Source organism: Salvelinus namaycush, unplaced genomic scaffold (assembly GCF_016432855.1).
Source record: "Salvelinus namaycush isolate Seneca unplaced genomic scaffold, SaNama_1.0 Scaffold291, whole genome shotgun sequence".
Lineage (NCBI taxonomy): Eukaryota > Metazoa > Chordata > Actinopteri > Salmoniformes > Salmonidae > Salvelinus > Salvelinus namaycush.
In genome coordinates, this window is record NW_024059797.1 from 66246 (window position 1) to 138334 (window position 72089).

The 72089-nt window shown below is 43.5% G+C and overlaps 3 protein-coding genes and 1 long non-coding RNA gene across 9 annotated transcripts; all 4 read left to right on the top strand.

The window, feature by feature from the left end:
- Positions 1 to 1480: 1480 nt before the first annotated feature.
- LOC120039676 lies at positions 1481 to 1959 on the top strand. Its single transcript, XR_005475475.1, has 3 exons — positions 1481 to 1564; positions 1658 to 1756; positions 1879 to 1959. It is a non-coding gene; the product is annotated as an uncharacterized LOC120039676 (long non-coding RNA).
- A 9417-nt stretch (positions 1960 to 11376) lies between these two features.
- LOC120039677 (transport and Golgi organization protein 1 homolog) lies at positions 11377 to 20387 on the top strand. Its single transcript, XM_038985093.1, has 5 exons — positions 11377 to 11431; positions 16126 to 16322; positions 18339 to 18395; positions 18982 to 20224; positions 20371 to 20387. Exons 1-5 carry the CDS (start codon positions 11377 to 11379, stop codon positions 20385 to 20387), a joined length of 1569 nt encoding a protein of 522 aa, XP_038841021.1.
- Positions 20363 to 46593, top strand: LOC120039669 (transport and Golgi organization protein 1 homolog). 6 transcript variants are annotated; one of them, XM_038985080.1, is made up of 10 exons: positions 20363 to 21154; positions 21436 to 21501; positions 21592 to 21725; positions 30080 to 30205; positions 30336 to 30357; positions 30494 to 30570; positions 30676 to 30753; positions 30882 to 30992; positions 46162 to 46260; positions 46419 to 46593. In XM_038985080.1, exons 1-10 carry the CDS (start codon positions 20395 to 20397, stop codon positions 46539 to 46541), a joined length of 1596 nt encoding a protein of 531 aa, XP_038841008.1. In that variant the 5' UTR covers positions 20363 to 20394; the 3' UTR covers positions 46542 to 46593. The 6 variants fall into 6 exon arrangements, with proteins under 6 accessions (XP_038841008.1, XP_038841010.1, XP_038841012.1 ...); XM_038985082.1 differs by lacking the exon at positions 46419 to 46593 and having other exon boundaries at positions 30665 to 30753; XM_038985084.1 differs by lacking the exons at positions 46162 to 46260; positions 46419 to 46593 and adding an exon at positions 36629 to 36766 and having other exon boundaries at positions 30665 to 30753.
- A 173-nt stretch (positions 46594 to 46766) lies between these two features.
- On the top strand, positions 46767 to 49253 carry LOC120039670 (ankyrin repeat domain-containing protein 6-like). The gene is made up of 5 exons (XM_038985087.1): positions 46767 to 46891; positions 47127 to 47303; positions 47397 to 47552; positions 47851 to 48003; positions 48413 to 49253. Exons 1-5 carry the CDS (start codon positions 46877 to 46879, stop codon positions 48602 to 48604), a joined length of 693 nt encoding a protein of 230 aa, XP_038841015.1. The 5' UTR covers positions 46767 to 46876; the 3' UTR covers positions 48605 to 49253.
- The last annotated feature ends 22836 nt before the right edge of the window (positions 49254 to 72089 follow it).

Below are 72089 nucleotides of genomic sequence, written 5' to 3' on the forward strand. Positions count from 1 at the left end.
AGTGACTTTATAAAACACAATATTTGGTATTTGTATGTTATATTATACCAACGATATAGGAAAGCATCTGGTAGCAAAATAGCCAAAAACATAAAATTAGTAATTCATTCAAGGTTATCAATAGAACATTATGTCAGAAAACAATAGTCTAAACCCAATGTCTCTACCATATATGGTTGAAAAGTTACCGACGATTTACTCTGAGATTTAACCTCACAACACCAAATATGGAACACATACAACCAAGTGCGGTGCAGTCTAAACTAGTAATGGTCACAGCAAATGATCATTATTATTTCATCAACACTGTCAAGTACAAGTATATTAATGTTATAATATTGTTGAGAACAAGCTAATGATTAATTCTATGTAATTTCTAATGACATCAGGCAAAGAAAACGATGTTTGGACATAAATTTCGTAGCTCCCTCTTGAATTGACCCTTTTTCTCTCTACATTGTATAGCAAGTAAGTGACTATATAAAAAATAATATATGTCATTCATCAGACACTTTTATCCAAAGCGACTTACAATAAAACCTGCTGTCGTTTATGTATGGGTGGTGACGGGAATCGAACCCACTACCCTGGCTTTGCAAGCGTCATGCTCTATCATGGTCATGGGTGCACCTCAGCCACGCTCAAGGTCCTAAACGATATCTTAACCGCCATCGATAAGAAACAATACTGTGCAGCTGTATTCATTGACCTGGCCAAGGCTTTTGACTCTGTCAATCACCACATCCTTACCGACAGACTCAACAGCCTTGGTTTCTCAAATGATTGCCTCGCCTGGTTCATTAACTACTTCTCCGATAGAGTTCAGTGTGTAAAATCGGCCTCCTGTAGCCCGGGCCTCTGGCAGTCTCTATGGGGGTGCCATAGGGTTCAATTCTTGGGCCGACTCTTCTCTGTATACATCAATGATGTCGCTCTTGCTGCTTGTGAGTCTCTGATCCACCTCTACGCAGATGACACCATTCTGTATACTTCTGGTCCTTCTTTGGACACTGTGTTAACTACCCTCCAGACGAGCTTCAATGCCATACAACTCTCCTTCCGTGGCCTTCGATTGCTCTTAAATACAAGTAAAACTAAATGTATGCTCATTGGTCACTGATTTTGAATGCTTGTTTTGTTGTCGTAGGGTTGGGAGGAGGACATGCTGCCGAGGAGAGGGAGGTTCCTCTGGTAAAGTGAGTTCCTATAAATGTCTGTGTAGTCTGGGCTTGTCAGATGCTGAAGGATAGTGGTCATAATGCTGCTATCCCCCATTGACTCTAATGGTTGACATGCTCCAATCCCTCCCTTTCACAGCCTCTACCTTACCACCAAGAGAGTGGAGGACATCGCCCTGAGGCTCGTCTCCCTGCGCCAGGCCTTCACTGTGAGTGGACACACTTTTCTTTTTCTCTCTGTGACTTCTTGTTCTCTCCTAGAGGAAGATGCCTCACCCTAACTCTTCCCTCTCCCCTAGATCCTGCTTGGTTCCACCCTGAGCAGGAACCATCTGTTTGTGGCGGGAAAGGTCCTCCTGGGCGCACTGGTTCAGGCCAACCACATGGTAACTCACTAACGCATTCTCTTTCAAGGGAAAGAGAGCGTCCCTGAGGTGAAATGTGTTCTGTTCACTAAGATGCTCTTTTCTTTGTCATAGGACGAGGCCAAGTTCATCCGTACTTATAACGACTTTGTGGACTACCTGAGTGACCCCTCCAAGCGGAATGACATTGAGAGGGAGCTGGCTGAGGCAAAGGTGAGTTCATTAACTCTTTCAAGTCTCACTGAGTTCTTCCACATGCATGTCTTTTATACATCACAGTAGCTGATCTATATGAAATCATTCCTATTTTCTCCAAATGTGTTTTCTTGTCCTAGATCCATCATGTGAACATGATAGATGTCCTCTTTGAGCTGGTGCTGTTTGGGATGATGACAGCTCAGAAGTCCCTGATGGTGGTAAGTAGCATCTCACTGGTACATGTTTTGATATCTCTCTATTAGCAGTTTCACTTAAATTCCTCTTCTCTTCTCTCCTCTTTTCTCCTCCTTTGTTTCCTTTAGCACGCCGGTGGGTTTGTGGAGCGTCTGTACGCTCTCCTGTACTCCTTCCTGCCCACTGCTGCCAACATGGAGCCAGAGGCTGACAGATACCTGCTGCTGCTCAATGTAAGAGTCAAGAGGTTACTTCCTGTTTACTTCCATATTCTTAGTGTACTTCCTTTTTACTTCCTTATTCATGGTTAACCAGGTTCCAATGTCATTTTAGGGGGAGTATTTCTAATTGTCTCTCTCCTCTTGATAAGCTAGTAACTCAGAGCCATTTTCTATGTGTTGTGTGGTGTTCTCTTCAGGGCGGGCTGATGGCTCTGCTAGATGACATGTTTGGCCAGCAGCTGGCCTGGTACTTTAACCCAGAGTCTCTGGTCACGGAGCTCTCCAGCCTCCTGGAGTACCACTTGGAGAACCTCATGGCCAGCATGTAGTCCTACTGCAGGGACCATACTCCTTTCTCCTTCTCTCTCTCTTTTGAAGGATTTGAGGACTTGAAGTGCTTTGTTGAACCCTGATTAGTTAACACCCATTAATTGAATGTATTCTCTTGTTTTCTCTCCCCACAGGATTCTTGTGACACTTTGCCACCCAACAGGGATCTAGACACCAATGCACTACATTACGTTGCACTGAATTTGAAATGTTTAAATAAAATAAGTTGTAGTTCAAAAACATTTTTGTTTCCGTCTTTTCATCTATTTGATTGGACGTCCTTTGCGTGGTGGACCATTCTTGATACACATGGGAAACTGTTGAGCATGAAAAAAACAGCAGTGTTGCAGTTCTTGACACACTTAACCCGGTGCGCCTGGCACCTACTACCATACCCCGTTCAAAGGCAGTTAAATCTTTTGTCTTGCTGAATCACCCTCTGAATGACACACACGATCCATGTCTCAATTCTCTCAAGGTTTTAAAATCTTTCTTTAACCCCCCTTCATCTACACTGATTGAAGTGGATTCAACAAGTGACATCAATAAGGGGTCATAGCTTTCACTTGGTCAGTCTGTCATGGAAAGAGCAGGTGTCCTCAATGTTTTGTATTATCAGTGTGTGTAGTAACCTGGTACAGTATAACGTTTACCACTAGAGGGGGTAATTGCTTCAGTCTTGAATGTTACTTCTCACTATCCCTACTCTACATTAACAGTCGGCAATTGTAGACTCCGGTAACTTGGGTATCTTAGTTTTTTATATTTGCCATTAATGTCTGAACCATTTACCATCTTTCCCACTGAAACCAGTAATGTTAGCGTTCATGTGAGAGAGGGTGTAGTAGTGCATACTGACCACCAGTTGGATCCACTAATTGTGGATGACATCCTTGTCTATAGTCGAAGCAAAGAGGAGCACGACCGAAACCTCCGCGCGATGCTGCAAAGGTCCCGTGAGAGAGGAGTCCGGCTCAACCCGAGAAGAGCACAGTCGACGCTACAGAGGTCAGCTACTTCGGACATCTTCTCACAGCGACTGGAATCAAGCCAGATCCACAGAAGATCTCAACCATAAAATAAATTTAGCCACCAAAGAACCGTGCAGAGCTGGAAACAGTGCTTGGCATGGTCAACTACTTAGCCAAGTTCGCACCCAGCCTCTCCAATGCTAATGCACCCCTGCATCAACTGCTAAAGCAGTCCAGTGAGTTTCTCTGGGACAAGCAACACGACATTGCTTTCCAGAAATGTGAAAGACTTGATCACGAGAGAACCAGGACCAATCCTTGCCTACTACGACCCCGACAAAGAGCTCAGACTCCAAGTGGACGCGTCGAAGTATGGACTAGGTGCAGTGCAACTGCAAGAAGGAAAGCCCATCGGCTACGCTTCCAAATCTCTCACAGACTGTGAAATCAACTACGCTCAAATTGAAAAGGAGCTCTATGCCATTCTGTTCGGATGTAAACGTTTCCATCAGTACGTATATGGACGACAAGTCATTGTGGAATCCGACCACAAGCCCCTTGAGTCAATCATGAGGAAACCACTAGCCGCAGCCCCGCCAAGGCTACAGAGAATGATTCTTCAACTACAAAAATACAACTTCACAATCACTCACCGTCCAGGCAAAGACATCCCTGTCGCAGACACACTCTCCAGGAAGTTTCTTACCTATAAGGACAGCAGCCTCAGTGAAGGCATGGACATGCAAGTGCACACTGTGTACAGCAACTTACCAGTTAGTGACACAAAACTGAAGGAGATCCAAGCAGAAACAGAAAAGGACTCACAACTCGCACAGCTGAGGAAAGTCATACAGGATGGACGGCCTGAGGAGAGGAGAAAATGCCCTCAGAGCGTCTCAGAATTCTGGAACCATTCTGATGAACTATCACAGATCAACGGAATAGTTTTCAAAGGAGAGAAAATCATCATTCCTACCAGTCTCAGGAAGAGATTTTGACAAAGATCCATGCTGGACACACACATGGGCATGGAAAAGTGCAAACAGAGCACGGGACATTTTGTTTTGGCCCGGAATGTGCAAACAAATAGAGGACATTGTTGGTAAATGCGCCATATGTCTTGAACGACGCCCCTCAAACACCAAAGAGCCAATGTTACCTCACTGTATCCCAGACCGACCCTGGCAGGTCGTGGCAACCGATCTGTTCACCTGGAACAACGAGAACTACATCGTAACAGTTGACTACTACAGCAGATACTTCGAACTCGACAAGCTTCACAGCACCACATCTGCAGCTGTGATACACAAGCTGAAAGCAGCCTTTGCCAGGCATGGCATTGTAGAGACTTTAATATCTGACAATGGGCCCTGTTACAAATCAAATGAGTTTGAATCCTTCACAAAAGCATGGGAGTTTACACGTCACCACAAGCCCACATTACCCTCAAAGTAATGGCCTTGCTGAAAAATCAGTGCAGATTGCTAAATCACTCATGGATAAAGCAAAAGCAGACAAGAGAGACCCCTACCTCAGTCTCCTTGAATACCGCAACACTCCAGTTGACAACTTCAAATCACCAGCTCAGCTGTTGATGAGCCGCAGACTTCGCTCAATCCTTCCCAGCACCAACCAGCAGCTACAACCTGAGGTCGTCAGCTACAAGGAAATGCATTAAAAACGTGTGTAGCATGGTTCGTTCTGCGTTGTGTGTTTTCAATTAAGACGCTGCCACAACTGACGGTCTGCTCGTTGAACTCTTTTTATTTGCCCTGCACACGAAGAGACAACACACACGTTACCCTTGGTGCAGTCACAGCTCTCCGGCACCTTGCTAGCCGAGGGTCAGACAAAAGAGCGCGCCAAAAGGAATTAACAGGTGCTGCGTGCACACACTCGCTGCACAACAGCATATACAAGTAAAACTATACAGAACATAATTCTGACAAAATAAAAGACATACCTGCACACGAAGAGACAACACACATGTTACCCTTGGCGCAGTCACAGCTCTCCGGCACCTGCGCGAGCACATGGACACTCACTCAACCACTGTCACAAGTACTCAGTTACAACAGATACCCCAGTCAGTGAGCTCTGTGAAACTTGTTAACATAAATTCCTACACTGTCCACACTATAACAAACGTATGGTTGCAAAACAGTACATTGTATAACCTTATGACGGTTTTATATTAAACAGTTTCGGAGCCAAGGACAACATACCTTGCTAGCCGAGGGTCAGACAAAAGAGAACGATGAAGGTGTATGGGAATACAGATAACCCGCGATGGGCCAAACCAAAATATACAAAACTTTTACAATCACTTGTATGTACAATATTGGTATGAAAAAGTGTTTGTACACCAAATAAAAACAATAGCTATGCAGCTGTAATTAAATAAAAAAATACACTGAATTATTATTATTATTATCAGATTATTAACATCCCCTTTTGACCTGGCCTATTTGAATTGGTCCTTGTGTGCAATTTGGTGCGTAATCTAGGGGAACAACATCACACTGCTACATTCACCCCCACTGTTTTACACTAGATTATAGGCCCAAAACAAAACACATTACCTCAAAGGTAACAAAGCAAAGAAAGAAAAAAAATTCACACCCACAAGGCGACAGAGTAACCCAGTGTAGTCCCTTAATTCTAGACCCACAAATGGTCGATCAGCTGAAAAGCTATCCCGCGAAGGATTAGGAAAAATAAGGGGTAGCTAATCCCTTATTCAACCGTATACGAAAAATGCCATATACATTTTATGCCGATGGACTACACACAAAGTTACATGAATTGTCAAATATATTAGACAAACCCACAAATCATTCTAAGACATGCTTAGATTCCTACATTCCTACAAAAGAAAAGGTAGGCAATATCCTACCGTCACTGAGAAACCAAGAACTGTTTCATTTCCTGTGTAGACATAGTTTGGATTAGCCTATCCACTGGCTTAATAAGTCTACCTAGTCTAGTCCGAACACCCTCACCCACAAACCTAGCAGGAATGTCACAGACAGCACTAACCCTGCTCAGAGGTCTAACCTCAGGATGGGGAGTACTACAGATCCGCATCTCCGGAGCCAGCACACTTTCAGTTACCGACTCAACACTAGTAGTGTCAGACGACTGATCAGAATCCTGGTAGATTGTCACAGACCACACTGACGAAGCATCTTCAACCAAGGTAACATCATCCACACTGAATGGAGTTTCGCAATCAGAACTCTTGTAGGCTTCGGGGATATCTCTCTGGTCCACTTCTGCTGAGCACACCTCACTTAAGGGGACTTCATACGGTTGTTCCACCTCACTTCCATCAGCCGGGACTTCACCATCCTCTTGGAGTATCCTCCCAGAAGACTCAGGAAGGCCTGCTCAGGAAGGCAACCCATAAACCAACATAGAAACAGAAAACATAGAATGCCCACCCAAACTCACGTCCTGACCAACTAACACATATAACAAACTAACAGAAATAGGTCAGGAACGTGACATAACCCCCCCCATAAGGTGCGAACTCCGGGCGCACCAGCACAAAGTCTAGGGGAGGGTCTGGGTGGGCATCTGACCACGGTGGTGGCTCAGGCTCCGGGCGAGGTCCCCACCCCACCATAGTCAATCCCAGCTTCCATCTCCCCCTATGAATGTCCACCCTCATCTTACCCCCACAAAATCCTCTTGGTAACATCAACAACAGGGGCAGCACCGGGACAGAGGGATAGATCAAGACAGAGGGATAGCTCAAGACAGAGGGATAGATCAGGATATAGAGGTAGCTCAGGATAGAGAGGGAGATCAGGATAGAGGGGCAACTCCGGACTGAAAGGCAGCTCCGGACAGAGAGACAGCTCTGGACTGAGGGGCAGTTCTGGGTAAATAGCCGCTCCGGGCTAAGGGACAGCTCATGACTGGCTAACGGCTCTGGACGCTCATGGCTGGCTGGCGGCTCTCGACGCTCATGGCTGGCTGACGGCTCTCGACGCTCATGGCTGGCTGACGGCTCTCGACGCTCATGGCTCGCTGACGGCTCTCGACGCTCATGGCTCGCTGACGGCTCTGGACGCTCATGGCTGGCTGAAGGCTCTGGACGCTCATGGCTCACTGACGGCTCTGGCAGATCCTGTCTGGTTGGCGGCTCTGGCAGATCCTGTCTGGTTGGCGGCTCTGGCAGATCCTGTCTGGTTGGCGGCTCTGGCAGATCCTGTCTGGTTGGCGGCTCTGGCAGATCCTGTCTGGTTGGCGGCTCTGGCAGATCCTGTCTGGTTGGCGGCTCTGGCAGATCCTGTCTGGTTGGCGGCTCTGGCAGATCCTGACTGATAACTGGCTCTAGCGGCTCCTGACTGACTATCGGCTCTGACGGCTCGGGACAGACGGGCGGCTCTAATGGCTCAGGACAGACGGATGGCTCAGACGGCGCTGGGGAGACGGATGGCTCAGACGGCGCTGGGGAGACGGATGGCTCAGACGGCGCTGGGGAGACGGATGGCTCAGATGGCACCTGTCTGGCGGAAGGCTCTGGCTGCTCCTGTCTGGCGGAAGGCTCTGTAGGCTCATGGCAGACGGGCAGCTTTGCAGGCTCATGGCAGACAGGCAGTTCATGCGCCGTTGGGCAGACGGCAGACTCTGGCCGGCTGAGACGCACTGTAGGCTTGGTGCGTGGTGCCGTAACTGGAGGCACCTGACTGAGGACACGCACTTCAAGCCTAGTGCGGGGAGCAGGGACAGGGCACACTGGACTCTCAAAGCGTGCTATATTCCTGGTGCGTGGTACCGGCACTGGTGGCACCGGGCTGAGTGCACGCACATCAGGACGAGTACGGGGAGAAACAACAGTGTGCACAGGACTTAGGAGACGCACATGTGGCTTAGTGCGCGGTGCCGGAACTGGAGGCACTAGGCTGGAGACACGCACTATAGGGAGAGTGCGTGGAGGAGGCACAGGGCTCTGAAAACGCACTGGAAGCCTGGTGCGTGGTGTAGGCACTGGTGGTACTGGGCTGGGGCGGGGAGGTAGTGCCGGAAATACCGGACCGTGAAGGCGTACTGGCTCCCTTGAGCACCGAGCCTGCCCAACCTTACCTGGTTGAATGCTCCCCGTCGCCCGACCAGTGCGGGGAGGTGGAATAACCCGCACCGGGCTATGTAGGCGAACCGGGGACACCATGCGTAAGGCTGGTGCCATGTAAGCCTGCCCGAGGAGACGCACTGGAGACCAGACGCGTTGAGCCGGCCTCATGACACCTGGCTCAATGCCCAATCTAGCCCTACCAGTGCGGGGAGGTGGAATAACCCGCACTGGGCTATGCACTCGTACAGGAGACACCGTGCGCTCTACTGCGTAACACGGCGCCTGCCCGTACTCCCGCTCTCCACGGTAAGCCTGGGAAGTGGGCGCAGGTCTCCTACCTGCCCTTGGCCCACTACCTCTTAGCCCCCCCCCAAGAAATTTTTGGGTGGTACTCACAGGCTTCCGTGCAAGACGCGTCCCCTCATAACACCGGTTTTGGGCTTGATTTTCCGGTCTCCAGCCTTGCTTCCTTGCTGCCTCCTCATATCTCCGCCTCTCTGCTTTCGCTGCCTCGAGCTCAGCTTTGGGGCGGCGATATTCCCCTGGTTGAGCCCAAGGACCTTTACCATCCAGCTCGTCCTCCCAAGTCCAGTAGTCCTGTGTAGAATCCTGCTTGAACTCACGCCGCTTGGTTCTGGATTGGTGGGTGATTCTGTAACGGCTTTCCTCCTCCTCTTCATCAGAAGAGGAGGAGCAGGGATCGAACCAAAATGCAGCTGAGTTTGTAGACATGATTTATTAAAGAAAAAACACGAATACACGAACTTGACTAATAAACTAACAAAACAAATAAACGGTGTAGACAGATCTGAACGACGGACTCACATAACACACGAGAACGCACGAACAGGGAAAAAGCCTACACATAAAAAACACTGAACAAACAAACCGAAACCAGTCCCGTGTGGCGTAACGACATACACAAACACAGGAGACAATCACCCACAACGAACACTGTGAAAACACCTACCTAAATATGACTCTTAATTAGAGGAACGCCAAACACCTGCCTCTAATTAAGAGCCATACCAGGCAACCCATAAACCAACATAGAAACAGAAAACATAGAATGCCCACCCAAACTCACGTCCTGACCAACTAACACATATAACAAACTAACAGAAATAGGTCAGGAACGTGACACTAGGCTTCTTCTGACCTGTAGTCAGCTGAAACAATGGCCTAGCAACCATGGAACAATTCTCAATGTAGTGTTGATAGTATACTACCATACCAAGGAAAGAGCGGATTTTGCTAGGAGACGGAGTGACACCATCAGCTTCCATCATCTCACTCTCAGTCACATTCAAAATGGTTTGAACCTTAGCAGGATCAGTGGCTACGCCCTCCTGAGAAATGATGTGGCCCAAAAACTTAACAGACCTCCTCAAAAACTTGCACTTAGACGGAGACAGTTTAAGATGGTTTTCCAGCGGTTGCAGGAGCACAATCTCAAGTCTCTGCAGACTCTCTTCCTCCGTCTTAGCAAAAACCATCAGATCATCCAAATAGCAAAGGAGACTTAGAAAGTTTTGGTCCCCAAAGATGGTCAGCATCATTCTCATAAAAGTAGCTGGGCTGTTGCAAAGGCCCTGAGGCAAACGATTGTACTCGTGCAGACCTAAAGGAGAGGAAAAGGCAGTGTATTTCTTATCCTCTTCATGCAGTGGCACATTGTAGTACCCTGATGTCAAGTCCATTGTGCTGAAGAAGGCATTACCTCCCAGCGCCGCCAGTACATCAGCCTGATGAGGCAGTGGATGAGCATCCTTCACTGTGCGGGCGTTTAACCACCTAAAGTCAGTACATAGACGCAAGTCCCCATTCTTTTTCCATACCAGCACCAATGGTGAGGCATACTCGCTGCTGGATTTTCTGACGATTTCCTTTTCCTCCATATCATCCAGTGTTTCCCTGAGTTTTTGGTAATCAGCTGGAGAAAGCCTACGATAAGGTAATCGAAATGGGCGGTCATCAGTCAGCCGTATGCGATGGCAGAACTCTTTTGCCTCTCCACAATCCAGGCTGTCTAGAGAACACCGTGTCATACTTCTCAATTAAACCGACAAGTTTGTCTTTCCAGAACTGTGAAACTGGACACTCCTCAACAGACAGGCCTTGAAGTCCAAGATTGCTCAGTGTACTGTTGTCATTAACTACACTGCCACCAACTGAACTCTTAGCTGTAAGACTGCCATGTGAGCTGTCACATTGTACTTTTGCCACGTTCTGGTAAGCAGCTTGCTGCTTGACATCATCAAAATCCTCCAATGCAATACAAGGGTACACATCTGCCACTTTAGCATTTCGTCTCAGGGTAACTGGCGAAGTTGTTGGATTCACAATCTTCACAGGGAGCCATCCATCCCCCCACAGAGGCGTAACTACTCTCCCTACTAGTATGTGTCGATTCACACAACGAGACGTGCTGGGCTCGACCACAACAGTACTGCCCACAGAGAGTTTTGTCTTTGGGGGTAAGCGGCCCCACACCAGATGCTCACTCATGGGTTGGAGCGTTACTGCCCTCTTCAACTTAATGGTGCCCACTTTATCTGGGATGGAGTCTCCTCTCCATCTCTCCAGATTTGATAGGAGACGCAGGAACTGGCTGTCCTCACACTGGCCAGAAGGACCTGGCGTACCCACCACCCGCCAGTAGCTGTCATTTGATTTGAACTGTCTGACTTCAACACGTTAGTGCCAACAATGAGTTCATCAACCTGCCCATCTACAATAAGCACTGGGACTACATAACTGAAGCCATAAAGCTGTAGTTTCAAGTCACACATGCCCACTGGGCTAGTTTGCGTCCCCCCACAACCCACCAGTATGATGTCTGAAGGAGCTAGAAAGTTCCCCTCTACCACTCCTGCCTCCCTCAACCGAGGTACAATATCTGCGCGCAGAGTAGTAGCCATGGACCCACTATCTAACATCCCCTTCAGCTCAACTTTATCCTGTACTAGCACGGTGGTGTAAAACAAACTGTCATTCTGAGAAATTCTCATTGTGTTCTGAAAAATTACTGTGTTGTTCTTGGGTACTGACTCACAAAAATAAGAATAAACAGATTGGATATCATCATCATCAGTGGAGGAAAAATTAGCCTGCCCCACATTGCCCTCCTCAGAATGGAGGCTTTCTAGTTTTCCAGACCTGCCAGTCTGTCCACATCCAGGGCTTTTTCGCTTCCCAGTCTCACTACAGTCAAAGCTCATGTGGCCAGGAGAGAAGCACTTGAAACACAGCTGGTGCATCTGACAGTGAGCTTTGGTCCAGTGATTAGTGCTTCCACAGACAGCGCACTCACGCTCACGTTTGGGGAACTGTTTACGGGGCCCTCTGTTCACAGACTGAGTATTGCTGACAAGAGCCTTCTCTAGCATACTCAAAACTTTCTCTAATGTCCCACCCTCAGATACAGATTGGGCCTGTTCTGGTTCACGGCCACATCGAGAAAAAGATGACACATTAGGTCTGCTCTCAGGATCCACTTCCTCCTGGGGGGAGTCGAAGACAGCAGCCACCTGCTGTGAAAGTTGTGTTCTACATGCTTTACGCTCCCTTAACAGTTCATCCAAACGATCCTGTACCTCACTGGCTGTCCAGTCACGAAGGGGTTTGCATTTGAACACTTGGGCCAACTCTTTATCAGGACAGTTGCGTACAAACATGACTGCCAACTCTGAGCACTGATTGGGCAAGGTTCTACCCTCACTTACAAGGTACTGTTCAGCTGCCTCTGCAGCTTTGTTAAGCATAATCCAGAAATCTAGTGGACCCTCATTAGCATATGGTCTCATTGAATAGAAATCAGCTAATGGCATACCTGAGTAGACAGTATCCCCAAAGTGTTGCTTGAGAACACTGAACACTGCCTTAACATCTGTGACAACAGGGTTGTTACGCATCCAGACTTTGGTCACATCCCGTGCCCTCCCCATGAGCCTAGACATCACCTACCCAACATTCTCAGACCCAGTGTAACCCCTCTTCTCTAGGTAGACTCCCATTAGCTCCTCCCACTCCAGGACAGAGTACTTATCTGAGCCATCACCCCTGAAGAAAGGTGGAGCACTAACCTCTGACTTCACAACCAGATTCAGCTTGGACGCATCAATAAAAGTTGACCCACATTGTTCAGGCAGGGGAAACTGCTGGGATTGGTCAGGGGAATGGGCAGGAGAAAGACTTGAAGCCCCAGGCTGCAGTAAACTCGCTCTGATAGATTCTCCTATCTCTGAACCAATCTGCTTAATAAGGTCACTAAGCTGACTCGGTGTCCCATTATTACTGAGGACTGGGGACAATGGTACATCAAGAGACAGAGGTGGGAGACCCTGGTCAGGTGGAGTAAACAGCCTACCCCTCCCAGTGCTTGTAAACTCAGGACTAGCAGCCACTCTACTCCCAGGAGCTGACTGTACCAATGGTGTAAATGCATGGACACCCCTCCCTCTACCCACACTAACCACACCAAAATCCCCAGCATAACTCATCTTATGGACTTGAGTCTTCCATGGCTCAATAGAGAACTAAACTACAATGTAATTTACTGCATACAAATACAAAAAAAAATGCAATAAACAAATTCCCTCAAAACATGCAAATAAACGCCAATACAATTATCTAGTGAATATGCTACATTCACCTTCACTATTTACAGTATACATTCACTTATAGCAAACCATCAACAAGTGCGCATGCGCGGGTCGCGCATCTCCTCCACATGCACAGCTCCGGTGGTCAGCTTGAGCTAACCAGTCGGCAGGTCGCGGCACCAGTTTGTAGCGTGGTTCGTTCTGCGTTGTGTGTTTTCAATTAAGACGCTGCCACAACTGACGGTCTGCTCGTTGAACTCTTTTTATTTGCCCTGCACACGAAGAGACAACACACACGTTACCCTTGGTGCAGTCACAGCTCTCCGGCACCTTGCTAGCCGAGGGTCAGACAAAAGAGCGCGCCAAAAGGAATTAACAGGTGCTGCGTGCACACACTCGCTGCACAACAGCATATACAAGTAAAACTATACAGAACATAATTCTGACAAAATAAAAGACATACCTGCACACGAAGAGACAACACACACGTTACCCTTGGTGCAGTCACAGCTCTCCGGCACCTGCGCGAGCACATGGACACTCACTCAACCACTGTCACAAGTACTCAGAAGTTACAACAGATACCCCAGTCAGTGAGCTCTGTGAAACTTGTTAACATAAATTCCTACACTGTCCACACTATAACAAACGTATGGTTGCAAAACAGTACATTGTATAACCTTATGACGGTTTTATATTAAACAGTTTCGGAGCCAAGGACAACATACCTTGCTAGCCGAGGGTCAGACAAAAGAGAACGATGAAGTGGTATGGGAATACAGATAACCCGCGATGGGCCAAACCAAAATATACAAAACTTTTACAATCACTTGTATGTACAATATTGGTATGAAAAAGTGTTTGTACACCAAATAAAAACATTAGCTATGCAGCTGTAATTAAATAAAAAAATACACTGAATTATTATTATTATTATCAGATTATTAACATCCCCTCTTGACCTGGCCTATTTGAATTGGTCCTTGTGTGCAATTTGGTGCGTAATCTAGGGGAACAACATCACACTGCTACACGTGCACAGAGACAACAACAACAAAAGCGATACTACGACAGGTCAGCTAGACCACTGCCACCACTGATCGACGGAGAGTCAGTTTGAATCCAGGAGCATGGCCTCTGGAAGCCAGCAGTCGTCATCCAGCCAGCTAACACTGAACGTTCATAGCACGTCCTCACCGCAGAAGGAGCGGTGTACCGCCGCAATCATCGTCACCTACTGAACACAAAAGAACAACACACTGATGAGATGAACTGTTCCCCTGAAAGAGAACGTGATGGACTAAACACACACACACACACATCACAACATACACCATACTTACCTGCAACACCACAAGAGCTGTTGACTGACACAGAAGCATGCTCAGCATCATATCGCACAAGGTCAGGAAGAGAGGTCAAGCCCAGAGCTGTCCTAGAACTGTGAAATGTCAAAGGGTGTAGGCGGATCGCTGCCCTAAAAGAGTTCCAGACTGTAAACTTGTTATTGAAAGTTCACTTGAAATGCTTTGGTATTGTATTTGTTTGAAATGTTAAGATGTATTTCTACTGTGAAAGCTGAGTTGCTGAGAATCCCTTGTTCGAAAAGTAACAGTATGTTGGATCATTGTTTCAGAGTCTATGTTGATTCAGTTGGTGTAGTATGCAATATAAATGGTTACTTACCTTGAGTTCAAACTGCAGAGCATGTTTTCAAAAGAAACGCTTAGAATATGTAAACATTTTTCTTTTGTTTTAAAAGAAGGGGGATGTAATATTCATATGTGTAAACATACTGAGTTATAATTGGATGCATTTTACCGCCATATCATACTGTGCTATGATTGGTTAAGACCACCCAAATGGTTAGGTCATGGTCAGTTTGATCCTGGTTGGCGATACGTGAACATGCCAGTTATAGCTAGCTAATAAAGAGCTACGTTAAGAAATATCCTGTAGTACTGCATTTTATTATTTTGTACAAAGTGTGCAAAACAAGACAGTGCAGACGAGGAATGCATTAGTAAGTACTTGGCGCTAAACTCAAGCGAACTTTCAGGATACTTCCATCTTTCCATAGCTAGCTAGCTTGACCGGCGTTGTCATTTCAAGGGGATGAACTCGGCTAACCTAGCGCAACTATCGTTAACGTTAGTTGTAAATACTGTAATGAAACAGTTAGGGAGCAGGTCTCGAACCCTCGACCTTCTAGCCCGAAGTCCAGCACGCTATCGACTGTGCCGCAAAAGCATGCTCGTTTGGCAGAGTCGATTTCCACGCTTATAAACCCAGGGTCGTTACACTGCCATTGCATAATAACCTAAGCTTGCTTAGTTGTAGCCGCAGCGAAGTCTCAGCCTGTGTTGGCTACTGCCTGACTAGTTGCCAAATTCTGGAACTATAATAACTGTGTTTCTGTAGTAACTACATTAGTAGCTTGCACCATGTAAACAAGCTTTTGGCCTATATATTTTCTTGAACCCAAAGGCAAAGCCACACAAGGGCCCATAGCTAATCCAAACTTGTGAACATTGACTAACTAACTACATGACAACTTGCTAATTGATCTGGCAGTCTTCTTAGTTAACTAACTCGCTAGCTACACACAATAATATAGATGTGAGCTTAATTGTAATCAACTACTAGAGTTACTTACTAAACTGACCATTAATATATCACACTTCTGTGTTGGTTTAGGAAGCAAATTGCAAGATGGATTATAGGCCTGGTTAGCTATAAAGCTAGCTATTGTTGACATAAAATACTGGCATGTCATTAACCCCTCTGCTTGCAAGTTCTTCTCTTTTTACATCTACCTTATCAAGACAAAAACAATATTATATTTACCCTTAATGCTTGGCTTTCCTTTTGGATACACTGGCTCTGTAAAAAGAGAAGCAGATAAAACAAGGCTTACTTTAGTGATGTGTGTTCTATTCACGCCCTGATTGTGCATGGGGCACATAGGGTGGACGCTGAGGTAATGGGCTGGAATCTTTGGTAGGCGTGAAACAACTGATCTTTGAATCATTCCTCTCCACAGTGCTCCTGTGCCGGGGCAAAGCTTTCAGCGATTTCACCGGACCAGACTGTCGGTTTCTGTCATTTAAAAAAGGAGAGACTATATATGTCTACTATAAACTCTCAGGCCAAAGGACAAATATATGTGCAGGGAGTGTAAGTATGAGTTAATATTAAATTACAGTACCTGTCAAAAGTTTGGACACACCTACTTATTCAAGGGTTTTACTTCACTATTATTCTACAATGTAGAAAATAGTAAAGACATCAACACTTTGGAAAACACATGGAATCATGTAGCAACCAAAAAAGTGTTAAACAAATCAAATATATTTTAGATTCTTTAAAGTAGCCACCCATTGTCTTGATGACTGCTTTGCACAGACTTGGCATTCTGTCAACCAGCTTCATGAGGTAGTCACCTGGAATGCATTTCAATTAACAGGTGTGCCTTATTAAAATGTTATTTGTGGAATTTATTTCCTTCTTAATGCGTTTGAGCTAGTTGTGTTGTGACAAGGTTGGGGTGGTACACAGAAGATTTGGTAAAAGACCAAGTCCATATTATGGCAAGAACAGTGCAGTCGCAAAAACCATCAAGCGCTATGATGAAACTGGCTCTTATGAGGACTGCCACACGAAAGGAAGACTCTGCTGCGAGTTAACTGCACCTCATATTGAAGCCCAAGTAAATGCTTCACAGAGTTCAAGTAACAGACATAGCCCAACATCAACTGATCAGAGGAGACTGCGTGAATCAGGCCTTCATTGTTGAATTGCTGCAAAGAAACCACTACTGAAGGACCCTAATAATAAGAAGAGACTTGCTTGGGCCTAGACACACGAGCAATGGACATTAGACTGGTGGAAATCTGTCCTTTGGTCTGATGAGTACAAATTTGAGAGTTTTGGTTCCAACCTTCGTGTCTTTCTGAGATGCAGAGCAGGTGAACGAATTATCTCCGCATGGGTGGTTCCCACCGTGAAGCATGGAAGAGGTGTGGGGGTGCTTTGCTGGTGACACTGTCTGTGATTTATTTAGAATTCAAGGCTCACTTAACCGGCATGGCTACCACAGCATTCTGCAGTGATATGCCATCCCATGTGGTTTGTGCTTAGTGGGACAATTATTTGTTTTTCAGCAGGACAATGACCCAACACACCTCCAGGCTGTGTAAGGGCTTTTTGACCACATTCACCCGACCTCAACCCAATTGAGATGGTTTGGGATGAATTGGACCACAGAGTGAAGGAAAAGCAGCCAACAAGAGCTCAACATACTGTATGTGGGAACTCCTTCAAGACTGTTGTAAAAGCATTCCTGTTTCAACAACACAACATGCATTTTGCTACACCCGCAATTACATCTGCTAAATACGTGTATGTGACCAATAAAATTTGATTTGGGCTTCTTTGAAGAATATAAAATATATTTAGATATTTTTTTTGTACACTTTTTTGGGGTTACTACATGATTCCATATGTGTTATTTCATAGTTTTGATGTCTTCACTATTATTCTACAATGTAGAAAATAAAGAAAAACCCTTGAATGAGTCGGTGTCCATACTTTTTACTGGTACTGTATGTGATAACATTGCAGTCTAGAAGTGTCACGATCGTCAAAGGGACTGAGAGAGGACCAAGGCGCAGCGCGTGGAAAGTACATCTTCTTTTATTTTAGAAGAGCAACGAACAAAACAACAAACTGACGACCGTGAAGCTATACAAACATAAGTGCTGACACAAAACACTTCGACATAGACAATTCCCCACAAACAGCTAAAGCCTATGGTTGCCTTAAATATGGCTCCCAATCAGAGACAACAATAACCAGCTGTCTCTAATTGAGACCCAATTCAGGCAACCATAGACTTTCCTAGATACCTACACTCAACCATAGACACAGCTAGACTTCTATACTAAACATAAACCCAACTACTCTAATAAACCCCCTAAACCTTACAACCACCCTAGACACTACAAAAAACACATACATTCCCCATGTCACACCCTGACCTAACTAAAATAATTAAGAAAACAAAGAATACTAAGGCCAGGGCGTGACAAGAAGGAATGTTGAAGCTTTTTCTGTTTTGTTAACATGTTTCATTCTCTGTTTTGTTTCCATTTCTTACAATAGGTTGGTAACCGCTTTGGTTACTTCAATAAGGACCAACTCGTAATCAATCACATATACACTGAAAAAGAATTGGAGATTCCTGCTGAGGTAAGTCAATAAATAGATGTAGGCCTAGTTCACTACTGCCAATGCATCATCGCTTAAAACATTGTCTGGAATGACTGAACTTCTTTCTGAAATAGGTAGTGTAACGTTCGTTCTCCTCCTTTTCTGAGGAGGAGCAAGGATCGGACCAATATGCAGCGAGGTATGAAGACATAATGATTTATTTAAAGAAAGACGAACACGAAAAAACTCTTAACAAACTACAAAACAATAAACGACGTAAACAGACCTGAACATGAGAACTTACAGACAACGAAGAACGCACGAACAGGAACAAACTCACAAACGAAACAGTCCTGTGTGGCATAAACACTAACACAGGAACCACAAACAAACAGTGTGAATAGCCTACCTAAATATGGTTCTCAATCAGAGGAAACGTAAAACACCTGGCCTCTGATTGAGAACCATATCAGGCTAGTTAACCAACCTAAACATAGAAACAAATAACATAGAATGCCCACCCAGCTCACGTCCTGACCATACTAAACAAAGACAAAATAAAGGAAATAAGGTCAGGAACATGACAGGTAGTATGACTCAAACAATGTTTTCTTTTTCTTTTCAGGAAACCGACATTGTTTGCTTTGACACTGGACACGATAAGTTTGACAGTTATGCCATTGATTCACTGTTAGGTTCCTCTTTATTGTTAACAGACAAGGAGGAATCTGTGCAAGTAACCACAGAGACTTTGTACCTAAACAAAAGTGCTGAGAGCACCACGGTGGAAGTGGATGAGCCTTCACCTGAAGTGACACTGTTAGAAAATGATGAGATTGATAGGGATGTACCTGAGGACATTGATAAGGTTGTAGAGGTTCCAGATAATGATGATCTGAGACATTTTGAGGCTTTAGAGTCCTCTCTGCCTCAGCCTGAAACTCTTGACACAAAGGGAGTGGAATCTAACACTGTACTTGAGACCACAGCTGAGAGGATCAAAGATTACCTTCAGAAAGATCAGCAGAGGACAGAGGACTCTGTGCCGTACAGTGTTGTTGAACCAGAGGAAGGTGAGATCAAAGAAACCCCCTCAGAACCTGAATCCAAAGATGATCCTGAGTTAGAAAATGCACCTGATGGTTTTTCAGAAGGCAGACCTATTCCTGATTTAAAAATCATACTTGGAATAACTTTTGATGCTGTCACTTCCAATAATGAGGACACTTGGAAGGTGACTCCATATGACGAGGAAAGTGACAAGACTGAATATCAGCAGGATGAGGAAAGTGATTATCATCTCAGGGAAACTCCATTGCTGGCTTTTTCTGAAGAAAGTTCTAATTTGGAACACGAGAACATTCCGGAATCTGATCAGACAGATGAGGAAGACAGTCTATCAGAGGTACCTCATACACAGAAACAGGACTCCAAGGACAATAACCTGTGGTCTGCATTTGGTGATACCGTTTTTAACATTGTCAGTGGTGGGGAAAGAATAGCTTATGTTGCCGGTTCAGAGGAAGATGACGAGGAGGATGATGATGAAGGTGAGATTACACCAGAGGAGCCTCCCAAAATTGAAGAACCCAAGGAGTCATTTGGCTGTTCTACTTCCTCTGAGCTAATCTTTGAGGAACCTGGGCACTCTAATTTCAGTGAGGATGCTGTCAAAGTACCTGATGAGGATTCTCAGACGTTGCAGTTTGAGGATGAATCTGAAGAAGGTGACATCGAACCTTCAACACCTCCTGCTGATGAGGCGAGTCCCTTTGAACACACTGAGGCTTTAGCAGAGAATCTTACAGAAGATGACAGCCCAGTCCCTAAACAGCTCTCACAGACAGACATGCTCTCAGACTTTGATAGTAAAATTAACGAATCAGAGCAGAAACAAGCTGTTGAAGAACTCCCCATACAAAAAGCGGAGTCAGTAGATTTCTCACAAGTAGAGAATAGTTTTAAACAGGGTGGTACAGAGCTTTTCAGACTATTTCAAGAACCATACCAGAAGGTCCCAGATCCAAGTAGAAACACAATGGTGAAAGAGAGCCATCAAGAACTCCCCATAGAGGAGGAGGATTCAATACACCTAGAGGGGGAAGAGATTGAGGAAGAGTTGCTAGAGGATGAAAATGCAGTATTATCTTCATCCAAAACTGAGCACACTGATGAAAATGACACAGAAAATCTATCTGAATTTGGGTCAGAGCAACCCAATAATTATACACAAACCGATGTTGTATCCAGTGATGTGTTGGATGTGGTCCAACACGACGAGGCTATTGACATAGAACCTGAGGTGCATGAGACTGAAAATGATGCTGAAAGCCACACACCCTCACTTAAAGATAAAGTTCTGGATCCCCTTCCAAACAAAGAGACGGAATACAGTGACAATGTGTTGAGGCTGACACTATTGCGAGACCGCTGCAAGGAGGAGGATATGGAGCGCCTCCAAAAGATTCTAGGTCCCGTGAACCTCTTTAGGTTGGAGTTCCTGTTTTTTGACCTGGAGCTGAAGGCTGCCCGGCTGTCCCAGACAAACGCCCGTGAGGACATTGAAAAGGTGCTGGAAGCCATTTTGGAAGCCTCTGAAACCCCAATCCTGGATGAGATTGAGAGGATGCTGGATGCCCATGAGAACGCTGACCAGCAGCAGGAGTCTGGTGAGTTTGTTGAGGAAGCTTCCATCTTGGACGACTTCCAGGAATTTGTGTTCACCCTGCGTCAGAATTACTCGACGGCCAGAAACAGTGCTCCCATGGCAGTGGGCAGTCAACTACACCCTGACACAGGTAATAATGCTTTTTTTCAGTTTATGTTCATGTCAGAGTATAGGAGGATTAAAACCTTTTGTTAAATACATATTTGGAAAGTCTCATACATTGCTAATGACATGATAATACTGCCTGGAGATTTGGTTTGCAGAATAAGCTGTATTTAAGAAATGCCCAAGAAGTACAACAAAGTAAATAGTAATCTGTTGACAGAACAAATACACTTCCTGACAATGCCAGTTAGATTGCAATGCATGAACATTTACTCACTGTTTGAACCTCTCTGAATGGTTCAAAAGATGGGGATATGTCTGAAAACACCTTGGACATGGGACTTAGCGTAGACATGGATCACCCTCCCTCAGGTAGGTGTTCATTATACTTCCCTACTTTTGAAATTGTGGTGAGATGTAAACTGTATGCATTAACCTAATTTGCTTGTGCTGTATTTCCAGGATCTCTGGAGTCACCTCCTGTCACTGATTTCCATGAAGATGAGCAGAGTGGTTCATCATTCGTATCAGTGCTAATTTTATCTGGTCCTCTCGTCACCCTGTTTTATGAGTATCTTGGAATATATGGTGTTATGGTAAGTTACTTCATGTATTTCTCTCTTGTGAATGGGCTTTCCTTCCTATTGTAATTGACTAATTGCCTGCATGTAGTGCTTAGGACTCAAGTATTCATACTTATTTTATTATTGCTGGGACAATGCATGTATTATTTTTATTTGGGGGGCGGCATTTGCCATGCTGACAGCGTTACCCAACCCTTCCCCTTTTTTCAACTGGTAGTTGAGTACAGCACCGTTTCCGTTAAATTAAACGTTCCAGAACGTAAAAACGTACTAAATGCAGCCCAGGTTCAGTGATCCTTTCCCATTTTTTTGTTGACTTGTTCTAGTGAAGTGTAGACTGAAGTTAAGTGTCCACAGCCAGTGTTTTGCTTATTGAGTGGGATATAAATGATACCCCGCTCGTTTTACCAGGCTTTGTGCGTTTTGCTTAGAAAGTAATCACGTTCAGAACTCTAAAAGGAGGCTAGTAGACATGTTGTTGGCGAAGCAGAGCCAGCATTGGCAAGCTAACCTTCAAGCTTAGGTTATAGTAGCTAGAAAGATAGGTACATATTGTCCTCTCCTGGGTAAAGAGAACCACGATGAAGGATCCTCTCCAGTAGTCGACTGTCTTGTTTTGCACACTTTGTACAAAATAATAAAATGCAGTACTACAGGATATTTCTTAACGTAACTCTTTATTAGCTAGCTATAACTGGCATGTTCACGTATCGCCAACCAGGATCAAACTGGCCATGACCTAACCATTTGGGTGGTCTTAACCAATCATAGCACAGTATGATATGGCGGTAAAATGCATCCAATTAGAATTCAGTATGTTTACACATATGATTATTACATCCCGCTTCTTTTAAAACAAAAGAAAAATGTTTACATATTCTAAGCGTTTAAAAAAAAAATACATGCTCTGCAGTTTGAACTCAAGGTAAGTAATATTGCATACTACACCAACTGAATCAACATAGACTCTGAAACAATGATCCAACATACTGTTACTTTTCGTACAAGGGATTCTCAGCAAATCAGCTATCACAGTAGAAATACATCTTAACATTTCAAACAAATACAATACCAAAGCATTTCAAGTGAACTTTCAATAACAAGTTTACAGTCTGGAACTCTTTTAGGGCAGCGATCCGCCTACACCCTTTGACATTTCACAGGTCTAGGACAGCCCTGGGCTTGACCTCTCTTCCTGACCTTGTGCGATATGATGCTGAGCATGCTTCTGTGTCAGTCAACAGCTCTTGTGATGTTGCAGGTAAGTATGGTGTATGTTGTGCTGTGTGTGTGTGTTTAGTCCATCACGCTCTCTTTCAGGGGAACAGTTCATCTCATCAGTGTGTTGTTCTTTTGTGTTCAGTAGGTGACGACGATTGCGGCGGTACACCGCTCCTTCTGCGGTGCGGACGTGATATGAACGTTCAGTGTTAGCTGGCTGGATGACGACTGCTGGCTTCCAGAGGCCATGCTCCTGGATTCTAACTGACTCTCCGTCGATCAGTGGTGGCAGTGGTCTAGCTGACCTGTTGTAGTATCGCTTTTGTTGTTGTTGTCTCTGTGCACGTTTTTCATGCATTTCCTTGTAGCTGACGACCTCAGGTTGCAGCTGCTGGTTGGTGCTGGGAAGGATTGAGCGAAGTCTGCGGCTCATCAACAGCTGGGCTGGTGATTTGAAGTTGTCAACTGGAGTGTTGCGGTATTCAAGGAGACTGAGGTAGGGGTCTCTCTTGTCTGCTTTTGCTTTATCCATGAGTGATTTAGCAATCTGCACTGATTTTTCAGCAAGGCCATTACTTTGAGGGTAATGTGGGCTTGTGGTGACGTGTAAACTCCCATGCTTTTGTGAAGGATTCAAACTCATTTGATTTGTAACAGGGCCCATTGTCAGATATTAAAGTCTCTACAATTCCATGCCTGGATAAAGGCTGCTTTCAGCTTGTATATCACAGCTGCAGATGTAGTGCTGTGAAGGTTGTCGAGTTCGAAGTATCTGCTGTAGTAGTCCACTGTTACGATGTAGTCCTCGTTGTTCCAGGTAAACAGATCGGTTGCCACGACCTGCCAGGGTCGGTCTGGGATACAGTGAGGTAACATTGGCTCTTTGGTGTTTGAGGGGCGTCGTTCAAGACATATGGCGCATTTACCAACAATGTCCTCTATTTGTTTGCACATTCCAAGCCCATGTGTCCAGCATGGATCTTTGTCAAAATCTCTTCTCTGAAACTGGTAGGAATGAGGATATTTCTCTCCTTTGAAAATTATTCTGTTGATCTGTGATAGTCATCACGATGGTTCCAGAATTCTGAGACGCTCTGAGGGCATTTTCTCCTCTCCTCAGGCCATCCATCCTGTATGACTTTCCTCAGCTGTGCAAGTTGCGAGTCCTTTTCTGTTTCTGCTTGGATCTCCTTCAGTTTTGTGTCACTAACTGGTAAGTTGCTGTACACAGTGTGCACTTGCATGTCCATGCCTTCACTGAGGCTGCTGTCCTTATAGGTAAGAAACTTCCTGGAGAGTGTGTCTGCGACAGGGATGTCTTTGCCTGGACGGTGAGTGATTGTGAAGTCGTATTTTTGTAGTTGAAGAATCATTCTCTGTAGCCTTGGCGAGGCTGCGGCTAGTGGTTTCCTCATGATTGACTCAAGGGGCTTGTGGTCGGATTCCACAATGACTTGTCGTCCATATATGTACTGATGGAAACATCCGAACAGAATGGCGTAGAGCTCCTTTTCAATTTGAGCGTAGTTGATTTCACAGTCTGTGAGAGATTTGGACGTGTAGCCAATGGGCTTTCCTTCTTGCAGTAGCACTGAACCTAGTCCATACTTCGACGCGTCCACTTGGAGTCTGAGCTCTTTGTCGGGGTCGTAGTAGGCAAGGATTGGTCCTGGTTCTCTCATGATCAAGTCTTTCACATTCTGGAAAACAATGTCGTGTTGCTTGTCCCAGAGAAACTCACTGGACTGCTTTAGCAGTTGACGCAGGGGTGCATTAGCATTGGAGAGGCTGTGTGCGAACTTGGCTAAGTAGTTGACCATGCCAAGCACTGTTTCCAGCTCTGCACGGTTCTTTGGTGGCTCCATTTCTTTTATGGCTAAGATCTTCTGTGGATCTGGCTTGATTCTAGTCGCTGTAAGAACATGTCCGAAGTAGCTGACCTCTGTAGCGCCGACTGTGCTCTTCTTGGGGTTGAGCCGGACTCCTCTCTCGCGGGACCTTTGCAGCAGCATCGCGCGGGGGTTTCGGTCGTGCTCATCTTTGGTTCGACCATAGACAAGGATGTTGCCCACAATTGCCACAACTCCGTTGAGGCCTTCGTACACTTCGTCGATCTTTCCCTGAAACTCGTCTTGGGCTGAGATAATCCCAAAAGGCAGGCGACGGAACCTGTAGCATCCAAACTATAAAGGATTTGCGTCAATTCAAATCTGGTATCAGGACAAAATGTGATTCAGAGTCCCCGAATATATTTTAAGTATTTTTCTTAAACTCAAGCGATAAATGGTAAATGCAATTTTCGTATATACGGGTTCACTGTAACACCTCGCAGGGTAGAACAGGGAACTGGCAGGATGTAAGTAAACAGCTGTTCTTATACTGTGATGGACATGGTTCCAACCCGTATGTTGGCCTATCACAGTAGAGGCTGAGCGTGGTTTAAAGTTGCTTAGCCTATCGCCGGCGCTCAGGCTGGTCCCAGCCTCTTGGCGCTCCTTGGTGTCCGGCGCTGTTGCTGTGTAGATTACGCTCCCACACCCCAGAGACTGAGGTCAGACAGTTCTGTAACATTGTTTGAGCCACTTGCACCTGCATAGAAAGCACACTGTTCTCGCTCAAGGCTAACCACAGCTTCCCAGCACACTTATCTGGGGCTAACTGTTATTTCCAGCACAGACACACAGACACCCAGGCCAACAGTTGCTAATATTCAATCACGTGATGTAGTATTGGGTTATAGTGCAATAAACACAGATCCTCACAAAACGGTGTGTTGAATGTTGTGAGCTTAGATGACTCTTCTGTGAGCTTGATAGCCCAGTAGCCTGATCTAGCGTCCATGACACTGAAGTAGTGTGCTCCCGCTAGCTTGTGTGTGATGCCATCTAGCGTCGGTAAAGGATAATGGGGGCGTTTGATGGGGGCGTTCGGAAAGGCCGATTAATCAGGCCGATTTCACGGTTTCAGAACAATCGGAAATCGGTATTTTTGGGCGCCGATTTGCCGTTTTTTTTTTTTTTTTTTACACCTTTATATAATCTTTATTTAACTAGGCAAGTTAGTTAAGAACACATTCTTATTTTCAATGACGGCCTAGGAACAGATTTTTAACCTTGTCAGCTCGGGGGATCCAATCTTGCAACAGTTAACTAGTCCAATGCTCTAACACCTGATTACATTGCACTCCACGAGGAGCCTGCCTGTTAGCGAATGCAGTACGCTAAGGTAAGTTGCTAGCTAGCATTAAACTTAACTTATAAAAAACAATCAATCAATAACTGTCATTGCTCCAATGTGTTACTTAACCATAAACATCAATGCCTTAAAATCAATACACAAGTATATATTTTTAAACTTGCATATTTAGCTAAAAGAAATCCAGGTTAGCAGGCAATATTAACCAGGTCAAATTGTGTCATTTCTCTTGCGTTCATTGCACGCAGAGTCAGGGTATATGCAACAGTTTGGGCTGCCTGGCTCTTTGCAAACTAATTTGCCAGAATTTTACGTAATTATGACAACATTGAAGGTTGTGCAATGTAACAGGAATATTTAGACTCATGGATGCCACCCGTTAGATAAAATACGGAACGGAATAAACGTTTTGTTTTCGAGGTGATAGTTTCCGGATTAGTCAAAGGTATATGGTTTAGAGAGAAATAGTCGACGCATTATAATTCCTGTAATAACTTGCCGCTTAACGTGAAAGGGGTTCCTTATTTTACCCTTCATGTCTTCCATAGAGAATGTCTTGATCTACTTCAAATAAGGTCTGTGTTTCGTGCAGGTTTAAACCGCCTCGACGTTTTGATACCCGTGTAAATCTCACTAGGATAAGGTGACGTTTGTCAACATATTTTCATAAATCCACTCTACAAAAAAAATTATCTTCGCTTATATTTAGTCAATATTGATCAGAGTTACCTTGTCCTATGGATATCTACAGTTATAAAATTGGCACGGTGGTGTAAGCCTACACGAAACACAGACCTTATTTTAAGTGAATCTAAAAATATCCTATGGAATAAATGAAGGAAGCGCTTTTCAGATTTTGCTAGAAGGTGTCATGGGAATTATGATTCGCACTTTGGTTGTCAATTCTTACCATGCCCATTATTAAAATAGGATTTCCTGCATATAGAAATTAAAGTTTTTGTTTTCAACATTCATCACAGGTAACTTAAACTCTATTTTTATTCAAACAGTTGAGAGTATTTGTCTCCTAAGCAGACTCTTCAGTATCATTGTCACTTCAGAGCTGTGTGTGTGTATGTGTGTGTGTATTTATGTATTATATTAAGTTAAAATAAAAGTGTTCATTGTTCATTCAGTATTGTTGCAATTGTCATTATTACAAAAATGTGTGTGTGTATGATATATATATATAAAACATTTTTTTATCGGCTTTTTTTGTCCTCCAATAATCGGTATCGGCGTTGAAAAATCATAATCGGTCGACCTCTAGTCGAGACATACTCTGAGCTTGCCTCTGCGTGGTTTCTCCACCACCACTAAGGCGTTTACCCAGTCAGTCGGTTCTGTAACCTTGGTGACTATGTCAGATTGCTCCATGCTCTCCAACTCTTTCTTCAGACGGGCACGGAGAGCAAGGGGAATCTTTCTCGGTGGGCAGACCACAGGGGTTGCGTCTGGGTCAAGGTGAATGGTATATTCTCCTGGGAATAATCCTATTCCTGTAAAAACATCAGTCAACTCCTCCAGTACATTTTCTGTCTCTACTGGTGCTGTCACTGATACAACTAGCTTGATGAGGTCCATGTCTAAACATGCTTTAAGACCTAGCACTGCAGGTGCTCTAGTGTCAACAACATAAAAGTCCAACATCATGTCACTTTCCTTGTATTTGCATTTGAAAGTGCATGTGCCTTTTACTGGGAGCTGTTCACCACCATAACCAGTCAGTATGTGCGTGGTGGGCTGTAGCTCGCACTCAGATGTCAAGCTGTGGTACTTATTCAGAGGAATAATGTTTACTTGTGCACCAGTGTCTAGTTTGAACTTTAGCTCTGTGCCTTGTGTTCCTATCTCAATGTCAGCAAAGGCTTGCTCTGTCTCTGATATTTGACTTTTCTGTGTCACTGAATCAATAAACAGTTCATCAGCGTTTGACTCTTTGATTGACATTTCATCTTCACTCACTGTGTGTACTGTTTTTCCACGGTAAGCTCTGCACACTTTTGCAAAGTGATTCCATTTTCCACATTTAGTACACTGTTTGCCTTTAGCTGGGCAATTTCCTTGTTCGCCATGCACTTTGTATCCGCAACATCCACATGTTTTGGGGCGTTTTGAGTCTGTGTCGCTCTGTTTTGGAGTTATGTCTCTCTCTGTTCTAAAACGCGCTCTCTGTGCACCGGAGGTGTGCTTTGATGTCTGCCTGACTGCGTGCACTGCTTGTTCACGTGATGCGCTCGTGTTACCACGCGAAATGGTTTTCATCTGAGCCAGTGCTAGCTCGTGAGATCTGGCTATGTCGATAGCTTTGTCCAACGTTACCTCAGACCCAACATTCAACAGTTTCTCTCACTCGCGGTGAGTGTATTCCAAATACAATACGGTCCCTGACCATCTCATCCTTGTTTGCATAATCAGTCTTTCACAAGCAGACGCAGCTCTGTCACAAACTGTTCAAAAGACTAGTTAGTTCCCTGTACTTTCTCATGGAATTTGTACCAAAGGTACTGAAAACATACTAGATCGTTTTGAAGCATATGTTGTGCCGAAGACCAATACTGTCTTGTTTTGCACACTTTGTACAAAATAAGTTAAAATGCAGTACTACAGGATATTTCTTAACGTAGCTCTTTATTAGCTAGCTATAACTGGCATGTTCACGTATCGCCAACCAGCATCAAACTGACCATGACCTAACCATTTGGGTGGTCTTAACCAATCATAGCACAGTATGATATGGCGGTAAAATGCATCCAATTATAATTCAGTATGTTTACACATATGAATATTACAGTCGACTACGTTGATCAGTTGGTGAAATGAGGATTTTCGGGTTTAAGCAAACGAGTTGCATTGCAAGTCACAAGCCAAACTAACTAGATAGCCAGCTCAACTGTCAAAGTAACGTACAGTAGCGATGGATTCGGAAGAAACAACATCTTTACCCACTTTGCCCCTGATGACAGAATCTGATCAACTGCCTGTCTTATACTTCGATATGTAAGTAGTTGGCTACAATATAGCTAGCTGGCTAGTCAAGTCTTAGGCCGCCATATGGCTGGCTGGCTAGCTACATTGAAACTGAATCTTGTTGGCAACGTCATTGTCTTGGGGAATGATTTTGTCCAACAATACCTAATGCATTTCCCAAATAGCTGCAGCCTAGAATGGATCACTTAATTGCTCTTTTAGTTGATTTTTTTCTAAGTGGAAGTTGCCTGTCCTCTTCCTCATTTAAAAAATGGCTCACTTTCCAGACTAGCAGTATCCGTTCTTCCTATATCTGGGTCTCAGATCGAGAGGTGCCTTCAAGTTGTTGAATTTTGCTTTGACAGCTTCCCCTTACATAACTATCACTTGAGGTTACATGCCATTAAAATCTACATGTGGATCATGTCTAGTGATATGTCATGTAATCATCTATTTTGTTTATTGTCCATTTTACAGGATGAAAGGCTACATGATGCAATCTTTTGCACTCTAAATCCACATAGGCCTAAGGCTTGTTAGTTAGATCCACTCTGTGGTGATTCATTTAGCCAATCCCTGAATTTCACTGAGCGACTGCGATGGAAGTTCTGTATTGTGCAAAGGTCACCATGGTTGGACAGTGGTAGGGCCCCAGTCCAATCCAATCCCCATTAATTGCATAAGGTCAAGGCAAATCTTCTCTCTATTGATTTTGATCAACAACTAGGTTATAGGCTACATCTATTTCTAAACCCACCTTGATTTGATCTGAAGATATGCCTCTGCATTGACTGAGAGGGTGCTCAGTGGGATAACCATTAGCCATGCTTGTAAACAGAACACTGGAATGCCTGATGGTTTAGTTCAATGTTTTTAACATCACTTATTTTCTTCTGTCATCTCAGCCCAGCTATTACCCAACTTATTTGCTAAGCCTGACATGTGCTGTAGTAACACTGATTGGACCTGTCTCTCCCCAGATGGTCACCAGCCTGCCAGAGCACTGGAAGCCAGGTCCAGACTTCTACGGCGTGTCCTGTGAACCCGTGCTGGTCACTGCAGGTGCCGGGGTCATCGGCTTCCTCTTCTGGAGGAGCATTCTATCTGTAAGTCAGTTGTTGCACAGTTACTGCTTTCATAATTTCATTAATCTGATTGCTTTATGTTATTCTATGATGTATTGTATGCTACCGTTGAGGAGGCTGTTTGCTGCCACTTTTCTTTTCCTTCTCACAGGTCAAAAGCAAGTCATATCTAAGTAAGTTCTTCTCCCTGGCTATTTAGGGTGCATAGTGAATCCTCATTCATATTGCTTACAGGCTGGTGTTCTTGTCATGTGTAAACCATGTCTGATTTCATACTCTTGTCATGGTTTTTATTCGCTACTGAAAAAGAGATGGTGGACAGGATGAAAAAGCTTGAACAAGAGAAGAAGGAGATACTCCAAAAGGTCGCTGAACTGCAGCAACAGGTAAGTTGCAGAGACTTTTCACTGACTAAGATCCAGACTTTTGAGTTCAATGTGAATTAAGGTACATAATGTTTTGACAGTATATTTCTACTGGGTTCCCCTCAGGGCGAAGAACTTAAAGAAAAGCAAAAGCTGTCTGAAAAATCTGCCACTTTATCTCTGGAGAAGATCCAGGAATTGGAGGTGAGTCTCTAAGAAATATTATCTTGATCACATGTCATTGTCATGCTGACAATTATTAGATTTTTTATTATTTTTTTCTTCTCCATAGTGTTTAAATTGACTACGCATTTTCTTTTTCTATCCAATAGAATATTGTGCAAGAGATGGAGAGACAAAATGAGCGCCTGGACGAGGAAAATAACTTACACGCCATATCCTTTGACAAAGAGCGGGCCAATACTGCGAAACATGAAGATATGGTGAGTAGTATTGAGCGATTTAGCTGTAATTAAAATGTTTCAGAACAACCAATTCTCTGACGTCGGTTCAATTATTTGAATTCCATTAAGTTAGTTTATTATGTGAGCTCAATGTGCCGTTTCTCTAGAGAGAAATCAAATCAAGCACATATTTCGGGACGTTGTAGTTTTCAACAGGAGAATAAATATTCCACATAGTTTAGTGCAGAAAATGTGGTAATTGACTAAAATGACCACAATCCATTGCACCTACAGCTGCATGGACTTGTGCGGGCAGTCAGAGAGAAAGGGACAGCCTGCAAATGAGAGAGAGACACCCTAGAGAGCAGTTGCTTTCGTGATGTAGACAGCATAGGCAGCTACTATTAGCCAGCTACTATCCTAAATAGGATGGCTCGTTGATGAGGACAGAGAAAGATGGTTGTCATTATGCTTATCATTATCTTTGCCCATAGATGTCCGAAATGGACAAAACCATTGAGAAGTTGAAGCGCAGCAAGAAGAAGACCCAGGATGCACTTCACATTTTGTTAAGATACAGCCTTATTCTAAAATGGATAAAATAGTTTCCCCCCCTCATCAATCTACACACAATACCCCATAATGACAAAGCAAAAACAGGTATCGCAAATAAAAAATAAAAAAAATTCTAATATAACATTTCCATAAGTATTCAGACCCTTTACTCAGTACTTTGTTGAAGCACCATTGGCAGCGATTACAGCCTTGAGTCTTCTTGGGTATGATGCTACAAGCTTGGCACACCTGTATTTGGGGAGTTTCTCCCATTCGTCTCTGCAGAGCCTCTCAAGCTCTGTCAGGCTGAATACTTATGTAACTGTGATACTTGAGGTTGTTTATATGCGATACCTGTTTTTGCTTTGTCATTATGGGGTATTGTGTGTAGATTAACGAGGGGGAAAAAACATTTAATCAATTTTAGAACAAGGCTGTAACGTAACAAAATGTTGAAAAAGTCAAGGGTTCTGAATACTTTCCGAATGCACTGTACGTACATTGTACATACTGTACATTTTAAGAAGGACTACCACATAAGTACTGTGGTTGGTTTGTATTACCTTACAAGGTAAATGTAAGTATATTGGCAGGTGAGGGTCTACTTGGGGTGAGTGGGTCCTCCAAGAGACTGAAATGGGATGAGTGGAAGACCCAAGCACACCTCAGAGAAGTGTCTGATGCCCTCCCAATCACCCCATCCCAATCCCCTGGATATAGTCCCTCTCCATTATCACCAATATCCACCATTAAATTGCAGTTAAAATGACAAACGAGGAATAATACAACTTTGACTTCCTTTCCTATCTGTCCAGATCTCTTATTAATTTTACAATGGATTTACAAGTCATAATAAAATGAAGAAAAAACCCCATCCCAAACCAAATCCATCTCTCTGCACCACCCCCTCCCTGCTCTCCCCCATTTAACCCTACCCAAGAAGTCAAGCTTATCCCCACCTCCCAACCTTACCCTCCCAAGCCAAGCTTGTTCCCCCTCCCATCCTTAACCCCCCAAGCCAAGCTTATCACCACCTACCCTCCTTCCCTTACCCAGCCAGGCCAAATTTATCCCAACCTCCACCTCCCCTGTCCCCTTTTCTCAAACACACCCACACCCCTCTACACATCCATTCTCTTTCATTCACACAACATATACTCCATGCCCCCGCACACCCATTCTCTCCTGCCCTCCTACACATATTCATCCTCCCTCCCTCTCCCCTTCATATGCACAGACACATACCCACCCATACACTCTCTCACACACACACACACACACACACACGTTTGACAGTTATTGACTTACACTACCGGTCAAAAGTTTTAGAACACCTACTCATTTTTTACATTGTACAATAATAGTGAAGACATCAAAACTATGAAATAACACATATGGAATCATGTAGTAACCAAAAGAGTGTTAAACAAATCAATATATATTATATATTTGAGATTCTTCAAATAGCCACACTTTGACTTGATTACAGCTTTGCACACTCTTGGCATTCTCTCAACCAGCTTCACCTGGAATGCTTTTCCAACAGCCTTGAAGGAGTTCCCACATATGCTGAGCACTTGTTGGCTGCTTTTCCTTCACACTAATGTGTGAAGACATTTCACTGGAGCTAATATAGAAGGAAAAGCTGTGTACATTTGCAAATACTGTGCCAAATCATATGTGAAGAACTTACAGCCAGAAGTTCGAAAGGACTGCCTGCTTGATTTGAATGTAACAAAGAATGTAACAAAGATGCAGAATCATCTGGCCAAGTGCATAAAGTTACCCCAGCGCTCAAAACAAGCAACCTCTGACAAAAGTCCCTCTACTTCGATTCGCCATTTAAATGATGTATCAGACAGACACCTTATCAATAGTAACAGCTCATGGTCCTCCTGGAAGCAGAAGTTTGTTTGACTCAATGGAGGAACGTAGCTGAGCTGTGTATGCAACTGGTTCACCTCTGATGCTCACTGGCAATGTGTATTGAAAGAGATTTCTGAATGTTCTTTGCCCAGCATACACCCCTCCAGCCAGACATGCTTTACTCATTTGCTGGATACAGAGTTCAACAGAGTTCAAGTGAAGGTCAAGCAAATCATAGAGAAAGCAGACTGTATTGCAATCATCTCTGATGGGTGGTTGAATGTTCGTGGGCAAGGAATAATTAATGACATAATCTCCACCTCTCAACCAGTTTTCTACAAGAACAGACACAAGGGTCAACAGACATTGCAGATGAGCTGAAGGCAGTCATCAATGACCTTGGACCACAGAAGGTATTTGCACTGCTGACAGACAATGCTGCGAACATGAAGGCTGCTTGGTCTAAAATGGAGAAGTCCTACCCTCACATCACACCCATTGGCTGTGCTGCTCATGCATTGAATCTGCTCCTCAAGGACATCATGGCACTGAAAACAATGGATACACTCTACAAGAGAGCCAAGGAAATGGTTAGGTATGTGAAGGGTCATCAAGTTATAGCAGCAATCTACCTCGCCAAGCAAAGTGAGAAGAATAAGAGCACCACATTGAAGCTGCCCAGCAACACCCGTTGGGGTGGTGTTGTCATCATGTTTGCCAGTCTCCTGGAGGGGAAGGAGTCTATCCAAGAAATGGCCATATCAGTCTGCCGAGATGGACAGCCCCATCAAGAGGATCCTCCTGGATGATGTATTTTGGGAGAGAGTGGTAAGCAGCCTGAAACTCCTGAAACCTATTGCAGTAGCCATTGCACGTATTGGGGGAGACAGTGCCATCCTGTCTGATGTTCAGACTCTGCTTGCAGATGTAAGATAATAAATCCATACTGCCCTGCCCACTTCACTGTTGCTCCAAGCAGAGGAAACTGCAGTTCTGAAATACATTAAAAAGCGTGAAGACTTCTGCCTGAATTCCCATACATGCCGCAGTGTACATGTTGAACCCCAAGTATGCTGGCAAGAGTATCCTGTCTGGTGCAGAGATCAACAAGGCCTATGGTGTCATCACTGCCGTGTCTCGCCACCTTGGCCTGGATGAGGGCAAGGTTCTAGGCAGTCTGGCGAAGTACACTTCCAAGCAGGGGCTTTGGGATGGAGATGCAATATGGCAGTCGTGCCAACATATCTCATCAGCCACCTGGTGGAAGGGACTTTGTGGATCTGAGGTTCTTTCCCCTGTTGCCTCCATCATCCTCCAAATCCCACCAACATCAGCCACCTCAGAGCACAACTGGTCCTTGTTTGGGAACACACACACCAAAGCACGCAACAGGCTGGCCAATACAAGGGTTGAAAAATTGGTGGCCATCCGGGCAAATTTGCGGCTTTTTGAGCCTGACAACGAGCCATCCTCAACAAGGTTGGAAAGTGACAGTGAAGATGAGGCCTCAGAGTCTGATGTTCAAGAGGTGGACATTAAGGAGGTCCAGGGAGAAGACATGGACAGCTGAGAGGAAGACAATCAAAGATTTAGTTTCTAGACTATCCTTTTACGTATGTTGAAAACGTTTTTGGGAGATGCGATGGATCATTGGGATTATTCAATATTCCCTTTATTTTGTTGTTCAGTGAAATCATCCCATGCGAAGAGTCAACTCATTTAATTAAAGTTCAACTAACTATTGATTTAATAATTTGCAATTATGTCTACTTATGATAAGGTAAAAGATTAATGTTTGTCTTCATATGATTTGGTAAATATATCCAATGCAAAAAACATTAAATAGTAGTAATATTAATTTGCATTAATTCCCATATATTCCCACAGAAAGTTTTCACCTCTGAATATTCCCCAAAATGTGAAACCCTAATCCCCATAGCAGGATGATGCCACCACTATGCTTCACGGTAGGGATGATGTTAGACAGGTGATGAGCTGTGTCTCGTTTTCTCCAGACGTAGCGATTTGCATTCAAGTCAAAGAGTTCAGGAACCGGGATTCGTCAAACCAGTCAATGTTTTTCCACTCCTCAATTGTCCAGTGTTGGTGATTGTGTGCCCACTGGAGCAGCTTCTTCTGGTTTTTAGTAGATAGGAGTAGAACACGGTGTAGTCTGCTACAATACCCCATCCGTGACAAGGACAGACGAATTGTGTGTTCCGGGATGTTGTCTGCACACCACTGTTATACTTTGCCATTATTTGCCGGTTTGTGGCCCGCCTGTTAGCTTGCACGATTCTTGCCATTCTCCTTTGACCTCTTCAACGAGCTGTTTTTGCCCACAGAACGGCCCAGCTCATGGAAAATGTATGTGTTTATGCAACAAATGTTGTGCAACGTATCGCATCAATTCGTTCTCTAATCAAACCAAAGTGTTTCAAATAAACCTTTCATTGCTGTATTGTATCGGAGCACATCCCTAGGGGACCAAATACATAAAGTGCTTTCATTTCTAAAGGGTAAACATATGTATGACATTTTTTTTTTTTTTTAAAGGTGACATTATTTACTGTCTCTTCATATGATCCCGAATCCAAAATGCCGGAGTATACTATAGAGCAAAATTAAACATTTTGGCCTCACTGTCCAAATAAATACTAAGCACACACCATGCCTGGTAAAACATGGACTTATCCCCTCCCCTTATTTTGAGGGCTGAGGACATCTGACAAACTTTTATTTTGGAGTGTCCATTTAAAACTAGCTACTTTCTTTGACACAATTTGATCAGCTTACCTGATATGGTGGTTCCAAACTGGACCCTGACTAACAAAATGATGACAATAATCTGGGTCACCTACACAAAAGATTAGGAAATGTCATTTGTGTCATTCATTATTAGTTAGCTACAGAACTAAATGTGTTTTCACATGCCAAAATCTAGGTTTAGGACACATTGGGAGTCTGTACCTACACAGAGGGCTTCCTTTAGCCAGTAATAACAGGCGTTCGTCCGATAATTAAAAAAAAAAAAGCCAATAAATAAAAGTGGCACCGTACAATTGTCCAGGAGAAGAAAAAATCTAATTTCTAAATTTGCCTATTAGCTTTTTAGCCGATTCATTGATGGATTCACCAGTCTACGTACATACATTTGACTGATCATGCTTAATTTGCATAATTTTGTGGAATTAAATTGGTGCATGTGTACACTATATTCCTTATGTATCTTTTTTTTTATCACACACATACAGAGCCATTGAGTGGAAAATATGTCAGACTCTGCAAGAGCTACTGCTGCAGCATCTTGCTGTGCTTTCAAGACAACTGGGAACTCAGAAAAATATGAGGTCATTTCATGACGTCAGTGATCTTCAGGTCGTAAAGTCAGTGCTCTACAGGCCCCAGTTAGATGACGTTCAATTTTTTTTTCCCCAGGCAGGCTTCATCAACGTGTCAAACATCACTTTGCAACGAGCTGGAGGCTCATTTTTAAAAACATTTATTTTGAACATGTATCATGTATTTTGAAAACATACTTAACTGTTTAAAACCAGAACGTTTTAATACATTTTACGAGGCATGTTTTACCTTGCTTCAGATTAGCCTATTAGATCTCCTCTTTCTACATTTCTAACGGATATTTTCATCTGTCACGTGAAACCGCTTGACTGTGCAGTGCCCTCTCGACAATGGTGTTTTCCCGCCAATTGCATTATGGAACGAACATTCCTGCGTAGCCTACTTACTGCCCTGTGTGCATTACTGCGCTTATAATCTTAAGAAATAATAGTTTATCAAAGCTAAGCTAAATGTTCTGATCTGTTGCATCAGACTCATTGCTTTTTAACGTCTTTGTTTTATGTAGCCTAGGCCTTCTGGTTGAACTTGGGATCTATCTTCCCACAAATGTCCAGACTCTGGAATAGACGATCTTTCTCGACAAGCTGACCAATATAATAGGTAGCCTAAACTTTTCTACTATAGTAGATTCACATAGGATAGTGATTTTGCTGTTCATTAACTTACTCATTTTGTTGGCTGAGGAAAAGTAAATGTCGACAGTTATTCTAACATGTTCAAAGTGCACATCAGAATTTGGTAAGATTTGGCCGCATTTTCCTAACATAAACCCTGCTACACAGACTCGCGATGTTGTGTCCCAAACTAACGTTAAGCAAGCAAAAATCAAACCGCTATGCAAGCTAACTACGTAGCTAGCACGATATTTACCTTGATTGAAGGTCGATTCATCTTCATAGTGTAGTATACTATGCTGTTACTAAGCAGTTATGTAGTACGACAGTGTTACGTTACTACACCTAATAGGAAATGCACATGCGCACTAGTGTGCCCGGGAACCATAGAGCACGAGAGGTTTTGACTAAACGAAAACTAACTGTACTCCCGTCTCCTGCCTGGTCATTTCTCCACAACACAAATATTACACATAGTTTGTCGCCCTACAGAGCTAGCAATTTTGCAGAGTCGTATATATATTTTGCGACACTAGATGATTGACTAGTAAGCCTTCAGGGTTGTTACTAGCTACCGACTGCTAACACGGAATTCTGGGATTTGTAGTGCAAACTACAACCAGAGATAATAGCAAAAATAGAATAATGAGCCAGATTCAGTTTCTACAGGAAGCTCAGGGACCGGCAGTGGTAATTTACTCATCGATTAAAAATGTAATCTCAATACAGTTTTCTGTTCCCAAAAATAGAATATGTTACGAACAGAGTAGATTAAGTTATGTAGACTTTACCTTTTTAGAAACGTTGGTAAAAGTGCGTTGTTTAGATGCGCATTTCAGAGTAAGTGTTCCATAACGGAAAAACGCAAATGTATTCAAAAACGCCCCAATAGGATCTCACTATCTCGTGCTTGTCCCTGCCGAATATGATTAATTTGCTTATTTTGTGAATGGGTGGAAGAAGGTCACCTAGCTGTTAGTGTTGGACTAGTAACCCAGCCGACAAGGTTGATTTGCCCTTGAGCAAGGCACTTAACCTTAATTTGCTCCAGGTGTGCTGTACTGCCATGGCAGACCCTATAAAGCACCACATTTCACTGTACATATCCTGTGCACGTGACAACAATTAAACATCTTATTTAAAATCTTTGATAAAGGCTAGAGTACCCACATGGACCTTTCTCCAACAGCTTCTGCTATAACTGCATCCCACATAAATTTAAGTGCATGTTTCACTTTCAATCACTTCTAACCTGACAACACATATTTACTTTTCTATTTGTTTAATGTAATGTTAAGAATGTAGTCCTGACAAAATAGAAATATATCCAGAATGCACCCTAAGTTATAAAGATCTGTGTGAGTTGGTTAGGTGAGCATTATTCTCTTCCGCCCGACATTTCACTTGAACCATATTGAGCAGGAAAACAACAAGAACGCTATTGTCCTTTCATGGAGTTGGGGAGATAGTCAAAACCACTTTCAAAAGTACTCATTCCTAAAATATGTCCTTGCTATATATAAAACACTTGTCTTATTATATTCTCAGAATCTATCTAAACCCCTACTCACTCTAGCCTGGTCCTATACTGCACTTGTCACAAAGAGTTGGTTAAAGAACATTCAGCACGGGACCAGGCTACCACCCCACCAACCCAAGCCTTGTCCCATTTTGTATTATATGTGCTGTAGCCAACTCTTCCACACAGAGAGGAGTTGGCTACAGCACAAAAAGGCTAATCCTACCCCAACCCACCCGTTCTTATGCAATTCAAACAGCTAGGGTTCAGTGATCATATTCAGTTGTTATTGTGTCCATTGGTATAATCACAGAGGCCTTTCCCAGCCCTGTTTGGCAGTATGACAGTCAGTGCCTGTAGCCATCTCTCTATCAGTCTCCCTGAGAGGGTCCCTGCTACTGATCCAAAGGGTTCAGTTGGAGAGACGTTCTAGAATGCTTGATTTGATATGAAGTTCGTCATCTCATCAGACAAGGCCTGTATTCATGAAATATCTCAAAATAGGAGTTCTGATCTAGGATAAGTTTAGCCTTTTAGATCATTATGCATAAGATTACATATGGGGGGGTGGGCTGATCCTAGACCAGCACTCCTACTCTGAGATGCTTTATGAATACATGCTCTGGACTGCATATGTATAATTGGTCTCGTCGTCGTATCCAATCCCTCAGTTCTTCATCTAGTTTAGTCCTCTGCCTTGGCCTCCATCTCTCCATCCTCGTCATCTCCGTCCACCTCAGCGTTCTCTCTCTCCAGTTGCTCCAGCTGGCGGGCCAGCTCTGTCTCATCTATGTCGGTCACAACCTTCGCCTGGAGGGGAGGAAAACATATAAGACATTAACACATGGACATTGAAAGCGCAATGTCCTGAACATTGTTGCTGTTTTTAATACTGTTTTAATGTGAGATCTCTGGCGAGTAAGACTTCCAAAGCATGTATTACATATGGCAGGAGTTACAATTTTCTGTTTTACATGAAACTTCTACCACCCCACCTTGGACTTTCCATTGTCCCCCTCTTCCTAGTGTATTAAAATACAGCAAACATATGATTTATGTAATTGTGACAATAAGGTTATTGTCCTGGCCTACCATCTGGATGTTAAACACTCCTCGCTTCTCCTCAATCTTCTCTTTGATGGCAGCCATGGCCTGGTTGAGGACAGAGAGACCCTCTGTGCGCTCCAGTGTGGTGGTGGTCATGACGTAGCGCGGCGGCGCTATCAGATTAATCTGTCAGAGACCCAAAGAGACACAATGTTGTGATGCATATAGCCTTTTCCCTGACACAGATCTTGGACTAAAAGTCACTTTCAGTGGATGCTTTTGTCTTTTTTAATAAAAAAATGTATGTATATACAGTACAAGTCAAGAGTTTGGACACACCTACTCATTCAAGGGTTTTTCTTTATTTTTAACATTTTCTACATTGTAGAATAATAGTGAAGATATCAAAACTATGAAATAACCAATATGGAATCAGCTAACCAAAAAATATATTTTATATTTGAGACTCTTCAAAGTAGCCATCCTTTGCCTTGATGACAGCTTCGCACACCATTGGCATTCTCTCAACCAGCTTCATGAGGTTGTCACCTGGAATGCATTTCAATTAACAGGTGTGCCTTGTTAAAAGTTAATTTGTGCAATTTCTTTCCTTCTTAATGTGTTGTGACAAGGTAGGGGTGGTATACAGAAGACAGCACTATTTGGTAAAAGACCAAGTCCATATTATGGCAAGAACACCTCAAATAAGCAATGAGAAACGACAGTCCATCATTACTTCCAGACATGAAGTTCAGTCAATGCGGAAAATTTCAAGAACTTTGAAAGTTTCTTCAAGTGCAGCCGCAAAAACTATCAAGCGCTATGAAACTAGCTCTCATGAGGACCGCCACAGGAATGTCCCAGAGTTACCTCTGCTGCAGAGGATAAATTCATTAGAGTTACCAGCCTCAGAAATTGCAGCCCAAATAAATGCTTCACAGAGTTCAAGTAACAGACATCTCAACATCAACTGTTCAGAGGAGACTGTCTGAATCAGGCCTTCATGGTCGAAGTGCTGCAAAAAATCCACTACTAAAGGACATCAATAAGAAGAAGAGACTTGTTTGGGCCAAGAAACACAAGCAATGGACATTAGACCAGTGGAAATCTGTGCTTTGGTCTGATGAGTCCAAATTAGAGATTTTTGGTTCCAACCGCAGTGTCTTTGTAAGACGCAGAGTAGGTGAACGGATGATCTCCACATGTGTGGTTTCCACCGTGAAGCATGGAGGAGTACAGGGTCTGAATACTTATGTAAATGTGATATTATAGTTTTTTTTTTTTTTATATACATTTGCTAAAATGTCTAAAAACCTGTTTTTGCTTTTTCATTATGGGGTATTGTGTGTAGATTAGAAGCCTATGAGAAGCTTCTAAAGTCCTGACATAATTTTCTGGAATTGTCCAAGCTGTTTAAAGGCACAGTCAACTTAGTGTATGTAAACTTCTGACCCACTGGAATTGTGATACAGTGAATTATAAGTGAAATAATCTGTCTGTAAACAATTGTTGGAAAAAGTACTTGTGTCATGCACAAAGTAGATTTCCTAACCGTCTTGCCAAAACTATAGTTTGTTAACAAGAAATTTGTGGAGTGGTTGAAAAAGCGAGTTTTAATGACTCCAACATAAGTGTACGTAAACTTCAATCACCTTCAAATGTATATAGTGCATTCGGAAAGTATTCAGACTCTGACGTTTTACACATTTTGTTACGTTACAGCCTTATTCTATAATGGATTAAATTCCTTTTTTTCCTCTTAATCTACACACAATACCCCATAATGACAAAGCGAAAACAGGTTTTTAGAAATTTGTGCAAATGTACAGTAAAACGTGTTTACATAAGTATTCAGACCCTTTGCAATGAGACTCGAAATTGAGCTCCGGTGCATCCTGCTTCCATTGGTCATTCTTGAGATGTTTGTACAACTTGATTGGAGTCCACCTGTGGAAAATTCAATTGATTGGACATGATTTGGAAAGGCACACACCTGTCTTTATAAGGTCCCACAGTTGACAGTGCATGTCAGAGCAAAAACCAAGCCATGAGGTCGAAGAAATTGTCCGTAGAGCTCCGAGACAGGATTGTGTCGAGGCACAGATCTGGGGAAGGGTACCAAAACATTTATGCAGCATTGATGGTCCCCAAGAACACAGTGGCCTCCACCAGAAGTTTGGAACCACTAAGACTCTTCCTAGAGCTGGCCGCCCGGCTAAACTGAGCAATCGGGGGAGAAGGGCCTTAGTCAGGGAGGTGACCAAGAACCCAATGGTCACTCTGACGGAGCTCCAAAGTTCCTCTGTGGAGATGGGAGAACTTTCCAGAAGGACAACCATCTCTGCAGCACTCCACCAATCAGGCCTTTATGGTAGTACAGTATATACATATGAGTTGAGTAATGTAGGGTGTATAAACATTATATAAAGTGGCATTGTTTAAAGTGACTAGTGATACATTTATTACATCCAATTTTTTATTATTAAAGTGGCTAGAGATTTGAGTCAGTATGTTGGCAGCAGCCACTCAATGTTAGTGATGGCTGTTTAACAGTCTGATGGCCTTGAGATAGAAGCTGTTTTTCAGTCTCTCGGTCCCAGCTTTGATGCACCTGTACTGACCTTGCCTTTTGGATGATAGCTGGGTGAACAGGCAGTGGCTCGGGTGGTTGTTGTCCTTGATGATCTTTTTGGCCTTCCTGTGACATCAGGTGGTGTAGGTGTCCTGGAGGGCAGGTGTTTTGCCCCCGGTGATGTGTTGTGCAGACCTCACTACCCTCTGGAGAGCCTTACGGTTGTGGGCAGAGCAGTTGCCATACCAGGCGGTGATACAGCCCGACAGGATGCTCTTGATTATGCATCTGTAAAAGTTTGTGTTTTTGGTGACTAGCCAAATTTCTTCAGCCTCCTGAGGTTGAAGAGGCGCTGCTGCGCTATCTTCACAACGCTGTCTGTGTGGGTGGACCATTTCAGTTTGTCCGTGATGTGTATGCCGAGGAACTTAAAACTTTCCACCTTCTCCACTACTGTCCCGTCGATGTGGATGGGGGGTGCTCCCTCTGCTGATCCCTGAAGTCCAGGATCATCTCCTTTGTTTTGTTGACGTTGAGTGCGAGGTTATTTTCCTGACACCACACTCCGAGGGCCCTCACCTGCTCCCTGTAGGCTGTCTCGTCGTTGTTGGTAATCAAGCCTACCACTGTAGTGTCGTCTGCAAACTTGATGATTGAGTTGGAGGCGTGCATGGCCACGCAGTCATGGGTGAACAGAGAGTACAGGAGAGGGCTGAGAAGTGTGCAGTGTGATTGCGTCGTCTGTGGACCTATTGGGGCGGTAAGCAAATTGGAGTGGGTCTAGGGTGTCAGGTAGGGTGGAGGTGATATGGTCCTTGACTAGTCTCTCAAAGCACTTCATGATGATGGAAGTGAGTGCTACGGGGTGATAGTTGTTTAGCTCAGTTACCTTAGCTTTCTTGGGAACAGGAACTATGGTGGCTCTCTTGAAGCTTGTGAGAACAGCAGACTGGGATAGGGATTTATTGAATATGTCTGTAAAAACACCAGCCAGCTGGTTTGTGCATGCTCTGAGGACGCGGCTAGGGATGCAGCCTTGCGAGGTTAAACACGTTTAAATGTTTTACTCACGTTGGCTGCAGTGAAGGAGAGCCCCCAGGTTTTGGTAGCGGGCCGTGTCAGTGTCACTGTATTGTCCTCAAAGTGAGCAAAGAAGTTGTTTAGTTTGTCTGGGAGCAAGACGTCAGTGTCCGCGACGGGGCTGGTTTTCTTTTTGTAATCCGTGATTGACTGTAGACCCTGCACATACGTCTCATGTCTGAGCCGTTGAATTGGGACTCTACTTTGTCTCTATACTGACGCTTAGCTTGTTTGATTGCCTTGCGGAGGGAATAGCTACACTGTTTGTATTCGGTCATGTTTCCGGTCGCCTTGCCATGATTAAAAGCAGTGGTTCGCTGTTTCTGGTTGGGGAAGGTTTTAATAGTCACCGTGGGTACAACATCACCGATGCACTTGCTAATAAACTCGCTCACCAAATCAGCATATACATCAATGTTGTTGTCTGAGGCTATCCGGAACATATCCCAGTCCACGTGATCGAAGAAATCTTGACGCGTGGAATCAGATTGGTCGGACCAGTGTTGAACAGACCTGAGCACGGGTGTTTCCTGTTTTAATTTCTGTCTATAGGCTGGGAGCAACAAAATGGAGCCGTAATACTAATACTAATACTAATACTAATACTGCATAGTTTCCTAAGAACGCGAAGCAAGGCGACCATCTCTGTCGGCGCCATCTTTTCAGAGGATCTGCACAGAAAAATGGGAGAAACTCCCCAAATACAGGTGTGCCAAGCTTGTAGCGTCATACCCAAGAAGACTCGTGGCTGTTAATCACTGCCAAAGGTGCTTCAGCAAAGTACTGACTAAAGGGTCTGCATACTTATGTAAATGTGATATTTCAGTGTTTTATTGTGAATATATTTGCAAACCATTCTAAAAAACAGTTTTTACTTTGTCATTATGGGGTATTGTGTGTAGATTGATGAGGAAAGAAAACAAATGTCATCAATTTTAGAATAAGGCTGTAACGTAACAAAATGTGGAAAAGTCGAGGAGTCTGAATACTTTCCGAATGCGCTGTAGGTCCCCATGGGCCCTGGTCAAAAGTATTGCACTATAAAGGGAATAGTGCGCCATTTGGGGCACAGCCTCTGAATGTCACATGAAATGTTGAGGAATCTGAAGCAATGTTACTGAAATGTCACTGAATCTTCATGTCTAAAGACAAAGTCACATTTCCTTTATTTAATTTACAGGAGGGCCAAAAATACAAGCATTCACAACACAGGGAGGAATGTAATGTACCTGAACTGTATTAGCAATCTATATGAGGTCCGGGCATATGAATTAAATTACATTATTAGAAAAACAAATGTTTCACTCCTTCTAATGACAGTCTCGCTTTTTCTGATAGGACGGCAACACGGCGCTCCATGAGGTCTCATGGCATGGCTTCTGTCAGTCAGTCAAACTGTTGGTCAAGGCTGGGGCTGACGTTCACGCCAGGAACAAGGTACAGCAATTCAAATGTGAATCTGTTAGGTCTAGATCTGGGACCAATGATGGTAAAAAGCATTAGGACTGAAATGCGTTTCTGTCTGGTGCCTGACAGGTTTTTCATGCCACTCTCAGAGTGCATCCCAAATGGCACCCTATTCCCTATTCCTTTTGAAGTAGTGCACTATAATGAATAGGGTGTCGCCTGGAATTTTTTAATAAAAAATGTGTCACATACACCGGATAGGTGCAGTGTTGTTTTACAGGGTCAGTCATAGTAGTACGGCGCCCCTTGAGCAAATTAGTGTTAAGTGCCTTGCTCAAGGGCACATCGACAGATTTTTCACCTTGACGGCTCGGTTCTGCCACACTAGGCTTTGTGTGTTTGTTCTTAGGCAGGAAACACAGCTCTCCACCTGGCCTGTCAGAACGCCAATGCTCAGAGCGCCCACGTGCTGCTGCTGGGAGGCTCCAGACCAGACATCAAGAACAATGTGGGGGACACCTGTTTGCATGTGGCAGCACGTTACAATCACCTGGCCATGATCAAGATTCTGGTGGGCGCCTTATGCTCTGTTACGGAGAAAAACCAGGCAGGTCCCAGCTTGATTTATATTGTTACTACAGCTCCTTTCACGTCATTGATTACTTGTTGAGTTTGATGCCACAGTAGAGCTTCTGTCTGTCTTTATAACACACCCGTGTCCAGTCAGTGACTGCTCAACTCCGGGTAGAAGTAACCTTTACATAGATGTAGGATCAGCTTATCCTCCCTAACCCTGGGGGGGGGGGGCTCCTTTAACTGCTCTCACACCTATAGTCACCTCTTCCCTGTGCCCAGCTAGGGGATAGGATTAGGGCTAGTCACCTGTCTGTTTCCTATGCCCAGCTAGGGGATAGGGTTAGGGCTAGTCACCTGTCTGTTTCCTATGCCCAGCTCGGGGATAGGGTTAGGGTTAGTCACCTGTCTGTTTCCTATGCCCAGCTAGGGGATAGGGTTAGTCACCTGTCTGTTTCCTATGCCCAGCTAGGGGATAGGGTTAGGGATAGTCACCTGTCTGTTTCCTATGCCCAGCTAGGGGATAGGGTTAGGGATAGTCACCTGTCTGTTTCCTATGCCCAGCTAGGGGATAGGGTTAGGGACAGTCACCTGTTTAATTCCTATGCCCAGCTAGGGGACACTGCTCTCCATATGGCGGCTGCCCTAAACCACAAGAAAACTGTTCAGCTCCTCCTGGAGGCAGGGACCGACGGCAACGCACGGAACAACGTAAGTGGATGCATCTCAAATGCTACTCCATTACCATACAGTGCTGTACTTCTGACCAGTGTACTATATAGGGGGGATTGCATTTTAAAGGAGCATTGTCAACAGTGCAGGGACCTTGTCAGCAACGCGACCTTTCAATGAATTCCTGTCTGTTCCAGGCAGGGAAGACTGTCCTGGACAAGGCCAGAGACTACAACCACAAAGACGTGTCTCTCCTGCTGGTCAGAGCTCCTCAGGTCAGCATGAGATGTTTCTTTGGACATAGACCAATGATACACTGATCTGATACACATTATGAACTGATTCTGGCATCAAAACACCTCTTAGTGAACTTACATTTCCTTCCAAGAGTGACAGTTTGTTAAGGAGTATAAAGAGTGCAAATGATTACCCATCGCCTCGATGAGTAGTCAGTTTTTCCAGTCTGTAATCCAGTCTGTTCTTCATTTTATGCACCTTGGCTGGACTGTGAGGTAGCAACAGACTAGTTACTCGTTAGTTTTCTACTCTCCTGGGTTTTGGTCAGGTTCACTGTTTCACTAGAGGAAGGACGGTGAGGAAGAAAAGGGACCGGCTGAAGGCAGAACGCAGAACCCAGTCTGTCACCAGAGAAGAAATGCTGCCCAACAAGGTAAAGGCTGTCTGGGGGTAAAATTAGGCGGTGTATATTGACAGGCAAAAAAATGGATGACAGTAGACGGCGGTATGCTAACCCAATGTTAAATATGATGTTTACATTATTTGTGCCTCTTGAGTTATTGGGTTGGGATGAAGCGGAAGTCGAACCTTCATGGACCTTTGTGTACAATTGGACAATAAAGTTGTCTTCTCCTTCACCTCTGCCTCCTGGCTGTTTCCTTCATCAGGACAGTGGCTACATGGATGAGGCGTCTCACAGTAGTGAGCGTCTGGCCAGCAGGGCCGGCCTCAACAGAGCAGGGCTGCCTCACCATCATCACCACCGCCTTCACTACAGTAAAACATCAGTCACCCCAACCAGCCCTTACCACAGAAGGAGAAGACATAAGCTTTTCAAAGAACAGGTGATTGGGGGTGTCTCAGGGGATTGGGTTGTGAGGATAAAGACCATTTCTGTTCTCTGCAAGATAATGGACAATAAAGTCTTCTTCTTCCAGGACTTGGCAGAGGATACTCCTAGAAGAAGAATGAATGGCCATCCCGACCTCCACAGGAAGAGCAGACTGTGTACATATGATGAAGCCCCTCCTCACAACAGCAAAACCTATCAGCTATACACCCTGTACCGCGACAAGGACGGCAATGTCAAACAGGTCAGTCACTACGCTGCAAAATTCTGATCATTTCCAAAATTCCCAGGTTTTCGTGAAACCCCAGATAGAAGATTCCCATACCACCTTTTTATTTCCTCTTGAAGTTATTGAAATGTTTCAACCCTAGGGGTGGGGTGTCCATAACTGAAGTGGTAGTAGTGGTACAGTACAGTAGAAGTATTGTTGTTGCTGTTGATATTGGTAATATAAGAGATCTAGAAAGAAACCAATGAAAGAAATCTAAAGAAAAGATGTAAAACAAATATCACAATTATACACGATTGTGTTGCCTGGTCAGGCCCCAGCCAATGGCTGCCACTGTAAGCCCCTGATCAAGAGGCTAGAGGGAGAGCTGAATGCCACTAAAGAGGAGATGAGGACACAGATGCTGACGGTTCAGGAGCAAGTCTATACTAGGCTTGGGAGGATGGACCGCAAGAGCATACACCAGGTCTGTCTGCTACCAGTCAATTCAATTAAACTTTGTTGCACACAGTTAAACTTTGTCTCATACAGAAAGAGAAACTACAAATACAGCCTGTAAACCTCTACTAGAATTTGTGTGGACATTTGTGTGGAAATGACATGAATGACATACAGATGTAGGATCTTAATTTGATCACTCTTTTGTGGCTGAGAATTTTCCTGCGCGGCAGGAAATGCAAACTTGTAGTGTATTTGAGGTTTGAAAGGCTTCTAAAGTTTGTAATATCCACTTAAAAATGTCAGACTTGATTTGCTGCAACAATTATTATAAATGTTTTTATCAACCCCTTTTTAATCCCCATATTCCCCATATAACGCAACACTTTTGAATGCTATTTGAGATGCAAGCTGCTGTTCGGCGTTGTGTTGATCAGATCAAAGTGCTGGACATGCTGACCCAGGAGAGGGTGGCAGCAGAGAGGATGGAGTGTCTCTACAGGATGGACCAGAGAGCTGCCCAGAGCAGAGAGGAGGCACAGAGGAGACAAGTATTGTATTACATGGCACAACCACACCCTTATATACCTTCTATCTACATCCCAAATGGAACTCTATTCCCTATATAGTGTACTACTTTTAACCAGGGCCTTATTCACCCTTCTTAATAACGTCTGAAACGTATTCACAACATATCTAACTAACATCTTCACTAACCCACATCCTCTGAAAACATGACAACATGTATTTCTGGTGTTCATTCACACACCAAGCAGGCAGCAGTGACCCTAATCCCTATGTTTCTCTGGTTGTTCACACACAAAACAGGCAGCAGTCACCCTAATCCTAACCCTAACCCCTGGGTTTGCGTCCCTTTGATATTTTAAGTAGAAATCGTGCACCATTTCTATTTTTTTAAGCCTGTTAAATTAACTGATGTGCCTTTTAATATAGACCACATGAAGAATTTAATAAATCAGATTTTTAATAAAGACATTCAGCATTTTGACATGTTCCTCCTTTGTGACTTCTATGAAGATCTTATCCCACTTAATCGCAAAATTTCTCCAGGTTTGCAAAGCCCTAGTTATTTTGTTGCTTTGACAAAGTAATTTCTGAAAATGATTATTTAGTTGATGGGATTAGTGATTAATTTACATCTGTCCCTCATTTTAAGGTCAACCCTGTTATGTGAACTGAATTGTCATTTTAATGTGTTGAAACTATTCCTTTTGAAATATTTTTTATCTAAAGAAAAATGTAACATCTAATAGTAAAACTACGGTGTAAAACAGGTGAGCTGGTTGTACTCTTTTTGAACATGTTCTGGTGTTTTGTGGTGGAAAAGTGAGCAAGTCGAACATAACATGTCAACCCTGTTACTCACAGATAGACAGGCTAGAAATGTTTTAGCAATTAAACATTTTGGGTGAAGCTTACTTTCAATTGTCTCTCTCTGTTGCACACAACAAACTTCCTTTCCCCCGCCCCAGGGATTAATGGCTGTTTCGAGGTGAAATCATCCACCATGTTACAGTCAACCCTGTTACTTTATTTGGCACAACTTCTCTAGGGTAGAGGGCAGCATTCGGAATTTTGGATGAAAAGCATGCCCAAATTAAACTGCCTGCTACTCGGGCCCAGAAGATATGATATGTATATAACTGGTATATTTGGATAGAAAACACTCTAAAGTTTCCAAAACTGTTAAAATAGTGTCTGTGAGTATAACAGAACTGATTTGGCAGGCGCAAACCTGAGAAGAATCCATTCAGGAAGTAGGATTTTTTTGGGTTTTGTAGTTTTCTATTCAATGCCATTACAGTATCCATTGACTTAGGACTCAAATTGAAGTTCCTATGCCTTCCACTAGATGTCAACAGTCTTTAGAAATTGTTTCAGGCTTGTATTCTGAAAAATGAGGGAGTAAGAGCAGTCTGAATGAGTGGACCCTGCCTTGTCACAGAGCTTTTTCATGCGCGCGACCAAGAGAGTGCCTTTCATGTTTACCTTTTATATTGACGGCGTTATTGTCCGGTTGAAATTTTATCGATTATTTAGGCTAAAAACAACCTGAGGATTGAATATAAACATCGTTTGACATGTTTCTATGAACTTTACAGATACAATTTGGATTTTTTGTCTGCCTGTTGTGACTGCGTTTGAGCCTGTGGATTACTGAAGAAAACGCACGAACAAAACTGAGGTTTTTGGATATAAAGAGAGACTTTATCAAACAAAAGGTACATTTATTGAGTAAATTAATGTCTTCTGAGTGCAACCATATGAAGATCATCAAAGGTAAGTGATTAATCAATCAATCAATCAAGTTTATTTTATATAGCCCTTTGTACATCAGCTAATATCTCGAGGTGCTGTACAGAAACCCAGCCTAAAACCCCAAACAGCAAGCAATGCAGGTGTAGAAGCACGGTGGCTAGGAAAAACTCCCTAGAAAGGCCAAAACCTAGGAAGAAACCTAGAGAGGAACCAGGCTATGAGGGGTGGCCAGTCCTCTTCTGGCTGTGCCGGGTGGAGATTATAACAGTTGAAAACAGCAGGTCTGGGACAGGTAGGGGTTCCATAACTGCAGGCAGAACAGTTGAAACTGGAACGGCAGCAAGGCCAGGTGGACTGGGGACAGCAAGGAGTCATCATGCCCGTAGTCCTGACGTATGGTCCTAGGGCTCAGGTCCTCCGAGAGAGAGAAAGAAAGAGAGAAGGAGAGAATTAGAAAGAGCCAAGATGTTCAAAATGTTCATAAATGACAAGCATGGTCAAATAATATTTAGGAATAAATGTCAGTTGGCTTTTCATAGCCGATCATTAAGAGTTGAAAACAGCAGGTCTGGGACAGGTAGGGGTTCCATAACCGCAGGCAGAACAGTTGAAACTAGAACAGCAGCAAGGCCAGGTGGACTGGGGACAGCAAGGAGTCATCATGCCCGGTAGTCCTGACGTATGGTCCTAGGGCTCAGGTCCTCCGAGAGAGAGAAAGAAAGAGAGAAGGAGAGAACATACTTAAATTCACACAGGACACTGGATAAGACAGGAGAAGTACTCCAGATATAACCAACTGACCCTAGCCCCCCGACACAAACTACTGCAGCATAAATACTGGAGGCTGAGACAGGAGGGGTCAGGAGACACTGTGGCCCCATCCGATGATACCCCCGGACAGGGCTAAACAGGAAGGATATAACCCCACCCACTTTCAAATAAAAGCACGTGGCATTTCACCAACTTAAAAAAAATAAAACTTCATCTGAGTTGTGCCTTTTGTTCACATGCGTATCTGCCCTCTCATTGGCTAGAATAGTCCCACCTGATCTCGACTACTTTGGCCTGCCTTCCATCAAAGACAATACAGTGCTTCCATCTTTGAGGACACTCATTTCCAATGTTAGTGTTCACTCGACTATCTTGTCAATATAATAGATTGTCTTTGGTTTGACCCTTAACCTAATTGTAACCAATTTGAAAATGAAATATCACATCTGCTACGTCCCCTTTGTTTTTCCCATTTATTGCTTATACAGTGCTTTGCAAAAGTATTCATCCCCCTTGGCGTTTTTCCTATTTTGTTGCATTTCAACCTGCAATTTAAATAGATTTTTATTTGGATTTCATGTAATGGACATACACAAAATAGTCCAAACTGGTGAAGTGAAAAAAAAAAGAAAAAAAAAGGAAAAGTGGTGCGTGCATTTGTATTCACCCCCTTTGCTATGAAGCCCCTAAATAAGATCTGGTGCAACCAATTACCTTCAGAAGTCACATAATTAGTTAGATTTCACACAGGTGGACATTATTTAAGTGTGACATGATCTCAGTATACATACACCTGTTCTGAAAGGCCCCAGAGTCTGCAACACCACTAAGCAAGGGGCACCACCAAGCAAGCAGCACCATGAAGACCAAGGAGCTCTCCAAATAGGTCAGGGACAAAGTTATGGAGAAGGGTGGGGTTATAAAAAAATACCCGAAACTTTGAACATCCCACGGGGCAACATTAAATCCATTATTAAAAAAAGGAAAGAACATGGCACCACAACAAACCTGCCAAGAGAGGGCCGCCCACCAAAACTCACAGACCAGGCAAGGACGGCATTAATCAGAGAGGCATCAAAGAGACCAAAGATAACCCAGAAGGAGCTGCAAAGCTCCACGGCGGAGATTGGAGTATCTGTCCATAGGACCACTTTAAGGCGTACACTCCACAGAGCTGGGCTTTACGGAAGAGAAAAAAACCATTGCTTAAAGAAAAAAATAAGCAAACACGTTTGGTGTTCACCAAAAGGCATGTGGGAGACTCCCCAAACATATGGAAGAAGGTACTCTGGTCAGTTGAGACTAAAATGTAGCTTTTTGGCCATCAAGGAAAACGCTATGTCTGGCGCAAACCCTGCACCTCTCATCACCCCGAGAATACCATCCCCACAATGAAGCATGGTGGTGGCAGCATCATGCTGTGGGGATGTTTTTCATCGGCAGGGACTGGGAAACTGGTCAGAATTGAAGGAATGATGGATGGCGCTAAATACAGGGAAATTCTTGAGGGAAACCTGTTTCAGTCTTCCAGAGATTTGAGACTGGGACGGAGGTTCACTTTCCAGCAGGACAATGACCCTAAGCATACTGCTAAAGCAACACTCGAGTGGTTTAAGGGAAACATTTAAATGTCTTGGAATGGCCTAGTCAAAGCCCAGACCTAAATCTAATTGAGAATATGTGGTATTACTTAAAGATTGCTGTACACCAGGGGAACCCATCCAACTTGAAGGAGCTGGAGCAGTTTTGCCTTGAATAATGGGCAAAAATCCCAGTGGCTAGAAGTGCCAAGCTTATACCCCAAGAGACTTGCATCTGTAATTGCTGCAAAAGGTGGCTCTACAAAGTATTGACTTTTGGGGGTGAATAGTTTGACAATTTTTTTGGTTGTTGGCATTTTCAAAGTAGTAGGCATGTTGTGTAAATCAAATGATACAAACCCCCCAAAAATCTATTTTAATTCCAGGTTGTAAGGCAACAAAATAGGAAAAATGCCAAGGGGGGTGAATACTTTCGCAAGCCACTGTAGCTGCTCCTATGCAGCGTTCCACTTTAATACGGGTTACTACGTACTCACAACTATGAGTGATGTGTTTTATTTATGGATCCTTCCCGACTACTCCTACAGGCCTGAGAAATTATGTGATACAACCTACCATAATATAATGTAGTAAGTAGTATCTGACAAAGTCCTAATGGCAACAAATCCTGGTTTACTTTTTGTGAAAACATTTTTTACAGTTTGTATTTGCTTTGAAAACACAGCAACAACCAATAAAACCCACTCCGAGCATGTGTTTTTCCTTTCATTTGTACCTTTTCATCTTTGCTAGTTTCTTTCAATCTTTCCCAAATACAAATTTCATAGAACACACATTTGAAAAAAGGATAAATCTGAACAATAAAAACATTTACATCTCATACTTAGGTTAAAAGGCTAAAAATGGAACGTACAACTCTATAACACACTCTTATAATGCCAAACTGTAAAATCCTATTCGTGTCCCTGTGTTGTGGTAGAGTTCTGGGTCCTGGTTGGAGAGATGGTGGGCTTGTGTTTCTTGAGGAGGGTTTTGATGCTGCTCTTGGTTGGCATGGCAACGCCGTTGTATATGAGAAGGAAGCCAAAGAGCAGCAAGCCTCCCAGGATGATGGCTGCCATGTTGTTGACGAGGTGTTGGGTTGGGAACGCCAGCGGAGGCTCGTCTACGTAGATCTACCCGTATAGGAAGAGAGAGAGAGAAAGGGAGAGCGAGAAAGGAAGGAGAGAAATAGGTGAGGGCCAGGTTATCTTGTTCTTCCTCTTTTTTATTAGTTACTGACTTCAGTGTAAAAGCTACAGGGTTCCTCACCTGTACCTCCTCCACCAGGTCACACAACACAACTCCAGGAATGACAGAGATACGGAAGTGGAAAAGCTCAGAGCCCTGTGGAGAATAATGGTGGTGGTTGTTAGGTTGGAAAAATATTATATTTATAACATTGTCACAATGAAACCCCAGATGGAAACTGCTATTTCATAGCACAATTCGCATGACTGAAATGACAGTATTTCTATGCAGACGTATACAGATTACACTCAACTGTTTTACAATTTATGAACATGTCATATAGTCAGGGAGACTGTAGATGATTTACATAAAAGCTGATCTGCAGTCCCTCTGGGTTGTAGAGATTGTTCTTTAGACTGTCTTCAAAATATTGTCTCATCCTGTTCATGGTGGGGGTGGCATGGGTCCCTACCAACACAAAGGATGGGAAAAGACGGGTTAACAACAGAGAATGTGTGTTTCACTATAGTGCACTAAAGACCTGCCCATTAGGCAACATTATACAAGGGAAGTTATGATCACCCTTTTCTGGTTGAAATCATTTTTTCTAGTTGAAAAGATGACAGAAAATATGTATTTTTCACATTTTAAAGTTGCAATCCTAAATGGTGAAACTGCCACGTCCGTTTGGGATTTTACAAAAATATTTAAATTTTATTTTTTATTTTAATTTTAAATTTGTACTTTTTACCCCTTTTTCGCCCCAATTTCGTGATATCCAATAGGTAGTTATAGTCCTGACACCCTGCCCGCTTAACTCGGAAGCCAGCCGCACCAATGTGTCAGAGGAAACACCTTACAATTGGCGACCGTGTCAACGGGATCGAACCCGGATCTGTAGTGACGCCTCTAGCACTGCGACGCAGTGCCTAAGAAAGCTGCCCCACTCGGGAGGCCCCAACAACAAAAGAAGTTACTGCAAACCACAAACACCGTTTTTTTCTCCAACTTGGACATCATTTGGGGGACCGAGTGGCGCAGCATTCTAAGACACTGCATCGCAGTGCTAGAAGCGTCACTACAGAGCCGGGTTCGATCCTGGGCTGTATCACAACCGGCCATGATCGGGAGTCCCATGGGGCGGGTTAAGGAAGGGTTTGGTCGGGGTAGGCCATCATCTTAACTGACTTGACTAGTTAGATAAAGGTTCAATAAAAATTGCACACGCAATAGAACAGCAGAATATGTACTGCAAATTATAGATATATATATATATTTTTTTTTACACACCTCCGTTTCATCCACAAAACAAAAACAAAAGGTGCTGGGGTCCGCAGTGGTGCTGTTTCCCCTAATGCTGATTCCATCTTTAAAAACATCCTTATATTGCAAAGCCTTCTGGGATGAGACTGACCTGTGACATTCCAGCTGGTCCGGTTGTTGACCTCCGTGACAGTAACAAAGTAAGGAGAGCAGAGCGGGTGGTCAGCGTGGTTGGTTCTCCTCAGGAACAAGGTGATGTTGAAGTCAGTCACAGGAAACGTTAGCCTCAGCACCTACAGTACAATACAGAGGACATGGGAAAGACTAAAATACGTTTTAACCAATATACGATTTTTATATGATTTCATTCACGCTCGCAGTCGACAAGACTGTATTATGCAGAATGCACAGTTACATTAAGACAATACTTTAATATATTCCAATAAATGGTACTAAATATGAGTTTATAGCATATTCAATATTTTTTTTATAAATGTTACAATATTTAATGTATAGTACCAGTCAAAAGTTTGAACACACCTACTCATTCCAGGGTTTTTCTTTATTTATCTATTTTCTACACTGTAGAATAATAGTGAAGACATCAAAACTATGAAATAACACATATAGAATTTGCTTATTTAAGCTGTTCTTGCCATAATATGGACTTGGTATTTTACCAAATAAGGCTATCTTCTGTATACCACCCCTACCTTGTCACAACACAACTGATTGGCTCAAACGCATTAAGGACAGAAATTCCACAAATTAACTTTTAACAAGGCACACCTGTTTATTGAAATGCATTCCACCTCAAGAAGCTGGTTGAGAGAATGTCAAGAGTGTGCAAAGCTGTCATCAAGGCAAATGGTGGCTACTTTGAAGAATATAAATATATTTTGATTTGTTTAACACTTTTTTGGTTACTACATTATTCCATATGTGATATTTCATAGTTTTGATGTCTTCACTATTATTCTACAATGTAAAAAAATAACTTGAATGAGTAGACATGTCCAAACTTTTGACTGATACTGTATATGTAATTGTTTTGTTTTTGGAAGACATTGATGATTGATCACACTGATGCAGATGTGTACCCTCTGTCTGCAGTCAGAGTTGATGGCTAGAGGAGAGACTTTCAGTCTGTCTGTACAGCCACATTCCTCTGCGGACCTTTTCCCTGCACACTGCTTATACCGACCAGAGTTCTGGAGGAAGGCACACAATTTGTCACCCACAAACACTATGTATCACAGCTTACACCCAATGCGAAACACAACACAGAAGCACATATAGACACTTAGTAAAGTTCCACTGCACAAACATACAAGACTTGCTCAGCTTGGAGACAAGGTAGTGCTGGCGTGTGTGAACCTTGTGACCTTTGCTCACCTTGGAGATGGGGTAGTGCTGTCTGGGGTGGGGATGACTTGGGTCAGCGTTATAGATATTGTCTGTGGTCGGGATTAAAACACCTAGTTGGGAGGGAGGCCGGTAGTTCACCTGAAGCACACACACACGCATCTCATTATCTGCACACAGGTCAACTAATAAAACATTGATCGCATGCCTGTAACCCAGTGTATCTCTATCTCTCACAGGCAGGTTGAAGAGCCTCTTGTTGTCCATGTGATCTACTGGATCCGTGTGGATCCATTCGTGGTCACTGATTGGCTTTCGGGAGACATAGACGATTTGGAGTCCCTCGGGGCAGGAGTTCTGTAGCGTGAAGGTGAAGGAGGAGGACCTACACAACAGAGAGGCTTCTGGGATGTATACCATCACTGTGGTGGTTGCCTAGGGGCAGAGGGAAAGATAACACAACACAATGGACTTCAGACAACTGCGTTCAGCGGGGTTGGGGTTCCATTTTCATTCAGTCAAATCAGGAAGTAAACAGAAATTCCAATTCCAATTCTTTCAATGAAAAAAATGGAATTGGAATTTCAGTTAACTTCCAGAATTGAGTGAATTGAAATGGAATTGACCTATACCCTGATATACTGTATGCAACTACAAAATGTATTTATGTTATTATTCGTCTATATAGACAAACTCGAGGATGATATTTATTTTTTTATTTTTTATTTCACCTTTATATAACCAGGTAGGCTAGTTGAGAACAAGTTCTCATTTGCAACTGCGACTTGCCCAAGATAAAGCAAAGCAGGAGCGATAGGAGCCATAGGAGCGAATAATTACTATTTAGCAGATTAACACTGGAGTGATACATGAGCAGATGATGATGTGCAAGTAGAGATACTGGTGTGCAAAAGAGCAGAAAAGTAAATAAAATAAAAACAGTATGTAGGTAGATTGGGTGGGCTATTTACAGATGGACTATGTACAGCTGCAGCGATCGGTTAGCTGCTCAGATAGTTGATGTTTAAAGTTGGTGAGGGAAATAAAAGTCTTTAACTGGGTGTTGTTATCGTGACCAGTGAACTGAGATAAGGCGGAGCTTTACCTAGCATAGACTTATAGATGACCTGGAGCCAGTGGGTCTGGCGACGAATATGTAGCGAGGGCCAGCCGACTAGAGCATACAGGTCGCAGTGGTGGGTGGTATAAGGTGATTTGGTAACAAAACGGATGGCACTGTGATAGACTGCATCCAGTTTGCTGAGTAGAGTGTTGGAAGCTATTTTGTAGATGACATCGCCGAAGTCGAGGATCGGTAGGATAGTCAGTTTTACTATGGTAAGTTTGGCGGCGTGAGTGAAGGAGGCTTTGTTGCGAAATAGAAAGCCGATTCTAGATTTGATTTTGGATTGGAGATGTTTAATATGAGTCTGGAAGGAGAGTTTACATTCTAGCCAGACACCTAGGTATTTATAGTTGTCCACATATTCTAGGTCGGAACCGTCCAGGGAGGTGATGCTAGTCGGGCGGGCAGGTGCGGGCAGCGAACTGTTGAAAAGCATGCATTTGGTTTTACTACCGTTTAAGAGCAGTTGGAGGCCACGGAAGGAGTGTTGTATGGCATTGAAGCTCGTTTGGAGGTTAGTTAGCACAGTGTCCAAGGAAGGGCCAGAAGTATACAGAATGGTGTCGACTGCGTAGAGGTGGATCAGGGAATCGCCCGCAGCAAGAGCGACATCATTGATATATACAGAGAAAAGAGTTGGCCCGAGAATTGAACCCTGTGGTACCCCCATAGAGACTGCCAGAGGTCCGGACAATATGCCCTCCGATTTGACACACTGAACTCTGTCTGCAAAGTAGTTGGTGAACCACGTGAGGTAGTCATTAGAAAAACCAAGGCTATTGAGTCTGCCGATAAGAATACGGTGAATGACAGAGTCGAAAGCCTTGGCCAGGTCGATGAAGACGGCTGCACAGTACTGTCTTTTATCGATGGCGGTTATGATATCGTTTAGTACCTTGAACGTGGCTGAGGTGCACCCGTGACCAGCTCAGAAGCCAGATTGCACAGCGCAGAAGGTGGATTCGAAATGGTCAGTGATCTGTTTATTAACTTGGCTTTCGAAGACTTTAGATAGGCAGGGCAGGATGGATATAGGTCTGTAACAGTTTGGGTCTAGGGTGTCACCCCCTTTGAAGAGGGGGATGACCGCGGCCGCTTTCCACTCTTTAGGGATCTCGGACGATACAAAAGAGAGGTTGAACAGGCTGGTAATAGGGGTTGCAACAATGGCGGCGGATAGTTTTAGAAAGAGAGGGTCCAGATTGTCTAGCCCAGCTGATTTGTACGGGTCCAGGTTTTGCAGCTCCTTCAGAACATCTGCTATCTGGATTTGGGTGAAGGAGAAGCTGGGGAGGCTTGGGCGAGTAGCTGCGGGGGAGGCGGAGCTGTTGGCCGGGGTTGGAGTAGCCAGGAGGAAGGCATGGCCAGCCATTGAGAAATGCTGATTGAAATTTTCGATTATCATGGATTTATCAGTTGTGACCGTGTTACCTAGCCTCAGTGCAGTGGGCAGCTGAGAGGAGGTGCTCTTGTTCTCCATGGACTTTACAGTGTCCCAAAACTTTTTGGAGCTACAGGATGCGAATTTCAGCTTGAAAAAAGCTAGCCTTTGCTTTCCTGACTGACTGCGTGTATTGGTTCCTGACTTCCCTGAACAGTTGCATATCGTGGGGACTATTCGATGCTATTGCAGTCAGGATGTTTCTGTGCTGGTCAAGGGCAGTCAGGTCTGGAGTGAACCAAGGGCTATATCTGTTCTTAGTTCTGCATTTTCTGAACGGGGCATGCTTATCTAAGATGGTGAGGAAATTACTTTTAAAGAATGACCAGGAATCCTCTACTGACGGGATGAGGTCGATATCCTTCTAGGATACCCGGGCCAGGTCGATTAGAAAGGCCTGCTCGCAGAAGTGTTTTAGGAAGCGTTTGACAGTGATGAGGGGTGGTCGTTTGACCGCAGACCCATAGCGGATACAGGCAAGGAGGCAGTGATCGCTGAGATCCTGATTGAAAACAGCAGAGGTGTATTTGGAGGACAAGTTGGTCAGGATAATGTCTATGAGGGTGCCCATGTTTAAGGATTTAGGGTTCTACCTGCTGGGTTCCTTGATGATTTGTGTGAGATTGAGGGCATCTAGCTTAGATTGTAGGACTGCCGGGGTGTTAAGCATATCACAGTTTAGGTCACCTAACAGAACGAACTCTGAAGCTAGATGGGGGCGATCAATTCACAAATGGTGTCCAGGGCACAGCTGGGAGCGAAGGGGGGTCGATAGCAGGCGGCAACAGTGAGAGACTTATTTCTGGAGAGGTTCATTTTTAAAATTAGAAGTTCAAACTGTTTGGGTATAGACCTGGAAAGTATGACAGAACTTTGCAGGCTATCTCTGCAGTAGATTGCAACTCCTCCCCCTTTGGCAGTTCTATCTTGACGGAAAATGTTGCAGCTGGGTATGGTAATTTCAGAATTGTTGGTGGCCTTCCTAAGCCATGATTCAGACACGGCAAGGACATCAGGGTTGGAGGAGTGTGCTAAAGCAGTGAGTAAAACAAACTTAGGGAGGAGGCTTCTGATGTTGACATGCATGAAACCAAGGTTTTTTCTATCACAGAAGTCAACAAATGAGGGTGCCTGGGAACACACAGGGCCTGGGTTTACCTCCACATCACCCAAGGAACAGAGGAGTAGGATGAGGGTACGGCTAAAGGCTATCAAAACTGGTCGCCTAGAGCATTGGGGACAAAGAATAAAAGGAGCAGATTTCTGGGCGTGGTAGAATAGATTCAGGGCATAATGTGCAGACAGGGGTATGGTGGGGTGCGGGTACAGCGGAGGTAAGCCCAGGCACTGAGTGATGATAAGAGAGGTTGTATCTCTGGATAAGCTGGTTATAATGGGTGAGGTCACCGCATGAGTGGGAGGTGGGACAAAAGAGGTATCAGAGGTATAATGAGTGGAACTAGGGGCTCCATTGTAAACTAAAACAATGATAACTAACCTAAACAACAGTATACAGGGCATATTGACATATGAGAGAGACATACAGCGAGGCATAAAGTAATCACAGGTGTTGATTGGGAGAGCTAGTTAAGACAACAACGGGTAAGACAACAACAGCTAATCAGCTAAAACAACAATAGGTAAAACGGCGATGAATGGGCAGAGAGGGTCAGTTAACTACACACAGAGCCTGAGTTCGCGGCTGGGGCCGACAGATAAAAATAAATAAATAAACAGAATGGAGTACCGTGATTAATGGACGGATATGAGGGTGATATGGAGTATTGGAGGTATACCTTCTTGCAGAGGTGACTGAAGGCGGTGAGGGTGAGCATGTGGTTGTTGGTGTCGTCCCAGGAGTGTCTGGCTGTGACTCGGAAGGCCAGAGGGTTGGTCAGAACCACACGCATGAACTTCTTATGGTACACCATGGACAGAGCTGCACACACACAGGTTTTGTTAGAACGAGAGCATTAAAGCTGGAATCCTTAAGTGGTGAAACTGTTTGGGATATTACAACAAAGAAGTTAGCGCAAAAACAAACTGCCCCCCCCACCAGACATCATTGAACACGCGTGATAGAACAGCAGAATAATTAAACACAAAATGACCACACTGAAGGAGGCCCTGTTTCCCCTAATGCGGATTTCAATCTTTAACTATAGACTACCCTTTCAAAAGAATGTAGACAGTGATACACAGTGAATAGGAATTGGTGTTAGGTTCTAATTCTCAGAGTAAAAACTCGGACACTATGAAAGCTTAAACCAAGTCTATTCTTCCCAGAGGATCAATACAGCTGCATTAGACAAAAGACATTGTTCACACAAGCACTGATATTTAACCATTTCTCCTAGGCTGAGTCTCCTCCTACACATCTGAACAAACATTGCATCTTTACTGCTAGGCAGGAAACTAAGTAATACGGCCATAAACTTTTCTTTCTCCCTTAACGTGACCTGACCTGCCCCCCTTCATCACTAATCCATGGCTCTCTCCCCTTATCAATGCCTGCCACATGTGATCTCTTTCTCTGCACTCAGCACATTCCAAGCTTAATTGCACACACTATATACCTTCCTCCTACAGATAACCATTAACTTCTGGTGTAGACCCTCTAAACCTAAGCACTCAATATTTCAATAGGATACCTGATAATTAACCCTATACCAAGTTTAGGAGTTAGTACCCAGAATCCATCATTGGTAATAACCCAGACACTACACACCTCAACCCCCACACCACCACTACTCACAGTAGTCGGACATGAAGGCCTTGAAGGTGAAGTTGAGCTCTTCTCTGACGTTGATCCTTATCAGAGCGTTATTCCTCACACCGTCCAATGACTGCAGGGCGTGACGACATAGCCCCTCCTTCATCCCCCAGCTCCCCCGGCCTAGATGGATAAATGGATCCATTTCACACATTTAAAATACATATAGGGTTGGTTTCCCAGATCTAGATTAAGTCTCGTCTTGGATTAAGAAGTACTTTCAATGGAGAATCTCTATTAAGCATACTTTTTAGTCCAGGACCAGGTTTAATCTGTGTACAGGAAACGAGCCCATAGACTTACCTCAGGCGAGTACTACAACAATACACATTCAAAATCATTGAGGATTTAATAACACACAATAAACACAGTAACCTGCAGAGTGGAAGAGCAGCCACTCTCCTGACCGGTGGCTGGTCAGGGGGAGCACTAGGGCTGGCATAGTGGGTTTGGCTAGGGCACTGCCGCTGTGCACCAGCCCTGTGATGAGGTAACTGCTGAAGCCTGGTGCTACCACAGCCTTCCCCACGTGGGACAAATTAAACCCCTGGGACGGATCTGGACAAGACAGGACAGCTCACAGTTTACCACAAGAGAAACAGCAGCAGGGTTGACTAAAGCAGGAAGCTCAGTGTTTACCACAGAAGAATGATAGTGGTATCATCTAAGGAATCAAATCAAATGTTATTGGTCACATACACATGGTTAGCAGATCTTAATGCGAGTGTAGCAAAATGCTTGTGCTTCTAGTTCCGACAGTACAGTAATATTTAACAAGTAATCTATCAATTCACCAACAACTACCCAATAAACACAAATCTAAAGGGGTGAATGAGAATATGTACATGTAAGTATATGGATGAGCGATGGCTGTGCAGCATAGGCAAGGTGCAATAGATGGTATAAAACACAGTATATACATGTGATATGAGTAATGTAAGATATGTAGACATTATTAAAGTGGCATTATTTAAAGTGGCATTGTATAAAGTGACTAGTGATCATTTGATTAAAGTGGCCAGTGATTGGGTCTCAATGTAGGCAGCAGCCTCTCTGAGTTAGTGATTGCTGTTCAGCAGTCTGATGGCCTTGCGATAGAAGCTGTTTTTCAGTCTCTCGGTCCCAGCTTCGATGCACCTGTATTGACTTCGCTTTCTGGATTGTAGCGGTGTGAACAGGCAGTGGCTCGGGTGGTTGATGTCCTTTTTGGCCTTCCTGTGACATCGGGTGCTATAGGTGTCATGGAGGGCTGGTAGTTTGCCCCCGGTGATGCGTTGTGCAGACCGCACCACCAGGCTGTGGTATAGCCCGACAGGATGCTCTCGATTGTGCATCTGTAAAAGTTTGTCAGGGTTTTGGGTGAAAATCCAAATTTCTTCAGCCTCATGTGGTTGAAGAGGCACGGTTGCGCCTTCTTCACCACACTGTCTGTGTGGGTGGACCATTTCAGCTTGTCTGTGATGTGTACGCCGAGGAACTTAAAACTTTCCACCTTCTCCACTGCTGTCCCGTCGATATGGATAGGGGGGTGCTCCCTCTGCAGTTTCCTGAAGTCCACGATCATCTCCTTTGTTTTGTTGACGTTGAGTGAGAGGTTGTTTTCCAGACACCACACTCCGAGTGCCCTTACCGCCTCCCTGTAGGATGTTTTGTTGTTGTTGGTAATCAAGCCCACTACTGTTGTGTCGTCCGCAAACTTGATGATTGAGTTGGAGGCGTGCATGGCCACGCAGTCGTGGGCAAACAGGGAGTACAGGAGGGGGCTGAGCACGCACCCTTGTAGGGCCCCAGTGTTGAGGGTCAGAGAAGTGGAGATGTTCTTTCCTACCTTCACCACCTGGGGGCAGCCCATCAGAAAGTCCAGGACCCAATTGCACAGGGCGGGGTTGAGGCCCAGGGCCTCCAGCTTGATGATGAGCTTGGAGGGTACTATGGTGTTGAATGCTGAGCTGTAGTCAATGAACAGCATTCTTACATAGGTATTCCTTTTGTCCAGATGGGATAGGGCAGTGTGCAATGTGATGGCGATTGCAACGTCTGTGGACCTGTTGGGGCGGTATGCAAACTGAAGTGGGTCGAGGGTGGCCGGTAAGGTAGTCTCTCAAAGCACTTCATGGTGACAGAAGTGAGTGCTACGGAGCAGTAGTCATTTAGTTATCTTTGCTTTCTTGGGTACAGGAACAATGGTAGCCATCTTGAAGCATGTGGGGACAACAGGCTGGAATAGGGAGCGATTGAATATGTCCGTAAACACACCAGCCAGCTGGTCTGCGCATGCTCTGAGGACGCGGCTAGGGATGCCGTCTGGGCCAGCAGCCTTGCGAGGGTTAACACGTTTAAATGTTTTACTTACGTTAGCCACGGCGCAGTCCTTGTTTGCAGGGCCGCGACGGTGGTACTGTATTATCTTCAAAGAGGGCAAAGAAGGTGTTTAGTTTGTCTGGAAGCGTGACGTGGCTGGTTTTCTTTTTGTAGTCCGTGATTTCCTGTAGACCCTGCCACATACATCTCGTGTCTGAGCCGTTGAATTGCGACACCACCTTGTCCCTGTCCTGGCATTTCGCTTGTTTGATTGCCTTGCGGCGGGAATAACTACAGTTTATCTTAACTTCAAGCGTGCACACTTAAATTTAATCTTCCTTCAAATGGATCTAGTAAGTCAAGCAGCTCATAGTTTACCTCAGGAGAAACCGCAGCAGGCTGGGTTAAATAAAGCTATGAGTTGTGAGCAGTGGCCGATATATTTTGGATCGTGTCTTAAGACTCATTACGAGAGATTGAGATTGTAACTAGAAATATCACATTAATATACTTGGAAGGATAGGAAAATATCTGAAACGTAGCATGATTCTGTTAGAATTTCAGGACTAGTAAGCAGCACAAAATAAGTTTGGGAATCACTAAATGTAAATGAACTAACAAGTCAGTTGATGCTATCTTTCTTTCCAGTTACCTAGGTCTTTGAGCTGCAGTGTAACAGTGAGCCCCTCGGGCTCCCCCTTCTTCACCAACAGGTCACATAACTGCATAGGCTCCGCATTCAGGCTGGCTCCTTTGATTGGCTCCAGGATCTCCCCGACGATGGCCACGGAGAACCCCCCCTGATAGTGAGTCTGGAACACCTCTGTGATCACCACCATCCCACCGTCACTGAGGGAGAACACACACACAGACATGTATGGACATGCACACACGCACATCTGGAGGACACTGATGGCATTTACTAAGACACATAAGACAATACAAAGATATAAAGACACTCAATAGTAGATAGGAAAGTCAATACTAGATCAGGAAGTCAATTCTAGATCAGGAAGTCAATACTAGATCAGGAAGTCAATACTAGATAAGGAAGTCAATACTAGATAAGGAAGTCAATATTAGATAAGGAGGGGCTTCCCGGGTGGCACAGTGGACGGTATTTCGTCCGACACATTGGTGCGGCTGGCTTCCGGGTTGGATGTGTGTTGTGTCAAGAAGCAGTGCGGCTAGGTTGGTTTGTGTTTCGGAGGACGCATGGCTCTCGACCTTCGCCTCTCCCGAGTCCGTACGGGAGTTGCAGCGATGAGACAAGACTGTAACTACTACCAATTGGATACCACGAAATTGGGGGGAAAAAAGGGGGTAATTTTTTTTAAAATATTAGATAAGGAAGTCAATAATAGATAAGAAAGTCAATAATAGATAAGGATGTCAATATTAAAGTCAATAATAGATAAGTCAATATTAAAGTCAATATTAGATAAGAAAGTCAATAATAGATAAGGAAGTCAATATTAAAGTCAATAATAGATAAGGAAGTCAATATTAGATAAGTCAATATTAAAGTCAATATTAGATAAGGAAGTCAATATTAGATAAGGAAGTAAATATTAAAGTCAATATTAGATAAGGAAGTCAATATTAGATAAGGAGGTCAATATTACATGTAGACAAGGAACAAGTGTCTAAAATAGTTCAAAAGTGTCACGTTCCTGACCTGTTTTCTGTTGTTTTGTATGTGTTTAATTGGTCAGGGCGTGAGTTGGGGTGGGTAGTCTATGTTATGTGTTTTCTATGTTGGGTTAATGGTTTGCCTGGTATGGTTCTCAATTAGAGGCAGGTGTGTGTCGTTTCCTCTGATTGAGAGCCATATTAAGGTAGGTTGTTCTCACTGTTTGTTTGTGGGTGATTGTTCCTGTGTCTGTGTATACCACATGGGACTGTTTCGTTTGTTCGTTCATTTTAGGTAGTCTGTTCCTGTTCGTGCGTTCTTCGTCTATATGTAAGTTCGTTTGTTTCAGGTCTGTTGCCTTCGTTTATTGTTTTGTAGTTTGTTCTAGTGTTTTGTCAGTGTTTCGTCTGTTTAATAAATTCAGTATGTATTCATCACCCGCTGCGCCTTGGTCCGTTCAATCACCACAAGACGAACGTTACAAAAAGATCCACAAGATGACAGGTTTAAGAGATTTGGGGCTAGAGTCCCCCCCACCTGAAGTAGATGACCTTGCCCACGTGGTTAGGTGAGAAGTGGCTGGCGGGTGCCACGGTGAGAGGGTTGTTCCTGCCCTGGCGGTTGTTTCCGTTAGCATGGTCATTGATGACAGCATTCTCGTGGAGCAGGACTGTGTGGTCTGTGAGGTACTGGAGGGCCAGGGCTTTGTCAAAACCCATCTCATGTTTCTATTGGGACACAAACACACAGTATGTTGAAAACCAAGATATCAGTGTATGTCTGCAACAGGCCTGACAGACAGGAGAATATCGTATTGGCCAGTATAGACAATAGATGATGTGCTATAAAGGCATTTCTACACAAACAGTTGTCAAAAACTGCAGTAACCCGATTTGTATGCCTTTTATGGTCTGTCTGAGGATAATCTCCCATGGGCAGATTCTGCTTGTAGACCAAAGAATCTGCCGGGACTGAATGGGATACGTGAGATAACGAGCTGCAGTAGTTCCGGTCTTTGGGTTTTGTCACTGGTTAGGCCGTTGCTCTGTACCATTATGAGGTGGTCTATTTCAATGGTCCTGTAGCTAAAGCAACTTTGGTTGTGTTCAGTATGGCATACCATAGCAAAACGTTTGCAACACTGACCTCTATGAGGTGGTTAATCTCGATGGTCCTGTAGCTAAAGGGCAATTCCACAGTGACAGAATGATGCTGAGACTTTAAAATCAAACCATACAACTCTATGCACAAGGACCACTTTTAACAAAATTACTTTTTTGTTCCATCATTCTGTTACCAAACTTTGCACCTGCATTGTTCTTCAAGTAAATGTGTTTTTGTAAAAATGTCTGTGGAAATTCTTAAAAGGTGTCTTTGTGCTTTGAGATGTATGGTCTGTTTAACTTTGCAATCATTGGATTTTGTTTGGCATACATTTTAAAGTGAAACATCTGAGTCTCAGCATCATTATGTTACTGTGAAATTGACCTAAAGCAACTGGGGTTGTGTTGAGTAGGGCATACCGTAGCAAAATGTTTGCAACACTGACCTCTATGAGATGGTCTATCTCGATGTTCCTGTAGCTAAAGCCACTGGGTTTGTCTTTGTCCAACTGAACAGCAATCAGGATGCCCATGTGACCACACAGTAGAGTACTGGTTACATCCAGGGTCTCGTTCAACCACGCAAACCTGGCAAGACCTTCAGGAGGACAAAAATGGGTGGGGATGGGGGAGATGGGATGTGATGGGAATTCTGGCAGGTTCAAGTAGGGCTGTGGCGGTCATGAAATTTTGTCAGCTGGTTATTGTCATGCAAAAGACTGCCGGTCTCATAATTAAAATCTCCAGGTTTCCATGCATACAAGCCGCTGATGGGACATCTGCATTTAAAATAGCTGAATAAATCAATTTAAAATACACCATCACAATAAATCCATTATTTATTTTAGGCAGGTCTAAAGAAAGATTATATGAATTTTAGAAGAACAGAATATGAATTGGCCTACTGTATGTTATCTGGCTATGCTCCATGCCATAGGCTGTGGTCTAGTTCATTTAGCAGACTAGATATGCTAATAAGTCCCGTGGCATTATTTTCTATTATATGATTTTATAGTAACTAGAATATAATTGAACTTAGCTGAATAAAATGGAAAGGATATTTTTCCCATTCCGGAGCGAGTACACATGGCTATGTTGAGTGTAAATGTGATCATTTGAAACAGGTCCTATACAATAGATTTAGAGTTATTTGGAAAAGCTTGCAGTCTGTTCCATGCCTCATGCTGCACACGCTGTTCTCTCATCAAGTGATAATATTTTCACTATTCTAAATGTAATCTTGTCTTCACTATTATGTCAAATTAGTTTTAATTTAGAATGGGCCATTATCAAATGGGCAGAAACAGAGACATGGGAAAAAAGACATGTCATCCATTTGCACTCGAATAGTGCTGGAGAAAGGAATGAAGGAGAGAGGAAAATATGGAAACGTATAGTGGTGAGATATTCTGTAGCTAAAGGTAATTCCCTATTACTAGGCATTTGAATTTCAAATACAAATTCATAAACAGTGCATTCGAAAAGTATTCAGACCCCTTGATTTAGAATTCAAGGCACACTTAACCAGCCCGGCTACTACAGCATTCTGCAGCGATATGCCATTTCATCTGGTTTGCACTTAGTGGGACAATCATTTGTTTTTCAACAGGACAATGACCCAACACACCTCCAGGCAGTGTAAGAGCTCTTTGACCAAGGAGAGTGATGGAGTGCTGCATCAGATGACCTGGTCTCCAAAATCACCTGACCTCAACACAATTGAGATGGTTTGGGATGAGTTGGACCGCAGAGTGAAGGAAAAGCAGCCAACAAGTGCTCAGCATATGTGGGAACTCCTTCAAGACTGTAGGAAAAGCATTCCAGGTGAAACTGGTTGAAAGAATGCCAAGAGTGTGCAAAGATGTCATCAAGGCAAAGTGTGGCCACTTTGATGAATCCCAAATATATTTAGATATGTTTAACACTCATTTGGTTACTACATGATTCCATATGTGTTATTTCATAGTTTTGATGTCTTCACTATTATTGTACAATGTAGAAAATAGTACAAATAAAGAAAAACCCTTGAATGAGTAGGGGTGTCCAAACTTTTGACTGGTACTGTAAGTATTCAGTCCATTTGCTATGAGACTCGAAATTGAGCTCATGTGTATCCTGTTTCCATTGATTATTATTGAGACATTTCTACAACTTGATTGGAGTCCACCTGTGGTAAATTAATTTGATTGGACATGATGGACCTGATGATTGTTAGCGAGTTGGGTACTACCAACACATGTCCTGAGTGCATAAGAGGAGATTACCGTGACTCAACGGTCATGTGGAATTTTACTGCGGGCATGACTCATGACTGCCGATGTGGCGGTAATACGGTCTCCACAACAGCCCTAGGTTCAAGCCTACATCCTGCAGCATATTCTTTAGGAGTTGATAGTGGTGTTCCAGGTTGTCTGTTTTGCAGTCACCCTGTTCTCAGAAGGGTTCACAAACAAACATGGTTCCTTCCTGAGTAGTTACAAACTTCTCCAGGCGTTGCGAGATTGGATCATTTGGGAAGCACGACTGCAAAAAAAGATAACCTGGAACGTCACTATTGTTGTTGTCCCACCTGACTTCATGATGTAGAGGTTTCCATGGTCAGTAAAGAACACTACCACACCATTGACAGTACAGCTCAGCGCGTCTATCACGATCTGATTGTCTAGAGAGAACACCCACGTGAAGGTAGAGCCTCTATCTGACGATGTCCACACCTAAACACATCATAATACACAGACAAAGGTTGGGTAAGGGAAATACATTATGGTATCAAATTCATCATACTTAGATAGGACCCTGAGTTTTCCTACCTCTGGTATTTTTTATTTTGTCAAGTTATTTGAACTCTGTGTGTGTGTGTGTGTGCGTGCGTATGCATGTGTGCGATGTATGTGTGTGTGTGTGCTGTCACCTCTGAGCCGTACAAAATAACATGGTTGTCCAACAGGAAGATCCCTCTGGGCTGGAAGTCTAGAATCACCGGGGGGAACTTGGTGTGACGTTGAAAAATATCCTCTACCTTTATACCAAACACTGACACCATCGCACCCTTCTGCTGGAAGAGAGAAACACACAATATCATTTCATGATCATACTATCTGGGGATAGTGGATTTTTACTTGACTCAAATTGAATCAATCAAATCAATCTCATACGAAGCAAATGGAATCCACACTTAATGGATTGCACTCACTTTGTATGGATTGTGCTATACACTGAGTGTATAAAACATTAAGAACACCTTTCCATGACATAGACTGACCAGGTGAATCCAGGTGAGAGCTATGATCCCTTATTTATGTCAATTGTTTATTTTTTTTTTTTTTTATTTTTTTAGGGGTGGATCAGCTTAATATTGCGGAAAGAATGTTGCTTCCAATGTAATTGTCTGCATCATTTCCAATCCCCCATATTTTTTTGGGTAAATATATATATCCATACACGCATGCATACATATACACATATATACATACACATACCTATATAGACATACATACTTTTTTAAAGAATATACCTTTATTATTATTCCCCGCAACCCTACCACCGCTCCCCCAATTGGAGTAAACTAATAAACACTTCTGCTTTTACCTTCAATTTATACATCTTATACCTATTTACAGACACAGTCTACTTTATAATAGTTCTCTCTTGTTTGTTCTTAGTCCTTCCTCTATTTCTGTTGTCCATCCAATTTTATTTCCACTTGTAACTGTGCTATTTCACAAAAGCTCCGCACCTATACACATTTCACAGATCCCGTATGCCCTACATTGTTTATCTTGTTATTAGTCCCACCCTTCAGTTCCACTCAACCCTTCCCATCTATCTTCCAACATCATCCATTTCGGATTTTTATTTGCCATATATTTTTCAACTGTGCTGTGATGCTTCACAAAAGATTTGAACCTTCCTATTCTCATAGCTTCTACAGATTGTAAATTAAAAATAAACATTTTTGCTAAAATAATTATTATATTATTGATTGATTGACTATGGCTTTTCAAATCCCCCAGTATTGCTATCTGTAGCGTTAGTTCTAGGCAAATGTTGCAATTCTTCAGCCATTCCTGGACCTGTGACCAAAAACGAGCTACATATGGACAATACCAAAATAAATGATCTAATGACTCTGCCTCCTCACAGCAGAATCTGCAGAGCTGGGAAGATTGTATACCCCATATATATAACATTCTATTAGTTGCAAGAATTTTGTACAGTAATTTAAATTGAAAAATTCGAAGTTTTGAATCCGGCGTTGTTTTGCGTATCAATTCATAAACCATGTGCCATGGAATGGGTACATCGAAAATCTCTTCCCAACTATTTTGCAATTTATATGGCACAGCTGTCAGTTTTTTGGTCCTTAAATGAAATTGGTATATGTTTTTATTTATCACACTTTTCTTTAACCATTTATGTTCTTTAATACAGGGCCGACATACAAGTTCCTTACTTTTTTCCCCTTCTACTTGCCTCTTCCATTTTTGTGGTAATGCTGCAATTAATTGGTTGTAATTTTGGGTAGAGCAGACATTTCCATATGTCTGTGTTAGCTGCATGTGTGACATAACTCCACCAGTCCTATTTATGATATCATTCACAAAAATTATACCTTTTTTAAACATTTCTTCGATAAATACAGTTTTTTTATCAATTACTATATTTGAATTTAACCACAATATTTGTTGTACTATTTGTTCCGTCCTTTCAGGTGGATTAAACTGAAATTGCAACCAACTTTCTAAGGCTTGTTTAAAAAATAAGGATATTTTGGAGATTATTTCCTTTTCAAACAACCGAAAGTGAGCAGGTGTAATCTGAATAAAGGGAAAAAGGCCCTTCTTGAACATAGGATGAGACATTCGTACCAATTTACTAGAGAACCAGTTTGGATTTAAGTATAACTTTTGTATGACTGATGCCTTTAGTGAGAGGTCTAATGCTTTAATATTTAATAATTTCTGCCCTCCGAATTCATATTCGTTATATAAATAGGCCCTTTTAATTTTATCTGGCTTGCCGTTCCAAATAAAATGGAATATTTTTTGTTCATATAATTTCAAAAGCAGGTCACTAGGTGTAGGCAAAACCATAAGCAAATAGGTAAACTGTGATATGACTAAGGAGTTAATCAGGGTGATTTTTCCACAAATAGACAAGTATTTTCCTTTCCATGGTAGCAAGATCTTATCTATTTTTGCTAACTTTCTATAAAAATTTATTGGAGTGAGATCATTTCTTTCTTTTGGGATTTTTATACCGAGTATGTCCACATCTCCGTCAGACC

Bases quoted from the DNA above. Each gene is read 5' to 3' on its own strand.
- LOC120039669 (XM_038985080.1), top strand. From the start codon at position 20,395: ATGGTGAAAGAGAGCCATCAAGAACTCCCCATAGAGGAGGAGGATTCA. The intron at 30,571-30,675 runs GTAAGTTGCAGA...GGTTCCCCTCAG, and splicing joins TCGCTGAACTGCAGCAACAG to GGCGAAGAACTTAAAGAAAA. The intron at 46,261-46,418 runs GTAAGTGGATGC...TGTCTGTTCCAG, and splicing joins ACGGCAACGCACGGAACAAC to GCAGGGAAGACTGTCCTGGA.
- LOC120039670 (XM_038985087.1), top strand. The intron at 47,553-47,850 runs GTCAGTCACTAC...TTGCCTGGTCAG, and splicing joins AGGACGGCAATGTCAAACAG to GCCCCAGCCAATGGCTGCCA. The intron at 48,004-48,412 runs GTCTGTCTGCTA...TGTGTTGATCAG, and splicing joins ACCGCAAGAGCATACACCAG to ATCAAAGTGCTGGACATGCT.
- LOC120039677 (XM_038985093.1), top strand. From the start codon at position 11,377: ATGTCTGAAGGAGCTAGAAAGTTCCCCTCTACCACTCCTGCCTCCCTC. The intron at 16,323-18,338 runs GTAAGTATGAGT...TACTTCAATAAG, and splicing joins CAAATATATGTGCAGGGAGT to GACCAACTCGTAATCAATCA. The intron at 18,396-18,981 runs GTAAGTCAATAA...TTTTCTTTTCAG, and splicing joins AATTGGAGATTCCTGCTGAG to GAAACCGACATTGTTTGCTT.